At 36.1% G+C, this 72,089-nt stretch overlaps 2 protein-coding genes and 1 non-coding gene across 3 annotated transcripts in view; 2 read left to right on the plus strand and 1 right to left on the minus strand.

Annotated features, from left to right (window-relative positions):
• Window positions 1–1,888: 1,888 nt before the first annotated feature.
• Window positions 1,889–34,201, plus strand: Smp_152010 (hypothetical protein; the record flags this gene model as incomplete). Its single annotated transcript, XM_018795127.1, has 15 exons — window positions 1,889–2,344; window positions 2,384–2,498; window positions 2,537–2,601; window positions 2,652–2,728; window positions 2,769–2,907; window positions 9,155–9,234; window positions 12,921–12,962; window positions 13,862–13,972; window positions 15,713–15,782; window positions 24,937–25,213; window positions 25,251–25,371; window positions 25,410–25,641; window positions 28,559–28,713; window positions 31,557–31,796; window positions 34,039–34,201. 14 exons carry the CDS (start codon window positions 1,889–1,891, stop codon window positions 31,750–31,752), a joined length of 2,136 nt encoding a protein of 711 aa, XP_018649471.1. The 3' UTR covers window positions 31,753–31,796; window positions 34,039–34,201.
• A 3,134-nt stretch (window positions 34,202–37,335) lies between these two features.
• Smp_152020 (hypothetical protein) overlaps window positions 37,336–72,089 on the minus strand; it is a gene marked incomplete at its 5' end in the record, with an annotated part of 44,374 nt that continues 9,620 nt past the window's right edge. Inside the window, 12 exons of the mRNA XM_018795128.1 lie at window positions 37,336–37,680; window positions 39,011–39,124; window positions 44,527–44,637; window positions 49,399–49,504; window positions 54,270–54,390; window positions 56,448–56,550; window positions 59,965–60,010; window positions 61,154–61,302; window positions 62,500–62,566; window positions 63,335–63,408; window positions 66,568–67,259; window positions 67,707–68,012. Of these exons, the coding sequence (XP_018649472.1) occupies window positions 37,618–37,680; window positions 39,011–39,124; window positions 44,527–44,637; window positions 49,399–49,504; window positions 54,270–54,390; window positions 56,448–56,550; window positions 59,965–60,010; window positions 61,154–61,302; window positions 62,500–62,566; window positions 63,335–63,408; window positions 66,568–67,259; window positions 67,707–68,012 (1,952 nt within the window). The 3' untranslated portion in view covers window positions 37,336–37,617. The remainder of the gene's footprint in view (window positions 37,681–39,010; window positions 39,125–44,526; window positions 44,638–49,398; window positions 49,505–54,269; window positions 54,391–56,447; window positions 56,551–59,964; window positions 60,011–61,153; window positions 61,303–62,499; window positions 62,567–63,334; window positions 63,409–66,567; window positions 67,260–67,706; window positions 68,013–72,089) is intronic.
• On the plus strand, window positions 57,476–57,571 carry Smp_tRNA_00608_Leu_CAA.1.1. Its single transcript has one exon. It is a non-coding gene (tRNA).

Here is a 72,089-nt window from a genome sequence, read left to right on the forward strand (position 1 = left end):
AGCACGTCAAAGCAGGAGAAATAACAAAGCAAGATCAACGGAAAATGAAATCCAGTGAACCAGTACTCCCTCGATTCTGTGACAGGCCGAAGATACACAAGCCAAACGTTCCACTACAACCAAACGTAGCATTACTTGGAACGCCAACGTAAAATTTGTCAAGAGAAATTTCACGAATACTGAAACATCTAGTGGATTCGTCGAACCATTACATCAAATCCGCCAAACAATTCCTCGATCAGATTAAGAACATTCAAATCAAGGACGGCGAGCTGATGATATCCTTCGATGTAACAGCCCCTTCACCTCAATTGAACCAAGCTTAGCAAAAAACTCTATCCTTTCTTCCCATCAACAACAAAAATCTCGCAAAGTATACGAAGCTTCAACGTCAAAGTCAACTAGAACTCGTAGATTTATGCCTAACGACATATTTTCAAACTAACAACAAAATCTACGAACCAAAAAAAGGACAACGATGGAACATCAATATCGCGACTTCTCGCAGAAGCGGTGATGCAGAGACTCGCAACCGCGATCTTACCAGTGATCAAGCCAAGAATTTGTATTCGTCATGTAGAGGACACATTCATCATCAAAAAAGGTGAGCTAGAAAACACCTACAGGCTGATCAACAACATCTACAATGACATCAAGTTCACTATGGGACAAGAGTCGAACGGCAAACTATCATTCTAGGACATATTAATCACCAGAACCGACACAGGTAAACTAGAGACTCAAGTGTACAGGAAGCCGACCCACACTGATCAAATTCTCACCTACAATAGAAACAACCCAAGAGCTCACAAAATCAACTGCGTACTAACCTTGTTCAAGAGGGTGGCGACACGCTACAACACAATTACAGCACGGAAAAATGAACAAAAATACTTGGGAACCATCCCTCAAAAAAACGGCTACCCAATCAACTTCATCAAAAAATATCAGACGCACCCATCATCAGAAACAAAGTCAAGTCCATAAATCAACAAAGGGATCATCTTACCATACATACAAGGTAGATCGGAGACGACAACGAGACTACTGAAAACCTTCGAATAGGTGTTGCTCACAAACCAACAAAATCCCTCCATTCAATCTTATGCAAACCAAAGGATAAAATGACAAAAGACAAACCAAACATCATCTGCAAAATAAATTGTGCCAACTGTGACAAACACTACATCAGACAAAGCGGACGCCCTCTTCATCTTCGCCTACATGAACATCAATAATTAGTCAAACGCCATGACACGTCTCCATTTACATCAACGCATGTGGATAACTACGGACACACATTCGACTGGAAAAATGTGGAGATTTTGGATAGAGGCAATTCGAATACACCAGAGAATTTTTAGAAGCATGACACTCAGGTCAACCAGCAATAAACAAGCACACTGAAGTCAATCCAATTTATCAAACAGTCAGGAAAATTGTGCAGAAACATTGGAACAAAAATCAAACCAATGGGAGATACAACCGAAACAAAGAAGTAAACAATGACAGATCTAAGGTCAACAATAGCCAATGAACACGGAAATGTACAGGACAAGCTGTGGACCACATATGGAGAAATTCGAGCGCCTCACTTCTACCCATAGCTTGTGCTGATGATGTTGTTCAGAAACACGATGAAAGCTCCACGACCAAACCATCCAGCTCAGAGAGCAAAACTCCATCAGAAGCTCAATAAACTATTTAACATTCAGTGGTCTATCTGCCAGATCACTGATCGATAGCTCAATGACATTTTACTTCGGGTGCTTGGCTTAATTGCTCAAACTTTTATGTAGCTGTATTATATCACAGAGGAAAAGTTATTCAAAAAAGCACAAATGCACTTCAGTGAGTAGTACCTCGTGATGAAAAACCTCACTCAAAAATGGTTTACTATCGACTGTTTCATGAACTGTTGTTTTCGCTTACCATAGTCGATGACGTACATAAACTTGCTAGGCAAAAACCTCCATTCTGTTCACTAGTGTTTGGTTTTGTTATAGTGTTGCATTCGTATAACAACACTCCAAATTCTATCGCTCAACATTTTGAAATTCAAGGTCTTGATATGAGCAATCCATGGAAAGAGAATAATCGAAACACTGAGAGTGATTTAGACGTAATGGTCAGGGAAAAAGAAGAAAACAACAAGAATCTTCTACCGAAAAGTGAAAACTCTATCAAAGAACAGGAAAAATTGAAAATTCTACCACAGCATCCACCATTGGCGATATTGGAAGATTCCATGAACATATCCAATCTTGTGTCAGCATCCCCACTCAGTCATTTTGAAGCGAAAAATAACGTTGACAGAAGGAAGCCTCAAAATATGTCTCCGGGGGTAGTTTGTAACTCTTATGCAGCAAATTATTATTATCAGGACATTAACGCATTCAGAGAAGGTTCAAACATGGCACCTCCAGAGACCTTAAATAAACCATTGTCAATGCATGATAAACTCATTAGTGATCAAATAATTCGGGGAAGGTTTGCCGGTAAAATGGTGGTTTTTTATGTCTTATAACCTTTTAAGCAAGCCTAAAAAATGAAATCTGTCAGCCCAAACAGCTTTTAAAGACCTCAATATTTCCACAACTTGTATGTTTTTTCACAAGTCATGTTTTTGCATTCTTTAAAACATTTGACAGGAAGTTTTAAATACCAGACATTTAACTGAAGATGACAAAAAGGCACAAAACTATATGTTTACATCAAGTTATCAAGCGTAATTTCATTCGTAGTACATTGTATTACGTTTATATCAGAGCATACGGAAATAACTCCGGTTTTTACGGGAATACGTACCGACGATTATACCCAATAAGAAGTTCCGAGACTGTTGCAGACCCAATTAGAGGTCTTATGGATAGGGATTCATATTACCCTGCTACCAAGTCATGGATAGTAAGTTCTTATTTGTTACTTAATTCTAGCAAATATGTAATCGTATTCCAAATTCGACTAACTGGATCATCGCCTGCGCTTTTGGAGACTAAGAAAATCAACCAACCATAATTTTTTTAGTTTCAGTTTCAGTTTGGAAAGGACAGGAGGCTTGATGGCCTGTGTTAGTCCTGGCAATGATGGTCTCTCAGCTGATCCAACTTTCTTTTGAAGGAGTCGACGGATGGAGCCTCAACCACGTGCTGAGGTAATGAATTCCACTCGTTGATTATTCGATGGGAAAGTCGGTAGTCAGCTGACAAGTAATTCGTTCTGGGCTTGTGAACTTTTTTGGAGTGTCCTCGTAGATTTTCTGTTTTGGAAGACAAGAAAAATGAGGGCATATCAGGTGCAAATTTGTCATTAAGCAATTTGAAAACTGTAATCAAGTCACCTCTGATTCTTCTATATAACAGCGGGAATAGGTTTAGCTTGGTCAGTCTAGTACCATACGGGAGCTTCGCTATTCCGGGAATCAGCCTAGTTGCTGTTCTCTGAACCCTTTCCAAGAGTTCACTGTCTTTTTTTAGGCAGGGGCTAGCTGCTTGTATGCAGTACTCAAGTTTAGGGCGTACGAACACTGTATACAAAGTCAGAAACGTTTTAGCGTCGAGATGCCTAAAAGCCCTGCGTATGGACCATAAAGTCCTAAAACCTTTGGCGGCTATTGCACGGCAGTGTGCAGTAGTCTTTAAGTCTTGACTAACGATGACGCCTAAGTCATTGTGTGCCTGGACAATAGGTAAATCAGTGTTATTCATCATGTATGTATCTGTACCCTGGTGGCCAATATGCATCACAATACACTTGGAAGTGTTTATCGGCAATTTCCAGGTTTGGGACCATTCAGATAATCTCTCCAGGTCATTTTGAAGTTCTAAGCTATCGCCCTTGCTTTGTATCGCTCTTCATATTTTGACATCATCAGCATAGAGTAAGACCGATGATGATAGTAGATGAGGGAGGTCATTTACGTACAGGAGGAATAACACTGGCCCCAAAACTGTACCCTGGGGGACCCCACTAAGCACAGTTTCCCAGCTAGACAACTTGGAGTTCACCCTTACTCTTTGTTGACGCCCAACTAGGAAGTCTTTTATCCACATCAATAGATTGCCTCCAATCCCGACATTCCTTAGCTTATATAACAGCCGGTTATGCGGAACTTTGTCGAAAGCTTTGCTGAAATCGATGTAAACTACGTCTATAGGTAACTTTTGGTCCTTAAGAGCGCACCAGCTTTCACGAGCGACTAATAAGTTTGTGAGACAAGAGTAACCTGTTCTAAAACTATTCTGTTTTTTGGAGAGGATCCGGTTTTCATCGAGATACTTTAACAGCTCCTTCCGAATAATCTTTTCTAAGATTTTAACAACCACACTAGTTAGGCTAATTGGTCGGTAATTCTCAGGCTTATGTTTTGTACCTGTTTTGAAGACTGGACTTACTATGGCGTTCTTCCAGTCTTTTGGTAGACGACCCTGGGTTACGGATAGATTAAAACATACACTTAAAGGGTTCGCAACAAAGTTAGCTAATTCCTTTAGTAACCTAGGATGCAGTTCATCGGGTCCAGTGGATTTACCTATGTCAAGCTTAACTAGCAGACCAAAGACATCGAGTTCTTTAATGGTCACGCTGTCCAGTGCTTGTGTGGGGGGATTTTCATGAACTGGTGAGAAGGGTGTTTCTATGGTGTATACATCGCTAAAGTATTTAGAGAATACTTGAGCTTTGCCAAAGTCGTCCTCCACTAGTGATGAGGCAGTACTGTCTCCCCATAGTGAAGGAACATTTTTTCTTCTTTTTGTCCTTTGGTTTATATACGAATACAAGCGTTTAGGGCATTCTATGGATTCCCCAACGATTTTCTCTTCGTACAGCTTTCTGGCCTTACGGAGGGTTGAGGCACAGGTATTTCGAGCCTTTTGATACTGAGATTTTGCCTCGTCTGTCCCCAGTAGCCTAAATCTGTCCCACATTTTCCTTCTTTTACGGAGAAGGATGCGAACCTCCCTACTGAACCACGGTGGGGAGTTTCTCGTTCTCTTAGGTGTAGTCCAAGGGATGTGGGGGGCGGTGACTTTTAAGTATAAATTCCGGAATACGTCCCAAGCCGTTTCGATCGATGACTCTGGGTCTATTTTCCAATCTACTGATGATGCTGATTTCATGATGTCTGGTATGTTTGCTTTCCAGACGTTAGGTCTGGATTGAGCTGAGGCGTGCTCATGATCGACAGTTATATGGAAGTCAAAGCTTAAAACTGCATGATCACTTTTGCCTAGGGGCGGCATGTAATCCAGGTTTGCAACGTCATCCTCATAGTGAGTCAATATAAGATCTAATAAGGATGATGCAGAACCTGGGTCGTACCTAGTTGTTTCCTTCACGTGTTGCACTAGGGCACATGTGATTACCGCATCAACTAGTTCCTGTTCGAAGGAATTTGCTGACGATTCAGTCCGCAGATTTCCCCAGTCCACCATGGGTGCATTGAAGTCCCCTAGGATTAGACATCGATCACTTCGTGATAAAGTGTTGAGACTGCTTAGCAGGACCTCGCTTGCCTCACAGCTTGGACTGCGATAGATCAAACTAAGTAGCAACTCTTGTCCCCTGCATTTCAGGCGGCAGCTAACTAATTCATACGTCCCACTCTCATGGGATACGCTGTCGATAATGGTGAATGGAATAGCATTCCTAATGAATAGAGCTACTCCCCCTCCTTTACGCGTTTGTATTCTATCGGCCCTTACTAAAGTAAAACCCTCGAAATCAAGTTCCCTACTATCTATAGACGGCGTCAGCCATGTTTCTGTGACTGCGATTATGTCTGGCCTAGTTGAGTCAATCTGTACACCTAGTTCCGGTAGCTTATTGAGTAAGCTCCGGGCATTGGTATAACAGATCCGAAGCCTATTTAGGTGGCCTCGTGCTTCACCCAGAGTGGCTTCGGCATCATCCTCTGTCGAAGCCTCACAACCCGAAAATTTACAATTTTCGGGTCTTTTTCGCCAGCGTCTAATCTGAGCTGTAGTTCTTTTTCAGCTTCCCGTCTTTTTACACGGTCCACCAACGGTAAGTCTTTACGGAGAAAAACTCCTGAACCCTTCAATTTGTGTCCATTTTCTAAGATTAAGTCGCGTTCGTTCGGGGATTTGAAAACGACTTTGAGTAGTCTAGACTGATTTGGCTTCAGATGCACTAGGTTTCCTAACCTATACACCTTTAGCAAGGTGACTCCGGAGATGTTTTGGGGCATAACTTGGTTGAGTAGTTGTTTTATCAACACAATGTCATGCTCAAAACGAGCTTTCGGTTCTAAGCTGTCACTCTCCTTGACTCTATGGAAAATAACTGATCTGTCGCTGTGATCAGACCTCGGCTTGTCGACCCTTTTGGTGGGGGTAAGATTCCCTTTTACGTCATTTTGCCGTTTTCTCCTTACGACCCGTACCCAATCGCCAACGTTCTTTGGAGTAGTAACCACAGTCGCGTCAGGCGTACTGTGGGATTCCGGAAGGTTCAGGACAACTTGGGAGGTTGGGTCATCTTTCGCGCTGGAAACCGATCGAGCCTTGCGATTTTGGGTTCCGGATGTTCCCTTCTGGGTACCATTTTTGGTACGAGGGACAGAAGAGACTTTTTTGCGCGAGTTTCTGGTTGTGACAGACCTCTTTGGAGGATGTCCTTCCTCCTTTGGACAGTGAGGGTCAGCATTTTTGGGACTCACTTGGGCCTGGCTTATGTCAATCTGCGTGTCGACAGATTGAGTTCTGACTGATGTGTCCCAACCGCGCTTGCCGAGACACTTTTTCGCGGCATTTACTATTGAGATGGCCTCGGTTAACAGGCTATTTGCATCCAAACAGCACTGTTGACATAGCCAGATGCATCCATTTTTACTGAACCGCTTGAAAGCTGCGGGCGTTAGATTCGTGCAAACTTTGTGGTACCAACCTTTGCACTCATCGCACTGCATGCCGCTGTCAACGGGATATCGACATCCTGGGCGGTGGCAAATGCTTTTGTTGCATCTTCCAGTCATTTTAGGATGAGAAAGTGAGTTTTGACTAAAAGTAGAAAAAGCTATAAATAGTTAGGACCAAAGTACTAACAGATACAATAGAAAAACAAGGTACTCTGGAGTACCGACGATAAAACTATTTAGGATACCAAAAATGATACTCTAGTCGAATACTTTAACTGAAAGAAATTCAATCAAAGTATAAAACAGTAGTCTTGATACGTTATTAACGATCAAAACAATAGAATTTACTCAATGAGGAAAAATACCACTGTCCTTTTTAAATAGCGCTCTATGGTTTAAATGTAATTAATAATGGTCGCGTTTAAATTTAGTCGCAATCCACTAATTTGATGCTTAAGATTGTTTTAATAGTTCATTTTTACTATCATATGCCTTGAAATTATGTCTTTAGGCAAGCTTCGTCGACATGTAACCAACAGTAGAGCTTTACTGTTCATAGTAATTCATTTGTAAATAAAAAATTGTCCCATACTCTTTCAGTACACCACAGAACAAAGCTGCTTTACAGCTGCGGTATCATGTATTTTCTAAATTTTCTCATAATGTGTTGTCTTGAGCATCTTAAATGGTGTTCATCATATTTTTCAGTGCAGGTCAGCTTTTTTATCTATCTCACCAAAATCTTATGGCAGTTTTACAGAGTACTGGAATAAGCTGGGGAACTATTGGTTACCAAAAATCACTAAACATCTGCTTTGCCATGCTTCCAAACTCAGAACTACATGAGACATCACACTAAGTGTCAAATGAGTTACTTCAATACTCATAATCGACGCTTGAGTTGTAGTTTGTTTATATAACTGGTATGACTGATTTAGCTTCTTAAGCTACAGTCATTTCTAGACTGGTAGGATCTTTGCTATCATGTCTCCTAACAATGCAATTAAAACGTCTGATCTCGACCATTAATTCATATCTATACTGGATTTTCTTTCAGTTTGTTGGTCAAGTTGATATGAAGAAAATTCTTATATTTTTGTAATCAAGTATGGCATCATAATCGGATTGTTTGAAACAGTGTTTCCGCTTGTTCTATCCCTTCCATTTGAACTGGAACATGTGTTTAGTCGTTATTAATCCATAACGTATTTCGCTTATTGATTTACGGTTGTGTGTCATATTTATTCTCTCACTTGAAAAGAGCAAGAACAACAATATGAGCGTGATGACATGGATTAGTTTTAGTTCACTAGATTATCTATTGTTCCTGATAAAACTATGAAGCTACTTAACCCCAAGTAAGCGATGCTGAATTCAGATTCGTAATTCAGAGGTGGCAGGTTAAGTAGTTGAACTGTTGGAGGTAGAATAAAATCACAAGCATTCAAGTTCTAAAATTGTGGAATATCACAACATATTCGGATGATCTCATCACATAAGAATAATGATATATAAAGGACATAACATCCTTTTTCTACTGACACTTGCTAAACAGCCACCGTGAGCAGTGTTGACTACATCCTGGTACCTTCTGAAACTGAGTACTTGTGCGTACGAACTGAGTATGTTTTGGCACAGGAGTGAGAAAATAAGAACAACAGAGAAAGGTCCATTTTACACTTAAACCCTAAATTAAAAATAATACCTCAGTAAACTTATCTATTCAAAAGTTTACTTTGCATTGATTAATGGATAAAGTGAAATGGTTATAACTCATACTAATATCGTGCTAAGTTAATTCAACGTTAAATTAATTCCATAACCTGACAATTGATTTTTTCATAACGCTAATCTAAAATGGAGCTCATTTATTTAAAATAGTTTGACCATAACAAACCAAGCACTTACCGACTAACGTAATCCCATAATATATAGCTCTGGATATTTTTATTTTGTTTTACATAATATTTATTCTTATCTGAACAACGGGTATCATTAAAATAATGTTAACTCAGAATGATATTAGAAAATGATAGTTGCGAACAGCAAATTGGTGGTTTTACGTGAGGGACAAATATTTCCTCAAACAACTAATAGAAGATTTTCAGTATATTATGTAGCTAAAGAAGTTAATAGGCTGTTGAAATAAAATTTTTATTCAGATACCGCAAACCAATTCAAAGTAAAACAAATAAACTTTGTGATTTGCTCGAAAAATACCAAAGTATTTTCGACCATTTCTTACAAATATTTATTTACCATCTGAATCTGCAGCCGGAACTATTTGATCCAGTTCAATATGATCAAAAACAAGCAAGATATCTTTATATAAAAGAAAGCCGACCATATGATTTGTAAGTAGTTTGTTGCTTTCTTCTTTATAAAATGGCCAATCAGTCATCAAATTCATGGCGTTTGTCCTGCTTCAACGATACATAAACTATTTACGTAGGTGGCCATCCTTTACATTAGGCTAAGAGTTTTGAAAATGTTGTCTAAGCTAGTAATTAAAGCTCTGCAAGTGAATTCTCTGGCTCAGACTGTGAACATGACTATTACACACATTGTTAATGGGTAAAATTAACCAATGAGTTTAAAATACCGGTAAGCTTATTTGCTTCTCCATCCTTAAGAGTTGAAGTGGCCTAATAAAAAGGTAAAACGTTCTTATAAACACATTCAGATGAATAAATTAGCAAATTACAAGATGAATAAACCATATAGAAAGCAATACTATGAAATAATTAATAATTAAATAACAAATCGCTTATAAATATAACAATATATTTAACTTGCTTACACTTGTTAACCCTCATGGAGGAGCATAGGCCGCTCATTAGTATTCTCTATCTAACTCTGTCCTGGACAATGCTTTCAGGCTCTTTCTAGACCCTATTTATCCTTTTTATATCTGCGTCCAATCCTCAAAACGGTATGTTCTTGGGCCTTCCTCTTTTCCGTTTCCATTGCCCTGTGATGCAGTTTGATGATTTCTTTAATGTATATCCTATCCACTCCCGGATTCCTTTCTTAATTTCCTCTTCAGCTAGTATGTTGCCAGGTTCCGCTGCTTTCCCACTCTTGATTTGTCTAATGACCGGTCATCCTGATTTTTTTCGACTGTTAATAGAGTAACATCTATGGGAAGGTCTGTAGATTTTGCTCCAATATCCAGTAGATTCAATGGAGCAGGTCCATCCAAGAGTTCCTTAAAGTGTTACACTCATCTATTCCTCTGTCCTTGAGTTTCAGTGATCGGCTTGCCTTCCTCGTCATTGACTGGTCTCTGTGGTTGACTATATTTCCCTGCTAGATTCCTCGTTATATCGTACAGTTGTCTGATATTTCCTTCTGCCACAGCTTCTTCCGCCGTCGCTGCTAGTTCTCCCATGTATTTCTGCTTGTCGTCCCTAACGCTCTTCTTCACTTGCTTGTTTTCTTCTGTGTTCAGCTTATGCCTTAACTTAATCTGCTCTTGTTCATCTGTTGTTAATTGCTATCTCCTTGTTCTTCCTTTCTTGAATCCTTTCCAGGGTTTGAATAGTGATCCACTTCTTATGGTGATGCCTGTTGTCACCTCCTGGCACCTTCTAGTACGTTGGGGTTAGTGTTTTTTTATTCCTTTATAATTGCCCTCCAAAAGAGTTTCATCTCCTTTGAGTAGAACTTCTAGGGCTTGGAGCCTGTTGTTGAGAGGCATCATGAATTGGTTGAGTTTGTCAGTGTCTCGAAGAAAGACTGTATCGAACCTTCGTGATGATGTTTTGCCAGTTGTCCAGTGCTTATTTAGCCTCAGTTTCATCTTGACAAACACTAGGTGGTGGTTTGAAGCCAATGTCAACTCCTTTCCTAGTTCTTACATCTTCTAATGACCTTATGAATTTTCCACTGATGCAAATATGATCGATCTGATTTTCTGTAGTGTGATCCAGTGAGATCCATGTAGCTTTGTGTATGTGTTTGTGGGAGAATATTGTACCACCTATAACCATTTTGTTGAATGCGCATAAATTTGCAAATCTGTCACCATTCTCGTCCGTTTCTCCCAGTCTCCAGTCCATGTCGTCCCATGATATCTTGATACCCGGTGTAGTCCATTCCGACTTTGGCATTTAGGTCTCCCATCAGGATGGTCAAGCCCTATCCTGATCACTTCTCAATGATCGATAGCAGCCTCCAGTGAAACTCATCTTTATCGTCGTCATTACTATCATTGGTGGATACATAACATTGGATAACGTTCATTGTAATTCCCTCCTTTGTTTTGAAGGGTGCTTTGATGATTCTGGGTCCTTAAGATTCTCATCCTATGAGTGCTTCACGTGCTTCTTTGGACAGCATTAGAGAAACCTACTGAATGTGTGGAGCAGTTTTCTACTCGTGACTGAAGTACAGCAGCATCTCTCCCGTACCTAGCCTTTGTTGTCCAGCTTGTGTCCAATAGGTTTCGCTGATTCCGAGTACTGCCAAGTTGTACCTCCTCATTTCCATTGCTATTTGACTGGTCCTCTCGGTATATCACATTGTACGAACATTCTATGTACCTACAAAAATTGTTGCTCTGGTTTTAAGAAGTATCATCGACCTTGTGACTTCCGAAGAATCTCAGCTTTCACATGAGGCGTCATAATTCTTTCTTCAACTCCCAGGTTAGAGTTTAAATGGTTTAAATTGTTTATTCTGACTAGCAACATTTTAGCAAGGTTGTTTTCTACGGGATGTGGTTGCCAACTGGAAAGGATTATCCAGGACAGAATTAGATGGAGAATGTTGATGGGCAGCCTATGCTATTCCATGAAGAGTAACAGATGTAGGTAAGCTGTAACGAAAGAATAGAATGTATGGCTTTGCCGCTCTGCGATATGTAACGATACCAGACTAGACTATCTTCTGAGTCGGTACACTAGGTATGGACTGAATCACGTCATACATCGGTACAAGACTTTTTTCCTTAGATTTGGAGCCAAACAGCAAATCAGAAAATGGCGTATTTAGCACAATAGAAGTAGTCTACGCACAGTGAAACTCAAAGTAGAAATCGATAACAGAAGGACATCCACAACATCAACAGTATTTCAATCTTATGCAAAGCTTAGTGTCTAATTTCATTTGTTCAATGACCAGTTACAGTCCACATCATACAGTATACCACCATTTCTCTCAGTACTGCAGTTAGAGATGTCTAGTGTTTAGTTTAGTTTCTATGTAGATATGCATTAACATATCTTAAGAACTGTCTTAAAGATATGTTAATGTATTTTTTGTTCCTGATTTTAATGAAATTTCTGCCTTCATAAAGTTCATCAGCATACTAAGGCAAAGTCGTATTTATAAATTTCCATGAAATAAATTAAAATAAGACTAACCACTGATCAACTTATACAAATCATCGCATTATATTAGAAAAACCTAACAACATATTGAATTATTCTAGGTCGACCAATTTGTTTTGAAGAGTTTAAATCATAATCTATTAGTATATTTTGTATAATGTCACTCTAATTAACTAAACGACTTCTAATAAGTTTGATGATAGTTTTAATTCTCTATTCTGATTTCTGAGACCAAAACAGGAAGTTGTGATTTGTGAAATGAATCAAATCATACTCGATGTAATATCTCAGCTAAGATAGTATTATGGTGAAAGTTATTTTGAAATGGAAAGATTTGATTGTTTGAATAAATAAAGGTGTAAAATATTTTCTGTAAGAAACTAAATTGGTTAGACTTCTTCAAAGTTGAAATCATGAGTCAATTGAAGCTAGACCACCATGGAAAACCTGGAAGCACTGGACAGCCGTTTCGTCCTATTATGAGACTCCTCAACAGTGCGCATCCACGATCCCTCACTCGCGAGATTCGAACCCAGGACCTACCATTTTCGAGCCAGAGACCTTAACCGGTTAGACTTCTTTATTCTGACTAACATCTCTTGAATAATACCAACAAGTAATGAGGATAAACTCTAAATGTCTTGTCATAATACTCTTTGATTTCATGCATTTGACATTTTACTCATGTTTATTTTCTTATATCATAGTTGTTCTTATAATTCACGAATTAATCAAATTCCTGGTTACAGGTGAGTAGAGTATAGGATAATTTTCAAATGAATTTGGTAGAGATTGTATATACTTCTGAGTAAACATTTTACTTCATAGAGTTGTGGTAATGTTTATTTAAAAAAAATGCATCCCATTTATTGGTGTTTTGTATTTGTTTCATAATAAAACATACATAAATTACATGCAAATGAATAAAACAAATTTAAAGCAATGAATCCCTTTGATAAATTTCGATAGTGTAATAAGAAGACGGAGATTATCTAAACTATGTGATATATTAGCGCAATACATTTCGAACAATCTGATCACACACAATATACTTGTTAAGAACATTTATATATAAAAATAAAAGGTCAACTAGACTGGAAATGGGAAGTAAGAGTAGACTAGGATAATAATAATAATGTGTAAACAATTCGAAACCTTATCTCTCTGGTTAATAAGCTAATATAACCAGGGTAGGTTCAAGATGAGAACAAACTGTTTATTGACGCCTTAACCAAACGAAAATTCAAACCTCTTCCATTATCCTGAGGGAAGAAATGGCATATGAATCAATCGTTGGTCACCGGCTACCATGGGACTTCATCTCCTCACGATGCCCCACTTTCTTGTAGATCAGACCTTTGGGTCAAAGGCTCCAGCTGTGGCCCCCTAAGAAAACCACCTGCTTCCGTTTGGTCACCTGGGAAGTATCACAGCCCTCACACAAATCAAATGAGATTTGTTCGGCACATATATATCTGGTGCCCCCTTGTACCAATATTTATGTGTTTAAATAAATAAACTGATTAGCATATCAAGGTTAGGAAACTTGTATACATATGTAGGAGAAACATAGGATTCATTCATGTATAATGATCTTTATTAGCCTACTTTTTCATTATCCTGTTCACCCATGACTTCACCATTTTAGTGGATCATTCTGTACAAGCGAAAAACGTGTTGATTTAGATAACCCGTACCATAAATGCAAACCATTGAATTTAGTCCGTCAAGATATTCCTCATGAATATGTATTTGATCTGTAAGTAGCTTAGAAATCATTTTTTTCAAGCGCTGTTTAATTTAAAACTCTTTTTTACTGTTGCATAAATGTAATTTTGTTGTGAATTGATTATATGATCTGGGCTTATCAATCGGTACACATGTAAGTTTAATTATTGTATAACAACTCCGACACAATAAATAACAGGGCGAAAGACTAAAATTGTAACTGATTTCCATTGATATGTCTTTCAACATCTTTAAAGATAGTTTTTCAAATAAAAACAAAGACTAACCACAAGGTTATTGTTGAAAAACAGTCTGGGTGAAAATTACGTGATTCTCGATATATCCTTGTCTTACCAGTCAGTTAAGCATAAATAACTGTAGTATTCGTTATATTCTAGGTGCTCTCGCCCAACACGTTTGTTGGAACTCGAATCAGACATTTATGAAAAAAAATCTACGATTATAAAATTAACCAATCTGGGTTACTTCTACCGGGTACTTTATGATGGTTTGGATTTTTAAATCAGGCTGTATAAGCCGTTACTTAGCAAATATACTTTATTCACATGTAATTACATTTTGGTAACTAATGTTTTCTACAGATTGAATGGATAAATTAATGTAGATATAATTTATTTCATAACTAGACAACAGTTTGACTGAATCTTTGTTCATTTTGTAGTGACAACTACATTCACTTCCCATTTTGTTATTAACTGATGTTATTTATTTACAAGGATTTGTACTATTCGGATGCTGATGTTCAAGATTCCAGTTTGACCAACTTTTGTTGATATCCTGAGTAGATTTCCCCATATAGTCTATTTGTCAGAGACTTGAGTATATTTGGATTGTGGCTAGCATTGGGATCTGGGACGCACATTTCGTTCTATTTGTTTCGTCAACTGATTGTACCTAAATATTCATGTTAATTGCCACACTAAGATATTCAATCAGTAATTATTACCTCAAAAGCTAACACGCGATCCCATAAGTCACCAAATACAGATCGCTCCTAGTTTATACATGGTATTTTATAATGTGGATAGGTTTAATAACAATCATCCGGAATAGTAATTAACCAATTTGTGTCAACCGATGTGATCATGTCATCGGCAAAGGTATTAATTTAGAACGTTTGTTACTTGTTAATGATGATCACAAAGTCTGTTTGAATGTTCATTTTCTTGAAAATAGTGAACTATTAACATGGAAACTAACCTCCAAATAATTTTAAATAAAGTGAATTGCCAGCTTTTTTGATGACTCTCTTTTTTTCCTTAATGCAAACAAAATATAAAGTCTAAGTTATAGAATACGTTATAGGTTACATATGTTATTATATGCAGAGTTTTCTGGATAACCGAAGGTACAAATCTAGGATAAATCAATAGTCCGATGCATCGTAGTCTTCTAATAGTTTTCTGTTTTCTTGTGAAGAAATTATCCTTTAAGAATAAAGAATATTACTCTAGAAGTGGAAAATATTATTCATAATCAGGAGTTTATAACGTTGATAAATGTATGTAATCTAACGTCAAAAATATAAAGTACTCCCTACTATTGAATATACTAGATTAGTAGTCATGTTGTAACACGATCAATAAAATTTGGCCATCGTTTAGAACTAGACAATAAGACATATGTTGTTACCAAGACATCAATAATAAGTACTCATTTGTTATGCTATGGCACCATAAAGCTAGGAAAACTTTAGTTTTCATCATCCACACATTTGAATTACCTCTTTCTTATATATTTTGTTTTATAGCAATTTAAATATGCCAGGGTATAGTGGTTATCAAAAGAAGGAAATGAGAAGCCATGATTTAACATCATCAGTATCAGTCTCTTGAAAAAAATATTGATCAAGAAATTTTGTTTCAGTAAATACGAATGTACAAGACTCATAATTTATAGAATATATACGTTGTAATAGTTTAAACAACTTATTATTTTGTTTGACTACTATGCAACCTTCTGTATAGAAATCTCTAGTCTTTGTATTTACTACAAAAAGCACTTTTTAGGATAACGGAAAACTCAACAATATCACCTTATTAAATATGGTTCAAAAATAGTGCAAACAGTAAGAAGATATTCTTTTCTTACCAATAAAAGGTTTTTTTTAGCTTTTTCTTAACATGCAGACTTTTATTATGTAATCCTAGATTAAGCAATATATGTAAAAAATAGTTTGGTATTATCAGTTTTGATTTATGTTGAGAAAGTTTCCCAAGTTCTTAAAATACACCATGAGCTAAGTTTATTGACACGCTAGCAACAGCAACAAGTTGTGCATTTATCATTATATTACTAACTTTTTCTATCATATAATCATGAAACTTTAAGCTAGAATTCTCAATGATAGTGCGAAAAAGGTAGACTAGCATCTTTCACGAGAAATGTCTCAACTATCACTGTTCCCAAGTGCCTGTCATATGAAGGTGGGATGTATGAGATGGCGATAATTGTCATACGGCATAGAACTCTGTCTTTAGGATTGGGATCATCTATCATATGTTCAGGGGATTGTAAAAGCAATATTTTCGACCAGTTGGTATGTTCATACTATTTTTCTTCGATGACGAAGACATTTGAGGTCAGTTAAAGCTAAGTACTGATAATGGTTCATTTAGGTGCATGCAAATCAAAAACACTTGATCTTCAGCCTTATGATTCTTCAGGTGACAGTATGAACCAAGGTCTGTTTGTGAGTTTTGCAAACGTCGTGAAGATGCCACAGGTATTGATAGTTTGACAACGCTTTAACCAGTAACAACTTTTAAAATTGAATCGCGCCCACTCAGTGAAATCAAAAGTCAGAAGCGAGGAGGTTTGGAGATATATTTGATAGACTATCAATATATCGAGAAGTGGATGATCTAAACTGGCTAGTGATCGTAGGAGACGTTGAGCCCGGCGTTCCCACTACTGACCTGGTGCGGATGCATGACCGAGTGCCTTCAGCCAGGCAAGTTCATTAAAACTAATGTGGTTGACATCCAATGCCGAACACTTACTGGGCCATTGACTTTAGGGATTTATTTATAGCTACAGATCACTCTCCCCTAGTGGGATAGTGATGACTCCAGGAAGTGGCCAGGCAGAAGTTTAAGCTCAGCGAGTTTGTCGTTGGTAAATACTCTTCTGATAGCTTGCTATGTTTAGCAGCGTCTGATCGTCTTTCCTCACTATGAGGGACTATGTAGTACAACATAGTAATAAAGAAACAACGTACAATCAAAATTTCGGTCCCTCAAAAACTCCATCGTTCTTTTTATCGTATTTTCCAGCCGTCCTGGAAAATAAAAAAGGATATGTAAACGCATGTCGAATTACACTCGTATGTGAGTGAAAACAAAAAAAGTAGAAAATAAACTCATGCACATATGATAGCGTAAAAACGGTTATTAGCGAATGGTTTTTTGTTTGTTTTTTTTGGAAAAAATTGTTTTTCAATAAACATATATTAGCGAGCATATTAGCAAAACATTTCGCTGTTCTTTAGAATAAATGTATCAATATAAGCATATAAAAATTGTTTTTTAAGTATTATATATAATACAAAGAAAAATCAAAGTGCAGCAAAATGTTAATCAATGTCTTAAGTGCAATAATCGTTTAAATGTTCTGGAAACCTCACTCTCCTTCCAGAACGCGTTGTTTTGAGTCTATTTACAGATACTGCCAAAGCATCATCGTGAGTGATGGCTATCGGATGCGTTATCGTAAGTGTAGGAGTTTTGTCTTTCGACTGTACTGAAGGAAAATCGACGTGGATAGGGCTTCCTTCTAAATACGCTGCTTTGATTCGATCTATGCTGATGCTATCCTTAGTGCCGTTCTTATCGACTATATGGTACTTAGGTTCACGTTGAAGAACTTTGAAGAGTCTTTAGTATGCTGATTCGAGGGGTCGTCGATGTGAGTCTCGACGTACGAAGACATGTCTACTATATCTTAAGTCAGGTTGAATGAAAACATCAGTTGATTGAGGTCGAGTGGAAACAGATTTAACTGAACGCATTGCTTTTGTAAGTCTGCTCGTGTAGGAGTTCAGATCCATACTCATTGATGAAGATGAAGGATCCACGAATTCTTCTGGAAGTCTAAGTGTCGTCCCATAAACGAGCTGCAGTGTATTCAATGTCAGCTTTCACTGCATTGCGAATGCCTAATAAGACGAGTGGAAAGGCATCAGTCCACTGTGAAACGTTTGCAGCTGATAGTGAATCTTTAAGTTGTCGGTGAAAGCATTCTACCAATCTGTTTGCTTGTGGGTGCCAGGAGGTCGTTCAGAAGCGAGTGATTACTAGTAGTGTCGTCAGACAACGGAAAAGTCCAGATTCGAATTGGCGTCCACAGTCTGCAGTGATGGTTGAAGGGCAGCCGAAGTTTGCTACCCATCATTCGACGAAAGCGCAGGCTACTGTTTCAGCAGTGATATCCTTGATGCGTACTGCTTCTGGCCATCGGGTGAAACGGTCAACGCAGGTTAAAATATAAGAGTATCCGTTTGAATTTGGTAAGGGTCCTACCAACTACAGATGAACATGGTGTGTCCGGGTAAATCTAAGGAGTCAGTTCCGTTTTGGCATTTCTGAGTCTTTACAGTAATGCCATGCTTTTGAAGTAGTTCGAAGACAAAGCCTAGTTGCTGGAGATTGGATTCTCTGTCCGGACTTGCTATCAAGCATTCATCAACATACCCATGTACGAAGTTGAGACCTCGAAAAATGTCATCTATGAGCCTTTGGAAGGTTTGGGCAGCATTTCTTAAGTCGAAAAGTATTCGCAAAAAATTCGTAAAGACCGAAGGGAGTGATGATAGCGGTTTTCAGAATATCGTCAATAGCCATAGGGATTCGGTTATAGGCTTTAATCAAGTTGATTTTCGAAAAAACAGTTCTGCCTTTCAAGGTAGCTGCTAAATCGTGAATGTGAGGCAACGGGTAATGATCAGGAATTGTTCTCGCATTCATTTGCCGATAGTCACATGCTGGACGCCAGTCGTTGTCGTTGCTTTCAGTGACCATGTGCAAGGGAGATGCCAATGGGCTGTTTGACGGTCGAATGATTCCTAACTCTATCATGTGGTGGAATTCGTTTTCGGCCAACCTCAGCTTATTGGGAGCCAGTCGGCGCGCTGTCGAGAATACAAGTGGTCCTGTAGTCATGATGTGGTGTGTAAAATTGCTAGTTACACTCGTCAATTTCGATTGTGGTTGGTATATCCTAGAGTAATTATTGAGTTATGGTTGATAGAATGGATCTATCGTGTATCTCATTGTGACTGCAGGTAATTTGCAACCGTAGAAAGAAGTTACGCAAACAGATAAATTAGTGTTTCCGTTTACTAAACTCCGTTTGTGCTTATCGATGGGTAAATTGTGTTGCTGTAGCAGGTACGTATCACTGATTGGCTTAGAAACATCTGCAACAACGAAGATCCAGTGAGTGGGTTTGCGTAAACCCGAGTTAAGACAGATATACCTTCTACACAGGTAGGTGGAGGTCGACATCGTTTTAACCAGTAACACCTTCCACTATAAATCGCACCCACCTAGTGAAATAAAAAGTCAGAATCGAGGAGGTTGAAAGATATATTTGATAGACTACCAATATATCGAAAAGTGACTGGTATAGACTGACTAGCGATAGCAGGGAATGTTGAGCTCGGCGTTCCCACTCGTTTTAGTGCATAGAACAGATTGCATAGAGAAAGACACAATTGAAGCAGTTCTTACCTTTTGTTGCGAGACCTTTACCTGAAGGTGAAAAATCAGCTTCTCTAAATGAATAGCTCAGTTGATCATCACCACTGTGATCTTGTTTGATTAGAACGATATCGATGGTTGGTGGCACCTAGTTTTAATACCCGCCTATCGCTCACTATCATATGAAGTAGAAAGTTCCCCATCTTCCTAGCATTGGTGCGAAAGTCAGCGCTCTCCCTAAGATAGGGGAAAGTTGCGGAGGAAATCGATGCTTAGTCTTCTTGGATGTGACACTAAGTGAGCCCATCTGCCACAACCCGATCATACTGGATTTTTCATACTGGTAAACTTACTGGAACATTTTGGCTTGTTTCTTATTCAAGGAGATGGCAGATAAAGAACGGAAACGGCAAGCTGTATAACTGCACCTCAATGATGCGGAGTTGTAGTTTGCACCCAGTCACAATAAGGTATACAGGTCATTATACTTTACCCCAGATCCTTGATTTGATGGTCACTCTGAAATATTCTACTCCATTACAGGAAGTCAAATATGTAAAAGCCTACAACCACATTATTTTTATAGTGGTGCTAGCATTGAAGTGTATTCGAGTTTGTACATAAGTTCAAAGCTCTTCAAGTAGTTCGTAAGAAATCCCTGCTGAAGTGTAGGCAGTCCGAAAGGCATTTCGTGCAATACACTAACCATCAAACTTTGTAGCTACTTGGTAAGTTTGCAAAGAAACCTAGACATGAAAATAAACATTAGCAAAACATCTAAACCGACGAAGATATTCGGAACAGGTCTGCCATAATTTTTCCCTAGTCTTTTCGGATAAGCACACATGCAGATTTAAGTTAGGAACCAATCGTCAAAAAAGTACTGCGGTATTTTGATTCTGCGCTTGAATAAGCTAACGAAACGTCTGTCCATATCCTTATAAGTAAATACATCCCTTCAAGATGTAAAGCTAATCAGCCATTCTTCACCCATGTTTACACCATTTACTTTTGATGGCCTTAGCTAACGAGTGGCTTCTAGTCATGCCCTCTGATCATATCTCAATTCAGTGGGCATGAGGAGCTTCTAACTTATTCTCAAGAAGTGACTCAATCATCTGTCTACTCGCCTCTATGATTAGACATATTTATTTGACGTAGATCACCAATGTAGGTAAACTACATGAATGGTCGCGGTCAATTTGAGTTGGACAGGAATGATGTAACCTTTTAGCTTACAAAGGAAACACACCTATGTGTTAGTCATAATATGCTTGTCACCCCTAATGAACACATTTGTGCTGGAAATGGGACAATACATTTGATGTGAATAGGGACGAGTTACACAGAATGGTCAAGCATGCACTGCTTAGTCATGCCATACTGTGAAAATTAGAGGCATTTGAATTATTATTATACGAACCAGGAATCCCATCAATTTAAGCCAGGAACGACTGGGTGAGAACAAACGAACGCATTGTATTAGGAATTCGAAATCAGGCTCACAGCAAATACAGAGAAATCATTAGTTCATATAAACACCACACGTACTGACCAGTTGTTTCCACGTTCACTATTCTTGACTTTCTCTAAGTGTTACGTGATGAATGTAAAACATCTCAGTCATTATATTCTCGACTTCAGAAATCATGTGATTAGGATATAGTACTATCATACGCCTTCCTGTTTCCCCTCTTTCTTCATGATTCCAAGTTAGCGCTTGCCTCGTAATGCAGTCTGGTGACTCCCTTAATGTATTTCCTACCCATCTCCAACGTCTTTTCATAACACTCTCTTCATCTGGGGGTTGATTTGTTCTCTGCCATAGTGGCCCTATCTGTAGCTCTTCTAGGGTCATCACTGGTTCTTTCTGCCCCACCTGTAGAGACCAGTGATACATTTCAGTAGAAAACTGCATTTAGGCGGACATCCTCTCAAAACAGAACATGAAAGAGTCCAGACACCAACTCGTGCAAACTATTTCTCTGTTCGTGTCAGTAACTTATGGAACTCCGTACTGGATGTTATGATGGTGACACCCTCAGCTAAACCTTTCAGTATAAGGCTCTACGACAAATTCATTTATGTAGTTACTCAAACGAATTACTCCTCGGCGGACTGAATATATCGGGACTAAAAGACGTGACAAACTTATTTTTTGAGGGATGTCGGCGCAGCAGCCTCCAAGCTACAGGTCACAAGCACCTCTCTATACCCTCAAAGATTATGGAGTCCCTGATATGTGACGGTCTACATCACTACTTACTATACACAAACTTCTTTTCACCCTGACAGCACGGCTCCAGAAAAGGTCATTCTTGTATAACCAACCTGCCGACCACAGTGGAATGATGGACAAGCATCCTCTACAGCAAGAGGAAGGTTTAAATTATATGCCTTGACTTCTCAAAAGCTTTTGATAGGGTCAAACATATATATCTTACCAATAAGGTCAAAAAATTGGGTATCAAACCACCTTCACATAATTGGCTTGCTTCATATCTAAAAAACCAACATTTTAAGGCCAGGGCTAACTTCATTTTCAGGCTATGGAACGTCCTAGTGAGCCTTACAGGGTTCAGTACTATGAATTCTTCTTAGTATATATAAACGATCTTTCACAGCATGTATCGTCAGAGTCATTACTTTTCTCTGATAATGTGGAGCTCTGAAGAGAAGTCTGCAACTAAGAGGATAAACAGGCTTTTTAGGAGGATCTGACTTGGCTCCAAATTTGGGCAGATGATAACGGACTTACCTTTAACACTTCAGAGTGCAACGTAGTTCATCTGAGACATATTGTAAGCTACGAATACAAGTTCGGTTGCTCCCTTCCAGAGGGATCTCTAGTTAGGAATATCTAGGAGTGTTGATACCCTACGATCTGAAGTTTTACGCTAACTGCGACCAAAATGCTATCCGAGGAAACACTGCACTGCTGACAATGAAGTGCATTTTCGGCCAGTCCGACGGAAGAAATTTCCACATAATCTTCAACAGTTTTATTCATCCCCATTTAGAGTATGGAAACGTAGCGTTTCCTTCCACACTCGAAAAGGATAAAGATACACTGGGACGTATCCAAGGTCAAGCCCCGGAGTCAGTTTGGGGACTCACACTCAAACCTTATGAAGAGTGCCTCCAGTCAGTGGACCTTAACCCATTAGAGTACAGGCGTCTTTGAGTAGACCTTCTAATGACTTACAGAATCCTAAACACTTCTAGTCATCTCCCTAAACACCTACCTATGCTAAGTCTCAAAAAAAACTTGGGGGTAACACCTGAAAACTGGTGACACGACACAACAGAACGGACTACAGGCACACTTTCTACTCCTTAAGAGTGGTCAAATGCTGAAATTCTCTACCGGCTGAGCTAGTCCAAGCGACTTCACAGGGATCCCTTGACAGAAAGTTTGACATATTCCTAACAACTAAGAACAGTATCTTGGTATAATTTACCAACTGCTTTTCTCTTTTATCGTTAGCATACCTAGGCTCTTACCTGGAGGTATCGGTGATTCACTGCTACTACATTCGGAAATCTTGTATTCCATCCAGAACAGTTTGAAACCATATGAAAGATGCCATAGCTATTCAGAGTTTGGCAACGCCTTAACATGCAACATCTTTATGATCGAAATATACCAACCCAGTCAAATTAGAAGTCAGAAAAGAAGGGGTTTGAAGATTGATATTTCGGAAAGCACTTAGTCTAAGCTGGCTAATAGTAGCAATGAATGTATACCACAGCGTACTCACTAGTGATCTGGTGTGGGCGTGTGACTGAGCGCCTTCGGCTAGGTCTGTTCGGTAAGACTAACGGTGTTGGCATCAAATATCGAAGACTTACAGAACAACTAGGGTCAGGGTTAACTTCACTCTCTCTCAGGCTATGGAACGTCCTAGTGGGGTCCCCCAGGGCTCAATACTTGGACCTCTTCTCTTCTTGATTTACATTAACGATCTTCCTCAACAAGTTTCATCTGACTTATTGCTTTTTGCTGATGATGTGAAACTTTGGAGAGAGATACGTAATCATAAGGACATACAAGCACTTCAGGAGGATCTGACTCGACTTCAAAGTATGGCAGACGACAACGGACTTACCTTCAACACTTCAAAGTGCAAATTAGTCCATCTGAGACATGTTGCAGACTATAGTTATAACTTAGGTAACTCCCCTCTAGAAGTTTCCCAAGAAGAAAAAGATTTAGGAGTGTTGGTACCCTATGATCTGAAATCGTATGCGAACTGTGACAAAAACGCCTTTCAAGCAAACCTTGCACTGGTAACATTGAAGCGCATTTTTGGCCAGTTTGACGGTAGAACCTCCCACATAATCTTTAATAGTTTTATTCGTCCCCATTTAGAGTATGGAAACATAGTATTTCCTCCCTCCCTCCAAAAGGATAGGGACACTCTGGAACGTATCCAACGTCGAGCCACGAAATCAGTTGGGGGAATCAAATTCAAACCTTATGAAGAGCTCTTTCAATCACTTAACCTTTACCCGTTAGAGTACAGGCGTCTTAGAGGTGACCTTCTTACAGTATCCTTAATACTTCTGGTCATCCCCTTAAACATCTTAAGCTTAGTCACAACACTAACCTAAGAGGTAACACCCAGAAACTGGAGACCCAACATAGCAGAACAGACTGTAGACATAACTTCTATTCCGTAAGAGTTGTCAAATGCTGGAATTGGCTGCCGACTGAGCTAGTCCAAGCGACTTCCCAGGAGTCCTTTAAGAGGAAACTTGACTTATTCTTAAGGACTAAGGATAACTTATTATGATTTATCAAATTCTTTTTTTCCTCTATTATCGTTTATATACCTAGGTTTTTGCCTGGAGGTATTGGTGATCCACTGCTACTAGACACGGAAGCCCGTTAAGCGAAAGCTTCTTCTATTCCGTCCTCAACCATTTGAACCATTTGCTTATTTTGAGGATTGATTTACCGCTACAAGTTTCTAAAGATAATATCACACGAGTCACACCTCAGTGTAACAAATAATGCACTCCGGGTGGGTAACTGAAGAGGTTGGGGAGGCAGATAGTGAGGAAAATACATTTCCCTAATCCTGCAACTTTAAAGTTGAAAATTCACCTGGACTAAGTAGTTAACTATTTTATTTCTGGAACCTGTCTACCTGTAGGTAAACAATGTTTCATTATTGATCCATATTCATATCTTCACTGACATAACCAATTCAGCCGCAGAATGCATTTTTATATACTATATCTCAAGGTCGCTTTTCATTTTATTCCTCAGATATTCCGCCGCGTCGTTTTGTGCTTTAGGCGGAGGATGGATTGGGATTCGTATTACAATAGGCTAGAAGGTTGGGTCAAAAAGCAATATGATGGTGTGGCTAGTGTGCAAAGACGACTTGAGAATTCTCTACTTGAACAGCAGAAATATTTAAGTGCAAATGCACTTGCCCTTAAAAAGTATAAACAAGAAATGGGATTATTTCAGTCTTTGTACTCTCGCAATGGTGATTCGAGCAGTTCTGGTTCACAATCAGATGAAAGGCGAAGTGCGCCCTGTAAGTATAATTGCCTGGTCAGTTTATTAACTTGTAGCTCGACGATACCTAATACCGCATCCTTGCCGCCGAATCGCTGCTGAATGTATTGACATTACAATAATGATGGCACTGAAACTAGTTATATTGTACTTCATCAAAAACGACTCAAGCATAATGTAAGACTCTGTACGAATAACTTAGTAGACGTATTCAGTCAGCTGGCTAGAAATATGGGTTCAGACATCTTATCTGGTGTCCCAGAATATCGTACACTCCGACGTGCACATGGATGGGCGAAGACGGAGTTCAACGGAAAGGAATTTCAAGTGTCGAGCATTTGGAGGTCGTTATTTTTTGCTCATATAGGTGCGAGAGAAGATCTTCTGGATTTTGAAACAATTATACTGGCTGATCAGATAGGACGGTTTCTAAGTGCCTTCTTGGAGGTAAAATGTCTGGCCTTATTTTAGTCTTTTGATATTGGAGGTGTGATAGTAAGTATCTACAGACTCAAATATGGCGAATTTTTTGCTCGATAAGCCTCATCAGGGTTTCGCATAAAACCTTTGCTGTCATCTGAATCTCAACAAGAAACATTGTATTTACTAAAGACGTGTTAATTAAGGCTTTTATTTTGTCTCAAAGTGACCTATCTACGTGTCTGTGTCAATCCGGTGATCCGCAGAATTTTTGGGACAGCTTGTATTCATTTTCGTCTGATTGGAATTTCTAAGTAGTTATTTCCTGGGTATAACTCAAATTATGAGATTTCCCAGCTTTACACCCCTCCCATAATTAAACTTCACACCTTACATCCTATCTTTACGACTTCATTAACTCAACCTCACGTGTGGCTTGTGTTTAATTAATTCATGAGTGTAATTCAGTGACTTTAAACAGTCATATACATTGACTCTAGTGTTAAGTAAGAAATGTTTCCTACGCCAAATATCCATGTTCCACAGCAGTAACCAAGTGATAAAAGGACATAGTTTTCTACCAAAGACCGATCCTTCAAGTTGCGTTTTACCTAGTTTGGTCTAAGTAACCGCTTAGTATCAATGAGCCTTATATTGTGTAGTTTAAAGCCATGTGTTTTATCTTGTATTTAGTAAATGTTTCGTTAAGAGGCTATACAGTCAAGTCATCAAGTAAGCAGACTAGTTATTTATTGCACAAATCGATTCCTCGTCTATCCGTACACGTAATAGTCGCTAAAATGTGGTTTTACTGAAACAAAGGTTAGGTTAAGATGCGTCACTGGTCCCTAAGGTCCATTTTTATCCATTTTTATGTAAAGATTGCAAATTGTCCGATTAGATTGTAAAAATGTATACTAAAGTGAGGGAACGTATTACGTAACCCTAGCTTCCACCATTTCAAAATTATTATACTCACTAGCATAGGATTAGGTTGCAAAGAGACTGACTTGGGATGTTTATGGAGTTACTAAGATATCAACCGTCTCTGGGTCAGTGAGCGTGTTTTGATTTGTCACACTGCTTCGGTTTGGGCACCCGGGCAGTATCATAGCCCTCACGCAAATCAAATAAAATTTGTGTGGCGCATATGTATTTGGTGCCCCTTTGTACCAATATTTATGTGTTCAGATAAATAAATAAATACTGGCACAGATGCATTAATTAATTATCATCTAAATCTCCAGCTTAGTATATATAATGCTCACCTACAATTAACATTGCCTTGACTCCCTTGATTATTAACTAGATCTAGGTTAGCCAAAAGTCTAGAACGACTGTGAGCAGTAGTGGCAACGAAAACAAAGGAGATGGAAAAGCCAGCGGCTGTAAGTAACACCAGACAGCTTTTCAGACTAATAGGAGAAACTCAAATTAAGAAGTCAAGTGTAAGTGAGACGATCTCGGAAAAGGATGAAACTTATCTGCTCTCAGTCCAGACGTTTAGAACGATGGGCGGAACACTAGTGAATAGTTTACATGGCATTCAGCTACCCTACAGTTACCCACCATTCCCAGACAGCCTGAATGGCACATTGAGGTAGATCCTCCGATCCTAGCTGAGGTCCAGAAGGCTATAGCTAATCTGAAACGAGGAAGAGCAGCTGGTCAAGATCGATTGGCTCCAGAGGTCTTTAAATATGATGGTCCAGTTTTAACGATGAGGTTGACTAACGTTTTAGCTAAAATCTGGGAGTTCTACATAATCCCATGTGACTGGTCACAATCACTAATCGTCCCAACATATAAAAAGGGGTCAAAATCATCCTGTGATAACCATAGAGGGATCAGTTTGACTAGTACAGTATCTAAAATACTAGCCATAATAATTATTGGACTCGTGGATTGCAAACACGAAAAAATCAGGCTGGCTTAAGACCTGGTCGTGGCTACATCGACCACATATTCATTATTCGTCAGGTTCTAGAACACAGTCATGCTTATTGGCGTCAGATAATGGTAGTTTTTTTCTTGACTCAAAATCAGTATTTGACTCTGTAGACCGAGAGCTTCTGTGGTAGTGCTTGTCATTGAAAGGTGTACTTCAGAAGTAAATAAACCTTGTGAAGGCTGTTTACTCAAACACTACCAGTCGAGTCAGAGCTTATGGCGAACTGTCATATGATTCTTCAACCTCAAGTGGTGTCCGTCAAGGCTGTCCACTATCTCCATTTTTGTTTAACTTCATCATAAACCTACTTCTGGAAATAACGCTCTCATCGACTGAATTTTCGAGCATTGATCTCCTACCAAGAGGTCCACTTATCGACTTAAAATACGCAGATGATATAGTCCTGTTTGGTAAAGACGCTGGTAAAATGAAGAGTCTTCTGTTTGCGGCCAAACTAAAACGTGGCATTTGTGCTTGAAGTCACGAACTCCTAGTCTGAGCCATGTCAGTGCAGACCACTTGGTTGGAGTCCGCGTGACTATCGTAACCAATGGGTGGAAACTCTGCGACATGGTTCAGAACCGACCACGGTGGTGTAGGTGTATACACTCTTTGTCTGCTCTTAAACGGAGATTTAAATTTTGTATTCCTACGAGCTAATTATTTCCTCCTGTATTATATGTACTATTTTATATATTACCACCATTGAAGTAATTACTTCTATGAATTCGGTGTTCAGCTTATTGTGCTAGTGATGTGTGGCAACTTGGACCGATGCATATGTGCCTGGTCCTACGTTGTAGCTGATTGACTGATTATTAACTCCCACTGACTGGGCTTATGTATGGTATGACAACGTTACCGATATTCATTTTTGCTAGGTCGCATATTGTTTTCTACCTGATTTAAAATGAAATTGAGATGTCTGTATACAACTAATAGAAATCAGTATCTTTTGAGAATTAATTATGAAATTAACCTTGTTTTGTGCAGGCGATTCTAATCAGGCGTTCAATTTTTGGATCTGATCCTGGAGGTGCAACTTTTGGAAAATGGTTAATGAATCTTAAGGTTGTATCGTGTGAAGAAATCATACCTTTTCCAGATGTCGTTGAAGTTGTTCCAGGAGCTGATCTGGGGATTATTCGGTGAGTTTTGTTCGTTTCGTTTTGATGGTAGTTAGCTTTATTTACTGTTGGAAATTACGGATATGGAGCTAGGTGTAGGGAAATTAGAATATGTCAGTCATCCACAACGTTAGACAGGCATATATGTGCATCAATCCAAGTTGCCATACCTCGTTAGCACAACAAGATGAATACCGGATTCATAGAAGTAGTTAATTTAGTGGTGGTAGTATATTAAAGATATGTTGTATATAAGGATATAGTATAGGAAGGAAGAAAGTTATGAAGCAATTTTAGTCTCAGTTTAAGAGCAGACAAAGAGTGTATACACTTACATCATCGTGGTCGATTCCGAACCATGTCACCTAGAATCTCCAACCATTGGTTACGATAGTCACGTGGGCCCCAACCAAGTAGTCTGCATCTACCAACATGGCTCAAACTAGAAGTTAGTGATTTCATGCTCTGATGCCACGTCTTGATTTGACCAGCCTCAACTTTCTTCCATCTGTCTCCAACACTAGTCATCATTGAACACTGTGGTAGTCGGTGGTTGGGCATACGTAATACATGTTCCAACCGTCTCAGTTGATGAAGATTCACAACTCCATCAACTGACTTACCGTCATTCCATTATCAAACGACTAAAATAAGGCCAGGCATTTTACCTCCAAGAGGGCACTTTGAAGGATTTGAAAGTGACCAACTTGGTCTCGTGTGTAGTTACGGGTATGAGGGCTAAATATCACTTCCCGGCTGCCCACACCGTGGAAGGGTATTTCTTGAGGGATCTGAAAAAGAAGTTGGATTAGTGTTGGTCTCAACGACCTGAGAGCGTGACCGCAGTGTCCAAGGGACAACTGCTTGAGGTCGGTCACGCACGGCCTTTTTGTGGGGGATTTTTGACGTGTTAACTCCGTTCTTCAAAAGACCTTACCGCCGGAGGCGGAAATTTGTGGGATAAGGGCGAGGTGTGCATTTTCAGGGTCGACCTTTTCTAACCCCACCCCTTCTTGTGGTAAGGCAGCATCGCTGTTATGCTGGTTATCTGAAGGAAACACCTTACTGCCGTCACACCTCTGTACAGTCAACAGTACGACTTCGCCTTCGGACCTTGGGTTTGCTGCTTTTAGTCTTACCGCTCTTCAACCGACCTATCTGGCATGGTAGGACCTTGAGGAACGATTGTTCCAGCCAGTATGGCTCGATTGGTTCATCACGATAGGCATGCATGACCACCACGTCAAGGTAGCAGCAACGGTCGGGGGATAGTCACGTGGGCCCCGACCAAGTAGTCTGCATCTGCCAACATGGCTCAGACTAGAAGTTAGTGACTTCAAACACTGATGCCATGTTTTGGTTTGGCCGCCCCTAACTCTCTTCCAACCATCCCCAACACTAGTCAGCATAGCGCGTCGTGGTAATCGGTGTTCAGGTATGCGTAACACGGCCCAACCATCTCAGTCGATGAAGATTCATGACCTCATCAACTGATTTACCAGCATGGTAGGACCTTAAGGAACTATTGGTTCATCACGATAGGCAAGCCCGACCACCACGTCAAGGTGGCAGCGACGGTCGGGCTGCTGTCTCTGTTGGCGCGAATCATCATGCTGGGGTCCGGTCAATACTTGTGATCGATGGTTGGGATAGATGGATAATATAGCCCAAAACGTGTTTCAGTGATCCATATCCATTCAATTTCGATGTCTTGCGTCTTAAGTTAAAAATCGTTCCTAATTCTGTATTCTTCGATCGCTTTTGTTCTTTTCGGACTGTATTTCCCAATTTCAGTTTTTTATTGTGGCTGGAATCAACTCGTTCTTCTCTATTTTTGCAACTTCCTCTCGTCATCCTGATGTCTGGTGTAGGAAATAAAAAGACTCATTCACTAAGTACTTTGGTTTGAGCAGCACCCTTGGTGTGATAGCCAATGGTGCTGACAAGCCTCCCAGACCAATGTAGGGGGAGCGGAGTTTGAACCAGGGATTTAGCGACTGAAAGTCGAACACCCGAACCTCCGAGGCACGGCAAACTAGATGGATAAAAATTCTTGCCATTTCCTACATTGGCACTAACTGAATGGGTTGAGTTGCGTCTTTCTAGACTGTAACATTATTACAATATACGATTCTCAGCTTAAAATAGTGCAACAACTGTCTAGCCGATGTAAGGAGTTGGGATGTATTTACACAAAAATTGTGTGATAATCTGACCAGTCATTTAGTTATCGAAAACAGTTTATTTTCAACATGAATTTACCCGATAGTCTTTAGTGTGTTCTCAATGTCAAGTTTGGTGCCGAACTTTGTTACCCATTTTAAGTCTAACATCTTCTTGTTACCATACTATAAAGTAGTTCCACCCTTAAAATTTTCACTTTCATATACATAGTTAGGGTTTCATCGTTAGGTTTATGCACACACGTTTTGTTTTGTCATTGAGGTGAAGTTGTAAGTAAATAGACTTACTTTTCTCAGATGAAACGATACTAACAAGTCGTTTCCAAAGGGTTCTACTGCCTGCAGCTGTCCATATTTAAACTGATACTAAAATCACATGCCTTTGGGACTATACCCAACACAGTATATTTTTTGAGAAGCGTGGTATAGCTCAGAGCTAGTTAACGAAGGAATAGTAGTACACAGGGATTAGTAAATACCAAAACCCACAATCTTTTATGTTGTAAGTTTGATTAAAAACATAGAAACTGAAGAAAACAATAAAAGCAATAATCGAAATTAAAGAATGTTTAATCTACATTTTACAATCTAGTTTTCAATAATGAATCTTGATGATTCAGTATGAAATTCCCTAACAGAATTTCAATAAAAAAATCGAATTTCTTTTTATTCTTTTAATAGAGCACTTGTACGTTCGTTGTTGAAAAGTACAAGCTTTCTTACATTCTTCTCATTTGTTTGTATGATGGTATTTCAATATCATCGATGTACATATGATATTATTGCTGGAACTTTAGTTGTACAACCTATTACACCAACAACTAATCAACCAAACAGTAATAATGAACAGAGACAACAAGAACAACGTCAACAATAGTGATTGGGCATAACAATGAATTTGCCTATCAAACTTGTTTAAATGTAAGTATTTAGTATAGCATAAATATTTTTTGAGTTTAAATTAAAAATAAATACAATTCTGTTCGTGTGCTCAACTTTAAACCATATAATTTTAATAGGAAGATTAGTATATTTCTACTACTCGTTTTCCAAAAACCGAAATATGAAGCGTAGTCTGGAAGCTAAAATAATTCTATTTCAATGATACAGGTTTGCATAAAAGGCCACTGCTGTTGATCAAACAATTTTACCTCTTGTCTCAGTGGGAAGATTGAAATATAAATTTAGTGCACTAATTAAAAATCATATGCTTTAATCTAGTAATCGTAATTCTAATTCAAAATTAAAGGATGAAAACAGTAATATAACAGTGTCAACCAGAAGTACTGTAGAAGTTTTGTTTGTCGAGTTGCCCGACGGACATTTAATAAAGGCTAAAATCGACGGTGTCATCATGTGACAGTTAAGTTATTGTGCTTATGCATAATTTCATGACACCGACTAATGAAACGAACTTATATTTTTCCTTTCTGTTTTCTGTATACCTGCAAAGTATTTGAATTTAGCTCGAAAAGTCGATAATCTCTTATAACATGTTAAGATTTATGCTCCTAAACTATAAGACAAGAAGAAACAGTAACGGAAAAAACTGGCAATAGGAAACTAACAATAGTAGTAATAATGAGGGAAAAATAAATTCCATGTAATGCAATAGGTTGTTTAAGGTCCAGGAGAAGGTGAATAACAGTTGTAGTCCACTTCTTCACTGTTAGTTTATCATAATCCTACATTTCAGAAGTGCTAGTAAAGATACTCATACCGTTGGTTTAAAAATATATCCATTCAGACTTAATTATCTGTTAGAACTACTTCCCGTTATCTGAAGAGATGTTAATTATATGGTGCAGATTATTATATTCAGAGCCTGTTAGTGTTATGAACCAGATATTTAATAAATAAGCCATGCAACTTCTATACTAAGTACGCGTTTATGTACTTGTTTTTTTAGCTAGTCTTTTTTTACATGATATCTATACCATTCGATTATATTATTGCAGCGGATCTGGGTCCGAGTCTGTGACACATTGGTTTAATGTCAAATATCTTAACCACTAACCTATCTCTTCAATAACTGCTTTATAATCCGTGACTGTTTTTACAAAACTCTAACTTATAAATAACACTTAACTCTTATAAATTTTGTAAAATAATTAGAAGTGAAGTGAAAGTCGCTTACAGTTAAGATAAATGATATTCGCTACATATTTTTGGTTTGCTGTGTCGCTAAACAATATTAAATTTGGTAATACTCCATAATTTGCGCAGGGACGTGAAAAATTAGAAACTCAGTGGTGATTCTTCAACAAATCTGTTTACAGAGTTTACGTTTGTGTACAAGTATGAAATATTTAAGGATACAAAACACCTTTAAGCTATGTCAAGAATCATTATTCATAACATTAGTAATGTTAAAAATTTATAAAGTATAAACAGTGAAAACTGATTTTGCAGGGTCTTTGAATGTCTATGAAATAGAATGGTCGGCAATCGATTAAAGACATATTAGTAAACTAGTGAATTCTGAAAGTAAAATTACACAACTCGTGGTTCAAAATAAACCCTTAACAATCAAACGATTATTAGTTTCCATATTTTAAAATTTTTTTTAGTACCTTTGTTTATCCTATCTCACTGTCACCTGTCTAACAAAATTTTATTATCATTATTATTGTAATTATTATCATCCTGAAAAATAAGTATATATGTTTGCGATTGTACAGCTTTGAAAATGAATTCGCTGGAAAGAGAACTCTTCGCATGACCAATCTTATTTAATGTTCAAAATAATGTTTAGATGTAGATATTTAGAGTAAAGTATTGAGTCGAAAGAGTCATTAATGTTAAATAGTGAATGTCTACTGTACCTAGAAAATTAAGTTGAAATCAATAAGGAGGCAGTATACAGAAAGACGCAGTTATCATTCACCTTAATATGTTGCTAGACGCTTAATCATCAGAAATCCAAACTTACTCCGTTTAATACAAAACCTTGGAAATATACCCTGAAAACGTAATGGAAATCGTTTTGTCCGTCTGTACGTAGAAATATAATGACATTTAGAGTGACGTGTGCAGAGCATTTGCAGTCGTTCAGAAATCAAACCGAATTATTTTATTTTTTTTATGCTCAAATTTATTTCTGTTTACTAATAAGTAATCTTAAAACCAGCAACTTTGTCATTATATTTTATTCTTGTTTTAGAATCTTGGGTTCCCTCTATACATCTACCTTGTGTGTAGAATGTTAATATTGATGCAATACCACAAACTGTATAATATATTGTAAAAATTTGTCTTTCTTTATTCAGATCCGTTGTAAAATTTGAAAACTGGATTTCATCTTTACAATGAAAAGTTTATGCTTGATTTGAAATACTTTTTTTGTAAGTTTAGAAATTGGATCCAAATAATATTGAAGATACAGAAATGTTGAACATAGTGCCTGACTAATTCATAGTTTTGTGTGGTACGGTCGTAATTAAGGTATCGAAGGCAGCTCTAATAAATTGACTTTTACTGAGGATGACAAGTGGTATATAACAGTAGCTATTGTTAAATATACCACGATCATCTTAACCCGTATAATTTAAAATCACTATGGTATTTATAGTTAAACTATACTACACTGACGACCTTGGGCAACTTATCAATCAATCAGGAACACTACCGTATTATAAAATGAATAACAATGAAAATACACCCTATTAGTGGTTTCGGTATGATTTGTTATTCTTTACATGTTAAATTGTTCATTGTGCCGAAGAAAAAATGGGTAACTCGAGCTAGAGTTGCGAATTAGGCTTATAACACTATGGGGTTTTCGTTACCAACTGACATCAGCTATAATCCAGTAATGCCTTACCACTCTTTTGTTTAAAAACTTAAGGTTGAGATTTAATTTCAGGAGTTAAAGTAGGTTGATACTGTCTAGCTACACAAACATTTGAGTATGCGCTAAATGACATCAAGTAATCTAACACAATCTGGATCGAGAGCAAGCATTTCTTGTGATCTAGCTGAAGCACTGTTTAATATCAACTGGTTGCATAGCAGGTATTTCAAAGTCGATTTCTAGCATTTTAGCAACTAAATATGATCATTGATTTTAATGGTTAAGTGTTTATTGTAATACCTGGATGTTCTAGGTTCAATCGCTGATGAGGTCAGAGTTTCTCGCCGTTGAGGAGTCCAGCACTAGAATCATCCGTGATCCATTCAAGCAGGCAAAGACGTACAATTCTTAAGATTACAAAAATGCGTACAACACAGCTCAACCGGTAGAAATAATCAAAATTAAACTTTTCAGTTATGTCAATTTTATTTTGTGTGGACCGTATAATCGCTAAAGATTCTAAGAACATTATGCACAAGAATTGTATTTGAAATAATTTCAGGAATTAAATTTTAATCCAGACTTCCTTAGGGTTGCAGTTAACATTATGAAATAATGAATAACCTTCAATAAACAGTTCTACACCAAGCGATTGTTCAACTGTATTCATATCTCGATCTTGTAAACTAAGGAAATGTGGGTCAGTTATGCATGAAAAAGACTAAGTATAGATTTATCTATTGAACGTCATGTCTTCCTATAATTTTAATATCGATCATTACTGTGAAGAATTCTAGATACAGCTGTACAAAAAGTTGGGATAATTCAAATTTCAGTCAGAGTATTTCAAATATTGTATCTTCTACATACTAGGCATCCAATTTCTGTCAAAATACTGACAAATATTCACTTAAGTAGAATATATACCTTGATTGGTTACTCAGTTGAAATCAAATTTTCAGTAATACAAGAATTGATAAATTACTGATTTCAGTAAGAAATGTTTAAAATCTACTTGACCCATAATCCAAAAAATCAATTCATTAGAGGAACAGTACGTTATATTCTATAGAAAAAACAGATGATTGAAGCCGTTTATGTAAATCTTCATATTTCAAACTTTAGTGGTTTGATATTTTGACTGAAATTCTATCAGCTTTGGTTCGCATATGCACATTCTAAGCGATTGCCTCCGTATAACCATTATAACACAAGTTAATATGAAATAAATGTAATGCGGGTAGCAGTGAAATCCAAGACGTGCATTTCATCTTATTTGTGATTGGTCAGCTAGATATATCTGCATCTCAAAGGTGATACTAACTTTAGGACACGGTTCCAGTACTGTTCTCTTCAGATACCCACGCGTTATCCATTTGGCTAGTGAGTACAGATAGTTTTGTTCTTTGAGCTGGATGGTTTGGTAGTGGAGCTTCCATCGATCTTCCGAACGACATCAGGACAAACTTCGGGTAGATGATATCGTTCAGAAGAACGATGAAAGCTCCACAATTAAACCATCCATCTCAGAGAACGAAACTGCATCAAAATCACCCACCTGAGCTACAAATTATCACTATTTCAAGTACAGATAGTTACCCAGAGGATAACGCTTTGGCGTCTGAAGTGAATAACACTGGGACTATGTCCTGAAGTTAATATCAACTCTGAAATGCAGATATATCTAGCTGACCGACCACAAATAAGATGAAATGCGCGTCTTGGATTCCACCGCTACCCGCATTACATCTATTCTTTATTACTTTGAACAGATATATGGTTGATATGGGTTCTCATACCATTTCCGTATAATTGTTCATACTTAATATTGACATAAAGTCATTTTCACTGATTAGATCTTCCATAACGCGAAAAATTGTTTATCTCATCCTTAGTTTTGATGGACAAAAGAGTTTTTAAACATCTCGTTTTAGATTTTAATGTCTAAAAGCTTAAATAACTACGAATCCGTTAGCTGTTACCGACACTAGATAAACATGGTCATGCAATTTTATATTCCAAAAATGTGAATTCATTTAGATAATAATGTGATCATTCTGGAATAGTTTCACAATTTTTGAGAACTTCTTAAAGTTCTGGTGATTTTTTTTCCGTCAAAATAATTGTAAGTTAAGAAGACAATTTTACCCACAACTGCGACCTTAGTAAAGTAATTGTGCAGTTGTTTTATTATCGTCAGCAGTATTCCCTTGATTCAATGATTGCCTAGTGAAGGGCAGTCTGTAATATTAACTATTGAATTATTTTATTTAATTGGTTATCATTTCGACTATTACCATCATTAAACGGAGATTGTTTTCCAGATTGATAATTCTACACTTTAAAATGTTAAAAATGGGAAGTTTCTGATTACTTTATTATGATTTTAACTGAGCATTAAGTAACCAATTGGTGCACTCAATACAATTTGTAGGGGACCAATTGAATATTGCGATCACTAAGTAAACATCAGTTCCTTGAAAGCACACATACGCCTTGGTGATAAGTGTTCAACATTACAAAGTCTAGATCAGAGACTTCTTCATATTGACTGACCGAAAACAGTGATTCAGTCATAATCAACGTAGAACCTAAAACTGGATTGTGCTGACTGCTCTTTATCTAAATAATCACGTAATTACTTGATTAGTGAACAAAACTGTGTTTCTGCAGAAATTTATGGTTATATGTAGATTCTTTTATCCACTTCAAGGCATTTTATACAAAAAGTTTGAATAAAAAAAGTGGAAGAAAAACTAAAAACACAGAAGATGGAAAAGCAAAATCAGTGGAAAGGAAATCACTAAAATGGGTCACAAATGATAAAGTAGTTGATTAGAATGAAAGTTGTCTGATCATGGATAATTATATAGCGTTTACAAATGTGGAATATTTTCATTTCATAATCATATTTGTGAACAATAAATTCATAGTTGCAGTAGTTAGTGATCAAAAAACAAAAATCTGATTTCTTGGACGTTTCGAGAGATCATCGTCCACGTACATTATTAACTAGAATTACGAATAAAAACAGCAAGACATTTTTAGTGATTAAATATATTGAGTAGAACGACAGTATTATGTTTTTATCGAGAAAAGTCATTTGATTGCTCTGAGCAATAATAATAGAATCTTATGAATTCGATATCTTTTAATCTAAGTATAACATGTTGCTTTAGGACAGGTTCGCGTCAATGTCTGAACTAATGACAAAGAGTGAAGTAGCCAAGTAAGTTTATCACTTCACTTATTTTGGAAGTCTTATCACTCCGAGTGAGATGGTGTCTGACGAAATCTCTGCACCACTTCATAAATCTCAGCATTGCCGAGCATCAAATGCGGTATAGGTGAGGTGTCCAGCTAACAAACAAAGGAAGACTACAACGTGTAGCAGTCTACTTTTTACGGTTAAATGGCTATGAAACGTGGTTTATGAAAAACAGGAAACATGTTTGGTCTGGAGGTGTTTGTTTATGTGTCATCGGATCATTGAATACGGTGTTATAAAATGGTGGCAAACTGGATAATGTGGTTACGAATCTTCACTCATTGCAGTGGTTAGGGCACGCGCTAGGTCTGTTTAACCGTCTATTTAGATGTGCAATCTTGTCTGCAGTATGAGTAAATTGGAAGAAATAGAAGCGAAGCCAAACTAAAATGTAGTACAGCCAATGATTTCATTGACGGTTGTTCTGGGCCATGTTGATAGATGTAGATTATATGCTTAAGGCTGGAGTGATAACTACAGTCAGTCCTTGGATAATCGGGTGATATGGTTCACAGTCGTTCACAATATTGAGGATGTGTCCACTCGTTTTCTTCCTTTCGATATTTGATCACATTATTCCTTCGTATGTATCTACTTTTACACTTAGTCTTTTAAAACCATATTATTAATGCTTGGTATTTCTAATTCCCATTGCTACTACATCATTCCCATCTCTTTTGCTATTCATTTTGTCGTCATCCCAATATGATATGGAAACTAGGGTCAAAACACAACAATATCAGGCTCTGTAAGGTGGTTGTGGTTGAAGGTTGTCGACATGATACCCTGCTTAACCTAGGTTTCGTGCTATTTGGCACTCATCAATAAGGTATACATACCTGTAATCTTATCCCTTAACGACGATTAACTTTAAGATTTCATTTGTATTATCTTACTATCTTTTTTAATGTTGAAACAAGTAATCCCTAGAAAATTAGTACAGTATATTTTTGCTAAATATCAAACTATGTACTAAACTGATTTGATTCGTTATTTAAGTTAATGAGAAAACATTTAGAGGAAAAAAAAACTAAAGAACACAAAAATCATCAGATATTGGGTTAAAGGATTTACCATAAATGAGAAGAACATAGATATTGAAGATAAAAAGTGCCAAACATCATGTGCATCATAGAAATCCAATAAAACACAGGGTTGATTAAGTGCACGAGAACGAGCGGGAGTCACCTAAAACGAAGCGGATTATAGTTTTGTTTAGTTTTTAAAAAAAAATACACTTCAGTTACGAAAAAAGTCTTAACATTAGATAACAATGACATAGTAATCTTAACCGTTTGTACATGTTTAAACTAAATATTGAGATGAACTCATTTAGCAGATTGTGTTACTTTAAACTGTAACCGTTTATCAATATCCCATATTAGTAACCTTCACGTATGTATTGTCACGCACTTATTCTGAAATAAATTATTCTTACTATTTCGTTTCACCTTCTGAAGATCATACACCGCAGGGAATAATCGTGATAGTGGTTATCCGTTCGATTTGCATACGAAGTATTATAATAAACGCGCAGGTATCCGCCACAAAGACAGTTATATTTAGTAGACGCTTTCCGTTTTACTAGATATTTTATGAAATTTAAGCATCACAAGACGTTTTTAAAACAAAGCTGAACATGTTAGTAGCTCCATAAGAATACTATCTGCTAAGTTTAAAAACACAACTGTTGAAGGTGGAAAATAAATAAAGGTTACAGATATTTTTAAGCAATAATACTTCCAAATAATCACTTATTTCTGATAAAACCATTATACTGAGTAAAGAAACGTTCCACACAAAGTGTTTAGTAAAGTTGAAAGATTGGTAACACAAAACTACTGAGTTAACCATGATAGGTTCTTCCCTTATGTGAATATAATTCTAGCTGATCTAAAATCAATTTGATAAAGATTTAATGATGATCAGGTCAACATATTTAGTTATGTAAGATGTATAAATTCAAGAGCAGCATACCTACAGCTGAAAAACATCTGGAGCTCAAAACAATTGTCAACCAACACCAAGGTTAGAATTTTCAATACAAATGTCAAGACAGTTCTTCTGTATGGGGCAGAGACGTGGAGAACTACGAAAGCCATTATCCAGAAGATACAAGTGTTTATTAACAGCTGTCTACGCAAGATACTTCGGATCCGATGGCCAGACACTATCAGCAACAAGTTACTGTGGGAGACAACAAACCAGATTCCAGCGGAGGAAGAAATCAGGAAGAAGCGCTGGAAGTGGATTGGGCACACTTTGAGGAAATCACCCAATTGTGTCACAAGACAAGCCCTCACATGGAATCCTGAAGGTCGAAGGAGAAGAGGAAGACCAAAGAACACATTACGCTGAGAAATAGAGACAGACATGAGAAGAATGAACAAGAACTGGAAAGAACTAGAAAAGAAGGCCCAGGACAGAGTGGGTTGGAGAAAGCTGGTCGGCGGCCTATGCTCCATTGGGAGTAACAGGCGTAAGTAAGTAAGATGTATAAATTATATCTGGACAAAGTCTTTGAGGTGTAACGAATAATTGTTTATGACATTCATTTGAAACTGACCATAATAGTTCACAAATATTCTCTACTGAGCATTCAAAGTCCGAAGTGCTCACCGCTACACCACGGGGCTATACCTGGAAGCACTGGACGGCCGTTTCGACCTACTGTGGGACTCCTCAGCAGTACGCATCCACGATCTCGTCTCTCGAGATTCGAACCCAGGACCCACCAGTCTCGCGCCAGAGCACTTAACCGATAGACCACTGAGCATATTTTACATTTGGTCACATTTTAAACTCTTTGTCATCTTTCTCAATATCTGTACTTCTTTTTAACTTTAATATGATTTAAATCCCTGTAATGAACTACAAAAAGAAACTTGAAGCTATTTAGTTCTGTGTAAAATTTTTAAGTTACTACAACAGTCCACGTTAATTAGATTTACCTGAAATTTCGATTATAATATTAACATGAAAGTCCTTAATACTAGTGACAAGTCTGAAAGCTAAGTGCCGTAAATTCCTTTTTCAAGTGAACAACTAATAGAATATTTTATAGTATCTAAAATAAACAACAACAGAGATTTCCTATCAACATTGATAATTCTTTTGTGTTGGTTGTTTAGAAGTTTCCCATTGATGTTTAGGATTGTAATTGATCAGTCCATTTTCAACATATGTGTATCCTGCGCGGATCGACAGTTCCATTAATTCACAAGCATTATAAACAGAGATGAATGGTGGTTAACAGTGGAGTCCAGCTGAAGAGTCCTAAATATGACGTAACGCACGTCCTGAATTCCAATGCTAGCCACCATTCATCTCTGCTTATTGACATTTGTTATTTATCAAACGACAGGGTTAAACAGTTTCTGAGAATATGTAACCAAGAAAATTATGAAAATCTGTTGTGATAAAGTTTTATAACTAGAAACGTTCAATATATAATCACTTAAATGTTACTCAAGTTTCTATGTATTTGTAAGTGTTAAACAAACAAATGGAAAACTATTTATATTGAGTTTATGTAGACAAATAACTATATGCAATATTGTGCATTAAACTTTGAGTTACTTTTAAATTTTGTGACGTTTTATGATGATACATTATCGGTGTGGAATAACTGAAGTCGGTGGAACTAGTATATAATCAAGTAACTTTAACCACTAAATCATTGAAAAAGATTTCTACCAAATAATTTGACGATATTTGGATAATGTAATAAAGATTAACAGAACTATGTGTTATGTATTAGCACAACACATTTCTTACAAAGTAATGACAAATATACTTGTTAAGAACATTCACATATGGAAAATAAAAGGTGGGCTAGACAAACGGAAGGTAAGATATCAGAGGAGGTTTCAATTTTCTTATGCCCAGGGCTCCAATAAACATTAGTATACACACCCTTGAACACTTTTTTACAAAATAGCAAAATTCGAGTTAACATCAATCCTATGGCATGTTTCAACTGTGTTTAGCAATAGAGGACAATATGAGTTTATCATCTACACTTACTGAGTCGTTTGATTTCATTTGTTTTCGCATCTATTTATGTAAGTGTTCTGACAACTTAATTTGCGAATTTTCAAAGTTGAATTCACGAGTCCATCTAAGCTAGACCACCATTGAAATCTTCGAAGCATTACGTCCTAGTATGGGACATCTCAGAAGTGCGCATCCACGATTCTAGTAAGAAGCCATGACCAGTGGAGTCCGATCTGTGTCGGGTGTGAGACAGTTATCCACTTTAGACAATGGATGAAGAATTGTGAAAGATCATGGATTGGTTGAAGTTGGACATTAACACCACTGAATGCAGATTCAGTGGTCAAGAGGTAAAGTGTTCATGTACGAAACTGAAGGTCTCGGGTTTGAGTTTCGCGTGCGGGGTCGTGGATGTCTACTGCTCAGGAGTCTCGTACTAGGACGGAACGACTATCCAGTGCTTCTGGGTTTTTAGTGGTAATCTAGCTTAGATCGAATCATGAATTCAACTGTGAAAATACTACAATCTCCATGAATTCCCATACTGATTATCTGCAATTCATAAATTTTGGCTTCACATAAACTTGTCAGAGCTGAGATAAAAGTGCTTAACAGAAGAATTTTATTATGTTCTGAAGATAATAAGACGCATATGTTTTTCAAAATAGTCATTATTAGTAATTAAAAGGATATTAATTCACTTAAGAAGATTAACAACTTGAATGTACTAAAATTTTGACGATTCAGCTTTTCTTCAGCATATCTGTTAATAGTCTGGTCGAAACAGACACTATTTTCCATAGTGATTTTTTGTTATATTCCAACTAATTATTCGACTTATCTATATGCATTATTAAACGGGTTGTTACTAAATACATGTTTAAAATTATTAAAATGAATGTCCAAAATGTAATTCAATCATTTAACAAACAACACATAGGACATCTGAAACTGTTGTTTTTCTATCTCTGAATGATCTAATCGATCAACTTCTCGCTTCATATCTTTGTTTCGCTCTGCATGTGTTTTTTCTTATTGTGCATGGAAAATCTATAAATAATGATCAAAATCAATTCGCCTCAAGGTCATTAACAATATTGACCCTCAGTTTCATTGGTTGGAGAAAATGACGCCTTATTTAAATAGACATTTTTAACTAATGATTTTCACTAAATTATTTGATTGATGAAGATTTGATAATGGTATGAAGTATGAATGAATTTCAATGGATTTATATTTGTATCAATCGATATGAAATATTTTGATACGATGTCACATGGCTTGTAATCATGTTAGAAAAACGAAAGCATTTTCATTGTTTTGAAAAGTTATTTCTGAACAGTTTTCCTCAACTCTGATTGTATCTATACAGAATGCAGCACGTCACCTATACCCAAGTCTGTTTACGTTTAATTGTGTTAAATACTTCAATTAATTTATTTTACAGACAATGCGATTTGAACAGTAACAATTTATCCATATCTTTGTATTATTATAATGTCTGTATGAATATGTATGCTTGATCATCTGTTACAGCCCATAAATATATCCCTCCTACGAGCTAAAATCTCACGACGACCCACTCGTATATATATATATATATCCTCCGGGTGATCTCAAGGATGCTCAGAAAGAGCCAAAGACATTCCATCCAATCATCTTTGGGAAAAAAGTTCCAGAATCTCGACGTGAAGCTTCCATATTGGACAAATGCTAAAAACCACGGTATGCTGATTAAATGACTGTAATGAAGATTCCGGTTTTACTAAAATCTATGAATACTTGAGAGTTTTGTACCATAGTTGACACTGTTTGGAATAACAATCACTCGTCTGCTGTCTTCTAACTGGCGGCTTGGAGGGTTCTAGCGTTTGAGTGCTCAAGTAGTACGCGGTAGAGCAAAAGTCTAAGCTCTAGATATAAAAATATATATGCTTGAATCTTATTGATACATTCGACTCTTAATTCCCTGTGTTCGCTCACATTCGCTGGCACTTGCGTTTCTGTTCGAATTCGCTTTGTGTGCATGTGCCTTGTAGATCTGTGCTGTACATTGATAAACTGTAATCGACGCTCCGTATTGTCTTATGAAATCTATAAGCCATTGAATAACGGTTATCAGGACGAGTGATATACGAAGCCTTAGGAATTATCTCGAAGATAATCAACTACAAGAGAAATGTTTTATGGTAGTAAACATTAATCACTCGAAATGAAAATGTTTTTTCTCAAAAAGCGTTAGTATTCTATGGGTTATCCCAAGCATTGTATTTCGTAGAACTTCATGTATATCTCTTTTGATCATTTTATCGGGAATAATTTGAACGTCAGTGAATGATTAATCGAATCCTTTTTTGTCGTTCTTGCCTTACTACTAGAGTAAACTGAACTCTACTTCTCTCTCTACCTTCATGGCTAAATTGATCTATTTGTTTCAGTCAGTTATATAGTGGGGTCAGCCATCTAGAAAATTTACTTCAGTTCACTTAGGGTTACTTTTCTCTCACCTGAATGTCTAATAGAATATCCATATAGACAGTTAAAGTGCTTATTAGTTTTGTATTCAATATATAAAAAATGGGAAAATCACTTACTTCCCATGTGGTTGTTCGATGAAAATAAAAGTAAGTTGCACAACCCCAAGATACGCAAGTTAGTAAAATATATACTAACGATAACATTTGGAAGCGTTCACGATGTCGTAACTTGAAAAAGAAAAAATAAATTCAGAGAATACAGCCGCTAAAATTTATAATGTAATTGAAAATAATGCATATAGTTAACAGAAAAGAAACAGATTGAGGTGTAAGTGGTGATTATTCGCATAGATTAATCCAGAGTACAAATCGGAATTAGCTTTTTTCTTGTTGTTAAATTAGATGAGCTTACGAAGCAACTAGGATGCATTAAATGTTCCAAAATATCCAAAAATATCAGACTATAACACTAGGTTTGTTTATGGGAATGATGGGTTAAGAAAAAAAACAGGGTTTGATATTTAAGTTTCTTCTGGATTGGTTAGTTGTCCGATGCTTAACTCTAACTGGACTAAGAGGTCTACATGGTCACCGAGTCTCAATTGAGCATCAGTCACAATGCATTCTACCAACTTTTTTCTCCATTGTTCTTATTTCAATTAGAATAAAACTAGATTAGATGAAAGGAGATTGTCTGAATATCTACTTAAATGTTTGTGGTAGGTTTTAGTTACTGAGATGATCCAATAAAGCAAATTTAAGTAATATCTTTTAAAACTCATCCCGTAATAAACAAAAGTAGGGCGATTTGTAAGCAACATAATCCGTCACTAAAACAACGTTGATGACTCTAGGTTCGAAGTGAGTGAGAATTCTAGAAATATTATAAATAAAGGAACTATTATGGAGTCTAATAAACATTTTGTGGCTCGAAATCTGACTCCAATTTGAACAAATGAGTGAATATGCCATGAAAAATAAATCTGTTTAATTCCGTATGTTGCATTTAGATTTACCCTGTTTGAGCGACAGAAACAATAACAAGCCATGTATGAATTAGGTTGGATTGGTTCATTTCATGCAGTTCTTTATGGAGATAGACATTAGGATGAGAAACAGGAAAACTAAGCGAAGCAAGCGGAGGAGGCAAAGATTTCAACCCCATTTGATAAAGAGTGACTTTTTAGCACTACAAACCAAAGACAATTATTTTTTCTAAACTTTGTGGAAAACCGTGATTATGGGATAATGACGAGTAAAAACTAATTTAGTTAACTATTACTCATACGAATAAATAATTTGAAAAGTGTCAGATATGTATCAGTCCCAGTCTCTACACTATACCAAAGATTGATGGTTTACAGTAAACGCATCTGGATAATTGTCAAGACAATTATTCAGTTTCAAATGATGGATTGTCACAATAAAAAGGCATCTCATCAGTCAGTGATCGTTGACCTGATCTGGTGAACACGAAATACATATCAGATTAGATCATAGCACTGTCATCATAGAAAAAAGTACTGAATCACTAAATAAAGGTAAGTTTACTGAAGTGTACAAATGATCAATAATAATATCGGGAAAAGTTAGATTTCCATTTAATGTACTAATAAGTTAACAATATATCAGTAGCATCAACGATGTACTACTTCGTTGGGGTCCGCGTGACTATCGTAACCAATGGTTGGAGACTCTGGGTGACATGGTTCAGAATCGATCACAATGGCGTAGGTGTATACACTCTTTGTCTTCCCTTAAACCGTGAGAATAAAATTGCTTCATATCTTTGTTTCTTCCTGCACTATTGTAGTAAACAAACCACTAGTTGAGGACAATCGAATGTATTTAAGCACAAATTACAGACTATCTCACTAAATTCTGATAACCATGCAATGAACAGTTAATTTGCAAAATAACAATCAAATGTCTCAATCTTAACTGTTCCTTCTACAAATATCAGTTCATCTTCTCTAATTCCACTGTTCATGCATTCTCATACCAATTGTGCTTCATTTCAGTTCTTTCCTTATCGGTCTTCTGCCAAAATACATTCTATGTCTGACCATCGCCATATACTACTTATATGGATATAATTAGACCACACTACACTATATCCTTATATACAACCTTTCTTTTATATATTACTACCACTAAATTAACTGATTCTATGAATTCGGTGTTCATCTTGTTGTGCTGATGAGGCATGGCAACTCGGACCAATGCATATACGTGCCTGGTCCTACGCTGCAACTGACTGACTCAACGATGTACATATTAAAAAAGGCAGAAAACTGATTTAAATGGAATAATATCTGAAATATAGAAAATGTTTATGAAATGACCAGAGTAGATTCTCGACATTTTTGTCTGACTTCAATGGATTAAAAGAAACATTGTGTGGAACAGAACAAAAGTTGTATCATCCATGTACAGTAAATACTCATGAGATCATATTGTGGAGTATGCTACTTATGTCTGTCGACATAATTAGCATGTGACACCAATCGGAAGTGGAAAATCCGGCAGCAGAAGGTTAAGAAGATTGAGTTGAAGAGAATAGAAAAAAAAGTAATTGTGAACTGAAAGAATCATACAGAATGTGAAGGACAAATGATGCACATTTGAAAATGAAGTATTCAGTGTATGGTCCTCATATTTTACGAAGACATTCTGTAATTTTGTGCTAAACATACATTGGTTGTCCTCATTCGTGTTTTCGTTCACAAAAATATGACTGATAGGACGTGCGCGTATGTATACGTATAGATATAATTTGCAATCATATATGCAAAATGTAATTCAGTAACAAGATGGCATAAAATTAATTGCTATGTTAAATAATGGTCTATGGACTAGGAAGTAGTGAAAAAAAACAATCAAGCAATGATCAAATACATGAGACGATATAAATGGAAAATTTAAGTTTGAGTAGATTCAAAGTACTTTAAACACAAAACAAAATAAAAAAAGATGGTCAATTTTTTATTTGTCAAGTCCAAGGCGACAGAGCAACTTGTTACACTTGTAAGTGTATAATTCTGAAATATGTAATTGATGTGTTTGTAATTTATTTATCTGAGATATAGTCCGGAAATTGAGAAAATGTGATGTTTTGTTCGACATCTAGTTTTAGGACATGGAGTTGGATAGTTGAATGTAGACTAATTCATTGATTTAGGAAATTCAGTTGGCTTTAGTGGTTCGATCACCTTGGAATAACAAAAGACTTATTTAACATTTTCTGAATTATGTTAGTTATGTTACAGGGAAAATGTTTGGTTGAAAATCAAGGTGAGTGTATCATATGGTAATATCTAGTGTGTTACTGAACAATTAAAACATTGAAGTTAAAGATTAAAAACATGTGAGCGTCATAGAAATTCGATAATGATGCTTTTTGAAGCAAGGCTCGTAAAATATTGGATGACGAAGATATACTCAACATACAAAAAAGAAACCTAAGCATATTAGAATGAAATCGCGAGATTTTTTCGTGCTTCATGATCGAGTATGTTGACATGCTTCTCGATACCCGTAAATCTGTTATTCGTTAAAGGCTGAATACTATCAAAATTCACAGTAACAGACGTCAAACTAGTAGTTCGTAAAGGTACATCACACTCAGTCAGTCACAACGTAGAACCTCAATGTATTTAGATCGGTTCAAGTTGCCACAACCCATTAGCATGGAGTGATGAAGTTGTCAGGCCCAAACCCAAAATAGTAGAGGTAGTAACAATATCAGTGGTGACAGGAAAGATTAGACATTGAAGATACGATTCAAACAGAAGATATAAATTGACGAAATAAAAACAAGCAAAAAAAGTTATGAGGAATTTAGAATCCCAGGATTTGGGGTAACATCACTATTGGGAAAACCTATGCAGAATAGATTGTAAGTTCTACCTTATGTTTGTTTGTGAGTAACCAATCCATTCGACTGAATGGTTTTAAGCAACAAACTGGATTTAAAAGGTGTGTGGAGATAGGACTATAAAACCTATTTTGTAAACAGTTTTTCATAGTTTTTGCATCTATTTTGTGTATTTTCATATTCTGTACATTTAGCACCTAACAGTTGTACTTGTTGTTTAAGTTTATGATATTGAACTCTCGATTATTGACTTCCTTCCGTTTTAAATACAATATATCACGACATTGTAACTGCTCCTCGATAAATACACTCTAACACACACCTCCATCGTTCTATTATGTCTGCAAATATGTTAAATGAATTATTAATTGAATACCATCTACGTTTATAGACTATTGTGACGCTCTTATTACATTCTACGCTTGTAAATCTACTGGAGCCATATCGTCCATATTGGAATTATTAATCTTCTATAATTGTGGATTACTGGTACCAAACTCAACTGAACATGCAACAACCAGTCAATTTAAGTAACGTCCCTAACTTTTATTTGTGTGTTAATAACTTATAAACTGTTTATTGTTGCATAAACTTTTGGACGTAATATTTCTTTTACTGCTATTTTGGTTAACATACTTTTTGGTCCACCACAGGTGTATCTATGAGATATTTCACGTTAACAGACCAGATCAGTCAATATCAGCAAAGAACCTCAGAACAATATGTCTCAACTCAAGTTGTCACATCGCATCAGGAAAAAGAGATGAGACTAATAAAATGAAAAGTAAAAGAATTGAACGAAAACAGATATGATAACACTTGGGATCATGACTTAACAATTCTTGGAAATATATTGGATGAAAAAAAGGACATTTAAAAAACAAATGCTTGAAGCTTATGCCTATCCGTCATTCAATTGAAGTTGCACCGTTAAAACCAAACTACTTGTGAATTCTAAGGTATATATGTTAAAATGGAACCAACTGAACTAAGGGCGGTCGTCCAACAGTCACAGTATATAGACAGTCAATATGTGATGGAAAATAAACTTAAATTCTGCTTGAAAAAAACTGTCCCTTTTTGAAAATTTGATTTCACAATTAATTGCTTACTTTCATAATCGCATAGAAAAATGTGTACATCAATAAATTGATCATAAATATTGACAATAAAAAAGTAGAAAAATCTCTTGGTCGTTTGACTATTCCATAACCGGCTCTGTAAACAGAAAACAAATGGTATGGTATGGTACATACTATTAACTACATAAAAAACTTTGCATTAAGAAAATACACACGTACAATTAACCACAGAGATCCAATACTGAATGTTTCAAAGTTAATTAATCGTGTTCCAGCAAACCTTTTCATTAGAGTTCAAGCTTATCTCTTACACATCAAAGTCTATAACAATTCAAGTAAAAGCAAAAACCTTAGTCTTAAGAATTTCAAAGAAGTTTTCAATATACCTTCATACTTTTATTGATTAGGAAAGATTAAGTAACTTAACAAATTTTCTAGGTATCATTACCAAGTTTTGATTTGACAATTCTGAATAAATTGAGCATTGGGTAGATTTTTATAAATAAATTGATATAGTTGTAATATCCCAATCAGTAGAAAGATTAGATTTTCTGATGTTTCGTGACTCAGTGTAAACCACTTCTTCAGAGAATAAATAACCAAATTAACATTAATTCAAGTTTAAATAGTACAACGGAACAACATGAATATTAGGTGCGATCAATAAAAAAAACAGGTCTGAATAAATCAATGTTATGTCGTTTCGGTCAAGGCGATTCATTTGCGACAGGTATGTAAATTTGTGTGTATGTGTGCACTGTTAATGATGAAAAATGTGTGACCTTTATAATGACAAAGGATAGAGTTTAATCTGTAAGGTAATGATGTGAATTGTAAATAATATGAGACTAGGTGACAAGGATAGATAGTCCAAGTAGGATGTATGGTAAGGCCTTCCTTTCTATTGAGAGCAGTAGGATTAAGCACTATATGGAACGCTTTAGTTACTCTCCTTTCTTTGTAATTGGAAAAGCCTTTTTGTAATATTTTGATATTTTTGAAAACGATTTGATGATTCAAATAGGAATAATATATTTTTAAAATCTCAGCGAATGAATTTGAAGTAAATCCAACGTTTCGCCTGGCAATCTGGTCCAAGCATTTTCAAGGAATTAACGATTGGATGATTGTTGAAAATGGTGTGAACTGCTATTGCCGATTTAATTTGAAGTCTATCCAGTTCTACAGGATTATTAGGTTTTTTGTATACCTAATATGTTCTTTGGGACGAGTCAAGATTTCGCGAGATGACTCTCCAATATAGAAGGCATTACAATCGACACAGCCTAATTTGTAGACGCAGTTCTGTGTAGACATGAATGGGATTTTTTCTTTTAATCAATCTAAAGTACTTCGAAGTGTGTTCGTTGTTTTGTAATATACTTTAATTCTGTGTTGTTTTAAGATCCTTTGGAGTTCTTCTGTTGTGCCATGACGGTATGGTAAAACTGCAGTACCAATCCATGGCATTTCATTCGGATTATTATTATTAAGTACTGAACTGTCTTGTTTTAATATACTTCTAATAATCTTCATAGGAAAATTATTAAATTGTAAGATGCTAATTACATTCTTTTGTTTGTCCTCTTCTAAAGTGATGATTTTGTTGGCTCTTCTAAAAAGATTTAAGGCTAACGAGATCTTACCACTGAAAGGATGTGCTGAATGGAAGTCAATACAGCAATTAGAGTGTGTGGGCTTTCGGTAGATGGATAGATTTAGATCTCCATTGACATTTCTTTTCACTAAGCAATCTAAGAAAGGTAGCTCAACATGTTCATTTTCATTCTCATTCGTGAATTTGATTTTAGATAAAAGTGTATTTATCCGTTTTGAAAACGATCTTAGATAAGTCTTTTTTATCACTACAAATGTATCATCTACATATCTAAGCCAAATTCGTGGTTTAATGTCGTTGGTGAAAATATTTGACTCTATGTGTGCCATAAAAAGGTTTGCCACAGTGGGGGACACGGGGGATCGCATTACTACATCATTAGTTTGTTTGTATAACATTCCGTTGAAAGTGAATAGAGTCGAATTCAAGCAGAGTTTTAAGGGTCTCATGATTAGACTGATGATTAAAGGACATCTGTCAGAAAGAGTATTGTCGTTCCCTAGTAAACCACTAATAAATTCTAAGCATTTATCAGTAGGAATAATAGTGTATAAAGAGACGACATCAAAGTTTACCATGACTTAATTCTTCTCGATAATTAATTCCGATAATTTTAATTTAAAGTCGTATGTATCTTTAATCATATAATGTTAGTTAAGCTGTAGTGGCTTTAATATGCTGCTTAGATATTTCGATAAAGCGTATGTTGGTGTGTTGGTAAAGTCTACTATCGGTCTTAGAGGGATATCTGGCCTATGAATTTTAGGTAAACCATAAAACCGTGAAGTATTACATGATTTGGGATACAGAGCAAACCGAAGCGAGGTCCAAATGAATGGTCTTAGCTCTTTCAAAAGTTCACTTGTTTCTGATTTGACTTTATTTTTAATCGTTTGAGAATTTATTGGGTTGATCTTTTCATATGGTCCTGTAGAGAGATGTTAAAAAGTTTTATTAATATAATCTGTTCTATTCATGACCAATTTTTCATTTTTATGCGTCTTTTCATTACTATTTGCGTAATTAAACTCAGATTACTGACACAGTTTTTTCTTTCTGTATGAAGTAACTTTTATTGATTATAGTCAGTTGAATAAGTTTATTATTTTTATGTACTTATGAGCGTGTTGTTGCTTAGCATTTTTGCTTATTGGCACACTTACCATCACGTAACTTTAGTATTTATTGACTACTGTTATTATGGTCAAAAGATTAGGTGAGATTAATTGTAAATTGGAAAATATTGTTCGCTAATATATACATATGTCTAGTGAAGCAGTTTTCAGTAGGATATACTTGGATTTTGGAGGTAATTCACTAGAGAAACACTGTGTTTATGATAGGTAAATAGTGTTAGTTAGTAACGTGATATCAAAACAAAAGTTGATAAATCAGTGTTTGTAGCTACGATCTCCAGTGTTTTAATTAACAAGGCACTTCTCCAATATCCATTTATATTATCATAAATGAAGTAGGGCAATTCTATCGTTCTTAATGACCCATAGTGGGTGTTCTTATTGTTTAATGCTCACTAGTTTGTAGCACCAATTTTTGGAAGTAGAATGAAGTAATAAAAAATATAATATAAAACCAGAGCATCTGTTAATTTAAGATCCGATTCAGAGCGATTAGTTTTATTAGCTTTAAGAAACAATGTAATTAAGCAGCTGACTAAAACTGAACCCAAAATATCTGAGGTCAAACGAAGACATGGAATCAGTTTATGAAGTTATTGATTGATAATCTGAGGAATGCTGGTAAATGCAGACTATATGATTGAGGTTAGAGTTATAATTGCGATTAGTCGTTGGACAATTGGGTGATATGGCTCACAATATCCACCCGTTGTCTTCCTTTCGATATTTAGTTTCATTATTCCTGCATATATACTTACCTTTACACTCAGTCTTTTAAACCGTATTTTCAGTGCTGAATCTTTCTAACTTTTCTTGCTACTAATTTATTTCTAACTCACTTGTTATTGATCTTGTCGTCATGCTAGTTTTGTATGGAAACTAGGGTCAACATATAATCATTCCAGGCTCTAGGTTGATAATGACTGACCAAGATATGTAAAAAAACATATCAATGTGGCCATTACAGGATGCCCCTACTTATCTCTTCAGACCCTCCGAAAAATGTACACTTTATCTCTACTACACAATCCAGTTAGCTATGGTTCTATCGTTAAACGTAGATGTGTTAGAGTCACATTTATTTTAACGGCTTCTCGGTTTATAACTACAGAATGATCAAACTCTTTTTCCAGGGTGTTCTACTTGGTATTTAAATTGTTTACAGAATAACATATTCAATTAGCTATATGATTCAATCACACAATGACAATAGCCATTTATTGAATATCTATCTTGTAGTGATTACTAATTTTAGAATCTTCCCACTGGTGTTTAGGACTGCAATTGATCAGTCTCTTATTGGGAAAGAACCAATGCAAAAATGAATTGAAATTCATCCCATTACACAAGCTAGTGGCTATCTGGACTCAGTAGCTAAGTGGGTGACGTGATGGCGTTTGAAGTGAACAGTACTGCGTTTGAGTCCCGGAGTGAATATGAACTCTGAGATGCAGGTACATCCGGTTGATGAGCCCCCGAATGGGACGAAACGCACCTCCTGGATCCCAGTGCTAGTCACCATCCTCCTCTGCTTATAATACGTGTGACTGAAGGCAATATCGAGGCAATCCCCACGGGATGCACATATAGCAATAAGAGACCGATCAATTGCGGTCTTAAACATCAATGGGAAAATCCAAACAACCAATACAAAAATGGTGTCTCATAAAAACTAACAGTTGAACGCATAATGTATATTTCGTCATAAATAAAACTCGTCACCTGGATATATCTCTATCTGACTGAGTTTTATTGTTGTTATCGCCTCTCTGTTATTGTTTTCACTGAAACTCAATATCGAGAAATGAATGCTACGTACATCATTGGATTAAGCAGTTAACTATTTTCAAATACCGGGAAAAGATAGACATCAAGCATTTTCGAGGCACTGATACACATTCACATAAAATTGATCTATTCCATCTTTTAAACATAAACAACATACAAGATGATGTGTTGAATCAGCAAATACAAAGTAAATAAGTTAGGATAAAATAGAAAAACTGTTTCATGTTTTTCTACTAATATGGAGTCATATAATAACTTGATTAAATAAAAATGTAAGTTTGGTACACCATAGGAAGTGTATATCGCAACTGAAGTTGATTGCGAAATGAAATACACACATGTTTTTCTTAAAAACTTACATGGTGAAATTAACTAGATTAGCAATAAGTAAAAGAAGCATACGCTCTAAATAAGTTGGACGAAGACAACCAATCCCATCTGTACGAATTAAATAGTAAATACGTCTTGGAAGGCATAAATCTTGAAGAAAAGAGAAACAGAAAAGAAATGTGGTTTTAAAAAATGCATAATGATGAATAACAACGTGATAAAATCAAAAATAATATCAATTAGGGTAAACATACTGTTGTCTATGGCACAACTTCCCTAGTTAAGTAATCTTTAGAAGTTTGTACACAGAAACTAAGTATAAAATGATGCATAAATTTTTTTAAGTTAGATTATGATGGTTAAATTTTTACAACTAGTGGCTTCTTAAGTTTAAGTAGAGGTGGATGGTGGCTAGCAGTGGAATCCAGGACGCACTATTGGTCCTTGTTGGTACTCGGCAGTTGAACGTACCTGCAACCTAGAGTTGACGTTTACTCTGTAAAAGTCCAAACAGCCAAAATGTATGAATTAAAATTCACCCTATGACACAAGCCAGTGGGCTTGTTATTCGATAGGTCATACTAATGGTAAATAAATACTTCGTACAAATAAATGTCAACTTTAATCTCTTAAAAAAAAGAGTTAGCCGACTAGAAGTTCTGCCGATTAAAATCAGTTTATGAATTGACACATAGTTCGATTACCACAGTAATTCTACTATATTTCATCAACAATTCAAAGGCATCTCTATCAAATGGATATTTTACATTATTATCCACATATGTAGTCATAATCAAAAGATTTTTGACTGACTAATTATTGTTGTATTCCAGAACATTACAGACTAAAAGATGATAAAGCAAGAATGTTAGTGAGTCTTTCAACATTTGTTTTTAAGCACGGTGAAGTCTAGTAAACGGAAATCAAGCATTAGTTGTACAGTCGTTGTAAAAACAATCAAACAAACTGGTAACAGTGAAAATAGTTCACGATAAAAAATGCTATATGTATGTGGTTGGGACGAGTAGTACAATCCCCATATCTATCTCAACGTGTTATGACGGGGCATGTATTGAGGACATTATAACCTTGGGGGCTATTCAAAGGACTATTATTATCATTTACACTTTAATTGTATAATTTAGTAGGTAGCTGTAATATTGTATTTCTATATTCTCCTTATCGCGAGCTTTCGCTAGATTTCTTAACTAAAGTTATATGATTTATTATTTGCTGTTTGAAGAGATTACGAGATCCCCTTAATATCAGCCAATGGAACGAAGGATCAGAGACACGACAAGACAATTAAACTATTTCCAATGCGACCCAGCCTCGCTAACTAGAGGGAGAAGTTCAGGTTCAGATGAGGAGAAGTACATTCCACAAGCAACCAGAAGCACGAACAACAACAAGAACACAAGATAAAATTATCTTTGGGAAACGTCACAATATAGTGTATTAAAAGAAGCAACCAACCAATGACATTTAGGGTCCTTTCAAGTGGGAAATACAATCTGAGGGTAAAAATGGGCGCTTTTGGTACAAAAACTAGGAATTCAATCCAGCATCTACAACATTACTCCTTAATTATTGCCGACTAATTATGTGACGTTCGTTCTGTACTCCGTCACTTATGGGATGGTTGTATGTAGAAGTATGATTTCATATGTGACGCGTGTGGTAGTATGATAATTTATGTATATAAACTAAAGTTTTCCGCGTGCCTGAAATATTCAACAAAAGTACGACTGCTGTGTTTTATTATCAAACTGAAGACTGGAAATCAATGAACCAGTAAATTAGGATTATTCTCGGTTCAATTCAAAGTTAAACGTGCCAGTCGAAGCATGTAATTAGTCAAAGCTTAGAGCCAAAATGGTACGAACCCTCAAGAATGTGCGTGGGAGTATAAACATAGTAACCAGGTTTCTGATTGGCGAATCTAGTAAGAGGTATCGATTAACGTCTCATACATAACACAATGGGTGGTGTATCATTATATAGGAATAACTTCCTAGAAAGCTATAGGCCCCCAACAATGACGTAGCATCAGTCTGTAAAGTCAGTGACTGTTGAACTAAGCCATCTTGGTAGATGCAGACTAGCTGGTTGGGCTTCGGACGTTTATTGAGACCAGTAATTGAAGATGTTACAGGATATGGCCCAAAATCTGCATATATATAATGAAGACTAGATATTCAACTCACCAATATTCCACTGACCCATATAATAAATCTCAACGGTTAATATAACGCTCAAAATTAGGAAGAAGATAGTGAATATAATCCAGAAAATCTGATTTCCATATAACTGTAAAAGAATTACAAAAGAGAAGAAACAAGAAAAACTCAACAAAAATTTACAAGTAGAATTTTCCCTCGTGCACGTACACATACACAAGCGCTAACTTAATGATTAAGACTAATTGCTTGACATCACACTGTATTAGATATAGTCAGGAAGCAATCAATAACCTAGGATAATTATGATAATAAAGTTACAAGACTGATGTTATTCTAAGTGACTAAGAGGTGGTTTCAGGTACTGTAAAAAGGAAACTATGATACAGCTTTAAAACAGGTTATATTGCTATCATTATTATATCTCAAAGAAAACCATGTTAAAATGACCCTGTTTCGTATTTTTATATACAAAGCCATTTCAAGTGTTTACTTTGTGATTTGATGTAGACGAATTGAATAAAAAAAATTATTATCAACTGAAGAACTACTGAAGACGAAGGGGGATTAGATAGCAATTATGGGTTGGATTTAGAACATCACTTCAGTGTACATCCATAATACTAGACAGCATTAAACTCACAACCATGTTTTGGAGTGAGGAAAATGTTATTTAGCTATAGAGTTATGATCTAGTGATTCGCGTTTTTCAGTATTGTTCTATTCACGATAAAGTATTGTTCTCATTTATGATGTAAATGATGAGTTACTATTCTATTTGCTTCGTGTCACCATCCAAATGCAACGGAGTTCTACTACGACATTAAGAAATATATCAAGCTAGTTACCAGTAAACGACCGTTAATAGTATATCAAGGTGTTATTATGGAGAGTCTTAGGGAATAGTTAAGGGGAGGGGCATGTTTGGGTTATTAGAATTATTAAAGGAATACAAATGGATAAATGACAATCAGTGATAAAATATGGCCTACTCATAACTGCAAAGGAGATCGAGTGATTCGTTCAAGGATCCTTTACTTTATTACCATTGCACGTCGGAGTGGCCGAGCGGTCTAAGGCGCCAGACTCAAGAGTGTTCTTTCTATTGCAACTACATTTCAATTATGATTTGAAACGAATAAATTGTCATACTGAGTGCCCCCAAATGCCCTGGTACGGCCGAGAGTAGCGAGAGTCCGCTCTCCTTCTCGAAATACTCTCACATGGCCACGCGAATATATAGCCTCTACCAGGGAAGTCCTACTCACTGCCTTCTCGTGGCATGGGGCGTTGTTTACGAAAGTGAGAGGACGAAAAGCGAATGTCCGACGCTTTAACTGGGTTTGGTGGACACGGAAAGTCCACCTAGGGAAGTTGGAAAACCCTGATTCCAAACCAATGGTGCACATGGGCTCCAGGATCCTGATGGAACAAATGGCGTATGAATCAATCGTTGGTCACCGGCTACCATGGGACTGCATCTCCTCACGATACTCCACTGCCTTGTGCATCAGACCTCTAGGTCAAAGGCTCGGGGTGTGGCCCCCTAAGAAAACCACTTGCTTCAGTTTGGGCACTTGAGCAGTATCGCAGCCCTCACACAAATCAAATGAGATTTGTGAGGCGCATATTTATCTGGTGCTTTTTGTACCAATATTTATGTGTTTAAGTAAATAAATAAATAGAGTGTAAGTGAACAATAGTATATTTACTGTAGAGTGAGATGTACCTGTTGAAAGGGATGATTTATCAAAACTATAGATACAAGTTTACGTTGAATGCTAACACTATTAAAATCCAACGAATTACGAAATAATCTACGTAATGTCTAGGGTGGCTGTTTTCGTGACACGATGTAAGTTACGTTATGCTAAATAATAATATATCTGTACCTAAACTCTAAAAAAATTCAAGAAACTAAGATATAAATAGGACTGAATCGCCGTCATCTGGGACCTGTGTCCCAGTGTAGTGAGATATTACATTAGAAATAACACTTTATTCTTGTGACTTTGCCGAGATTGATCTCTTTCCTGAAAACTCACTAATCAACATAGAGTATTCAAGTGATGTATTTCTGTTTGGTGAGGACTGACTTGGGTAACAATGCAAACATTTTTGGGATGCATTTCACTTCCTGCAAATGCAAAATTTTGTTTCAGGACTGGTTTGTGTCAGAGCATGAACTAATGATAAGGAGTGAAGTATTTGAATATGTTCATCACTATTTATCTTGCAAGTCTTAGTGGGACGTTGTCTAACGGGATCTCGGCAACAATTCAAAAACCTCGGTTGGTTTTTGCCAACTTGTATCACTTGTGGCATAGTCGAGATGCCAATCTAACAGCTAAAGGAAAAATATACCATGTAGAAATATGCTCTGTATTATTACATGGCTATGAAACATGGTCTACGAAATTAAAAGATATGTGTAGGCTATATGTGTCCTTACAAAATTGCTTTATCAACTGAGGTAGATGAGATACGTATTGACTACGCCCAACAACTGTCTACTTCAACATATGATTTTTTTAAATTTATACACATAAATATTGGTACAAGGAAGCACCAGATACATATGCGCCATACAAATCTCATTTGATTAGTGTGACGGCTGTGATACTGCTTAGGTGCCCAAACTGAAGCAAGTGGTTTTCTTAAGGGACCACATCCCGAGCCTTCGACCTAAAGGTCTGATGCACAAGACAGTGGAGTATCGTGAGGAGATGCAGTCCCATGGTAGCCGGTGACCAACGATTGATTCATACGCCATTTGTTCCATCAGGATCCTGGAGCCCATGTGCACCATTGGTTTGGAATCAGGGTTTTCCAACTCCCCTAGGTGGACTTTCCGTGTCCACCAAACCCAGTTAAAGCGCCGGACATTCGCTTTTCGTCCTCTCAATTTCGTAAAAAACAGTAATGCCACGAGAAGGCAGTGAGTAGGACTTCCCTGGTAGAGGCTATATATTCGCGTGGCCATGTGAGAGTATTTCGAGAAGGAGAGCGGACTCTCGCTACTCTCGGCCGTACCAGGGCATTTGGGGGCCAACATATGTTACTGACTAGAGTATGAGTAGGCTGGAAGAAAACTAAAAATGGCCAAAACAAAAAGTGGCATCAATCCATGAGATTATCGACTATTGTTATGATCCACATTGGTAGATGCAGGCTATCTGAATTAGATCAGAGAGAAAGAGGTTGAGTTACATAGCTAATGATGGACCAAAGTGATGTAGATTCACCAACTCTTTATCATGTTTTTAGACTTTAGGTCCCAGTATTCTTAAATGTTAAATGTTTTAATAAATTACATAATCAACCTTCCAGAAGCAATACAGCTAAAGGATACTCTCTAAATTATTCATTACTATAAGTTTTGTATCTCGAACCCGCTTAAACTATTTGTAGTTGAAAAAAGATTTCTTGATTGACAAATAACTAGTGGATATACTTAAGTAAAATATCTAACAATAATGATGAACACAAGGCTATTTAAGAGATAATTTTCACAAATAAACACAAAAGTGAATACTATGATTACCTGGGAGTTTGGGTTTAAATTTTTGGTTCGCCTATGAAGAATATCACTATAAGATGGATAAAAGAAGTAGGAGTACAGAATATATAATTACATATAGTAAGCTTGCATAATATAATATAATATATAGTCGAATAATAATCATCTAATCAAAAACTACTAACTACTTAAGGCGGAATTTAGAAGATTACAGGGGAGAGAGCGTAGACAATTCAGACTAATTTTTTATTACGACAAATAATTACACTCATATGACTTGACAATACATATTACATGATTCGCCAATATGTTTTTTTAAAGCATGACTTTTAATGAGTGAATTCTTTATAAACAATTCAATCAAAAAAGTTGATTAGATGGATCATAACGAATTTTTATGAGTGTTGACTGATATTGTCCGTGTGTAAATTAATTGTCTAAATAAGCATAACCACCTTTTACGTATGAACAACACGTTCAATTCAGATATTCAACGTAGTTATTAAGTTATCAACAATTTTATAGTCTGAATACGAGTTTGTCGTAAATATGAAATGAAAGATGGTTAGATAAATGGATTGTTTACTCAATAATGTTAGAATCGAATTAGCGTAAACATTCGGTTCCTGTAGCAAACGAATTTTATCACTAATGTCAAAATGTATCATACAATAAGACAAAAACTATAGTAAACTGCCAATTGATAAACTAGGCTACTTTAACGAAAACGCAAGTATGACCACACTCCATCTTATATACATACACCTTGAAGGTGGAGAGATAGAAATTTATGTAACTTCTGAGTTCATTGATGACAGATCACTAACTCTGAAAAGAATTTCTCAAAGATCAAGAGAAAATTTATGACCTATGTGGACAAATAACTTGAAAATGAGGGGATAACTGACTGTTGACATCGAATGAGGATCACTCTACGTCACGAAAGGGCCGAAATTAAAAAGTATTAACTACCAGAACACACTTAGTAACTGATTAATATTGTGCTCACTTCCATACTTAAAGGTTTTGAGTTAAACACCATATAGGAGTCATGAATTAGTATGAACGTAATGTCAAAAGCTCCTTATTTTTCAGTAGTGCTATAAATGATGTCTATTCGCGAAAGTAAAGTGAAAAATATTGAAGCGTTCTGCAAAAGCTATGTAAATCAGTGAATCAATATTTCAGGAAATTTTGGGCTTGTGTTACTTACCGTCGGGCAGTCAAGACAAGAAATAATAATCCTAGCATAACATAGCCAATATTTGAAATAATATTGTTAAACGCCGTGAAGATGCCAAGTGAATGAGCACATTCAAAGTTGTAATAACATAAATCTTCATTACCAGTTTCAAAAACAGCCTAGATATAATATAATTGAAAAAGAAATATACACAAATTAATAATAAAACATAATGAGAAACGTCAATTACGTAAGAGAACATATTGGCTACATGTATATTGTACTGGCATAATCGGTATCCACTTCTAACTGATTTATACCCTTCCCTCCAACAATCAAACATCTTAACATGTTACACATTATATCAAGTTACTCAACCTAGTAACCATATTGCAACTTGATCAATAGAATTCGGTCAGCAGCAAAAGAATTAAGTAGATTCAACATTGGTCACTACTCAGTGATCGAGCAATATTAAACTTCTAAACTAATATAAATTGTACGGGTAAGTAGAACAGGCCCCCAAATGCCCTGGTACGGCCGAGAGAAACGAGAGTCCGCTCTCCCTCTCGAAATGCTCTCACATGGCCAGCGAATATATAGCCTCTACCAGGGAAGTCCTACTCACTGCCTTCTCGTGGCATTACTGTTGTTTACGAAATTGAGAGGACGAAAAGCGAATGTCCGGCGCTTTAACTGGGGTTGGTGGACACGGAAAGTCCACCTAGGGAAGTTGGAAAACCCTGATTCCAAACCAATGGTGCACATCAGATCCAGTATCCTGAGGGAACAAATGGCGTATGAACCAATTTTTGGTCACCGGCTACCATGGGACTGCATCTCCTCACGATACTCCACTGTCTTGTGCATCAGACCTTCAGGTCAAAGGCTCGGGGTGTGGCCCCCTAAGAAAACCACTTGCTTCAGTCTGGGCACCTTGGTAGTATCACAGCCGTCACACTAATCAAATGAGATTTGTATGGCGCATATTTATCTGGCGCTTTCTTTGTACCAATATTTATGTGTTTAAATAAATAAATAAAATAAGTAGAACAGGCAAATATAATACCAGTAGTCGTTCGTTAATAACACTTTAGATAACTATTTAGTTAATTTGCAATTAGTTATTAAGCGTAAACGAGACTCATAGTACCGTAGAACTCTAGAAACAAATGATTTAAAAAGTTAGAATGACGCTCTATCTCAACTTTCAGTTCAATAACAAGACAAGAACTGATTGAGTTTATCGATGTATCATACAAATACATAAATCACTTACAAAGATGGCGTAATCTTTAGCAAAACTAATGTTTCGCAATCCTATAAATATTTAAAACAATGAATATGTATAGAAAGATTATATAAGTTACCCTTACCTTTTGGTACGTCATGATTAATTGTACTGCTGGTAATCCATAGAAAATGGATATGATAATTAAATACCTATAAGATTCATTAAATAAAACGAAAGAAACGATAAATTTAAAGTTGACATATCTTCAATTAAAAACAAACAAAAATATGATAATATATTCAAGTATATGCTACAGGAATAGATAAATAGACAGATGGTGACATAGAATCAAGTAAACATTGAACATTGCATCAGAAGTTAAATAAAGCTTAGATGATGAGATGGTGGAGAAGATTCGTGGCTCAGGTGGATGATTTAGGTGCAGTTTTGTTCTTTGGGCTGGATGGTTTGGTCATGGAGCTTTCATTGTTCTTCTGAACAACATCATCAGCACACACGAAATGACAAAAGAAGAAAAACCGAACATCATCTACAAAATAAAATGTTCCAATTACGAAAAACATTGCATCAGATAGAGTGGACGACCCCTTCATATTCGCCTGCACAAACATCAATTAACGATCAAACGCTATGACATATCTTCGCTTATATCAATACATATGGACATATTCGACTGGAAAAATATTGAGATCTTTGATATAGGCGATTCTAAAAACACCAGAGGATTTTTAGAAGCTTGGTACTCAAGATTTCTTTTAGCAAGAGTTTTAGCAATCAGCAATCAACAAACACATCGAAATCGATCCAATTTACCAACCAATAAGAAAAATCATGGACAAATATAAGACCAAGAATCAAATCAAAGGAAGATACAATATTACTATCACTACTTTAATGTCATAAACTTTCTTGATCATAACCATTAAAACAGTACAAATAGTTTTGGATATGCTTACCAGAAATAAAGTAAATATTTCCTGTTCAATGTTCCATAACGTTTTTTAGACAAATCTGATACATATAATAACACCTTAATAATAAAAAAGACAAAAATTAAATAATTTGAATTAATAGATTGACGATTACGATCTTTGTTGTGCGTGTGTGTGCTGACAGAACGAGACACAAAAGGAAACAAAGTCGTCATTACACTATTTTGGAGTGTTCGTTATTAGGCTCATTTATAATTGAGAAGATAAATTAATACGGAAGAAGTTTCTTGTTGTTACTATCGTTGGTGATAGAAGAAAGAGTGAATAGGTACTTATTGTAGTAATCTGGTGCGCCTTTAATGATTAATTATTAAGAATAAAACTTTGAAAGAGTCAATTTTGGAATTTGTTGCATGGGGTTTAAAAGTTAGAGATGATTATAGTTCTAAATATTCCTTTTTAGTTTTATTTTGGATGAATTTTCATAAAGAACACATCGTCCAACATTACTCGCCTTTAACATTTAAAATGAAAAGCGTTGATCAAAAGAATGACAAATACCATAACATATTGAAAAAAACTTTTCTTATAGTATATCACTTAATTCCAGAACACTGAAAACCATCTAGTAAGCTTTTAGATGACAAAGTTTGCATCAACCACAGCGTTATACACTGAGAAAAAGGTACTGTATTCGAGTTACAATGTGAAAATTAACATTGGAATACAGGTATATCCAGCTGACGAATCCCAAACAAGACGAAAGGTGCTTCCTAGGTTCCGTTGCTCGCCATAGTTAATCTATTATTTCAAACCTAAGATAAAATAGTTATATGGAGGTGATCCGGGCAGGATGTGGATTTGCCAACAAAGGCTGGTCAAAATTCAGTCTTAAATATCAATAATGGGACAAATCGTGTTTATTTACTAATTGAGCATTAAAATAGACAAGTGCAATTGTGTAATACCCACACAAAAACCTTGATGAATCAAATTGAAATGATTTAGGTAGCACAAACACAAAAACGAGATTCGGAAAAAAAGAAACATTTGTAGGGATAAGACTAAAATAACCCATAGTGTCATTGAATAAGAAAAAGAGAAACCAGAGAAGAAAATTCCCTTGATTAGTACGTAGCCTCATTTGTTATTTATTCTCGAATCAATTTATGATGCAATCTTTCCTATCCTCCTATAGACATATATTTTCTATATAACTATATATACGAATGTACAGCTTAAGTAAATGATTTCGTCGAAAAGAAAATTTTCTTCGCTGAATTCTCTTCGTCTTATTCAAGGGACAAGATTATTTGAAGTTAAGCCTTTTTAAAAATCTTTTTTGACAGTACTTTTATGGTTACGAACCCTTTTCTTCATCGCTTTAATAAATATAATGAAAATTACTATAACTTACTAAATTACTATAACTTATGGAAGAACCAACTGAATTAAGGACGAGTCCTGGATTTTGAAGTGAAATTTATTCGCCGATATAGATAAATAGCATTTCGGTACTATATATGACATCAATTTGTAATGGAAACCTCTACTTCAATTCCTAACCCTAAATTCCCACTCAATTCGAATTATGATTCCTGATACTAATTTATAAACCCTTTTTGACCCTAGTAAGCAGGTGGATTGTTTCAAGGTGACTTATAGACCATTATAGTCTCACCAAAAAAACTTCACAAAACCAAAGATAATACATAACATTGTGCATTAGATTTACAAGCTGTAATCAAATATCATATTGTATAGCTAGTTAACTGTGCTCACCAGTTATCTACTTAGATATTTTGTGGAAGATTGTGAAGTTAAAGCATGACTAATGTCACGACTAAGTGATATTTATAGTAATAGACCTAACAAAGGCTTAGTGAAATATGATCTATGGGTTTAACTAAATCAAAGATGAGGCAGTGACTCACTAATCATACTGATTGGTAATTATTTCAACTGACAGATTGATTGTAGTTCAAAATGTGAACCAGTGGATATCAGTTCAATGGTCTAAATGTGACGTGTTAGTCACGAGACCTGGAAATTCTTGAGTTTATATATTATATAGGGTCGTGGACGAGAACTACTTTAGAATTTTAAAGTATGAGAAGACAGGTACTAGATATTAGATGATCTTTTTAGTTGATGTTATAGTGATTAAACAAAGTTAAGAAAACATAAGGACCGATTAACCATATATTTATTTATTTATTATTTATTTGAACACATGAATATTGGTACAAGACGGCACCAGATACATATGCGCCATACAAATCTCATTTGATTAGTGTGACGGCTGTGATACTGCTTAGGTGCCCAAACTGAAGCAAGTGGTTTTCTTAAGGGACCACATCCCGAGCCTTCGACCTAAAGGTCTGATGCACAAGACAGTGGAGTATCGTGAGGAGATGCAGTCCCATGGTAGCCGGTGACCAACGATTGATTCATACGCCATTTGTTCCCTCAGGATCCTGGAGCCCATGTGCACCATTGGTTTGGAATCAGGGTTTTCCAACTCCCCTAGGTGGACTTTCTGTGTCCACCAACCCCAGTTAAAGCGTCGGACATTCGCTTTTCGTCCTCTCAATTTCGTAAACAACAGTAATGCCACGAGAAGGCAGTGAGCAGGACTTCCCTGGCAGTGGCTATATACGCGTGGCCATGTGAGAGCATTTCGAGTGAAAGAGCGGACTCTCGCCACTCTCGGCCGTACCAGGGTTACTTAAAGTAGACTTGGATGATCCGAACTAGTCGACAGTGAAAATACATAAAATATTTTACTTTAAGTTTTATACTTTTAACAAAAAAACATATGATTACCTTTGAAAAATAGTCTTATTCTTTTTTAATCTAAAGCTATCCAATCTACCAAATTTGTTTCCATAATATAATAGAGAGTAAGTTGATTTATTTACGGAAACGATTTTAGAAACACAAGATGTGTGTAAATCATTATTAGTTACTTTATGATCAAAGTATATGACATTCAATTAATGAGATCCTGATATGAACTCTGTTCTATCTGGTAGTTGATTAGCAGTGTCAATATTCTTCGCATAAAAATCTATTAATTTGTGAGTTAATTTTTTTTTTGAAAATAAAACTGATGAACTGTTTTAATTTGGTACAGCAATGAAATGACCAGCTCAAAACATTGAAACAAATAAATGTCTACTTAAAGATAAATTTACGGTAAACAGAAACTAATTTTCTTCGGAAAAAAAGGTCTTAATCATTTGACAAGAACTTACATTCATCTTGTACGTTGGAATAAATTCTGAATTTACATCTGTCTGATCATCTGTTAGAGCAATACTACTCACAGAATCTGGCCTATCATTTCGATTTTTATCATTACTATTAATCTCATGACCGGTAATAACAGTAGTATTGTTAGAATGTACAACAGTTGATTGTTGAGATGTATTTGGAATCTCTTGACCAATCATTGTAGAATATGTAGAATGTGTTGGTATTTGTATTTTGTCTGAAACAGTAGTAATATTAGTAGGATGATTTAAACTGGAAAAATAATTCTTTTCTTTTCTAGACTGAATTTTATTATTAGCACCGTTACAACTACCACCACTTGCAACATTATTTTTATTATCATAATCATCTTCATCATCTGTGGAACTGAACCAACCATGTGAGCCTTGTATTTCAACTAGGGGTGTTTGGTGAATTGTACTACGAAAATGAAGATTATATTCCATTGAATTATTTAATGAAATACTCTGATAATCTTGTGGTAAACTTAATATTTGATGGTGTATACCAGTATGAGACGGTCTAAGTATATTCAAACTATCTGATGAAGTTTTTACTACATTTGAACTAGATGTAAGTGGAGATTTTCTCATATTTTTGATAGATTTCATTTTTTTATAGTTCTCTGATGACATTTTCGTTTTATTGTATACAACAGCATTATCATAAGACACTGAAAGATAATGAAAAAAAAGCACGAAGACAAATAGTTAATTGGTTAATTGCTAATTTATGGTGTAATTTGAAGAAAATTTACACTGAAAAAAATACACAAACTGACAACATTTAAACATAAACACACACATACACACACAGATATGGATGTAGAATTATCGACCATGGCACGACATCTGAAACATTAAGTTGTAAAAAGACAAACAGAATCAGAGCGTAAAATGAAAAAAAAGGGAGGGAAACCAACAATCCTTACAAATAATCAATACATTTCTAACATATAAAAGGATATGACAAATACACAGAATTGATGACAATTAAAACGAAGAAAAACCGAACAGAAAACAACACACTCATGTTGATTTTATTGTAAAGCAGTAGCAAAATAGAAGTGTTTAGTTATAAGAGTGATTATGAAGTAGAGAGGAGGGAATCAATCAGTTACCTGATTCCACAGGAGTACTTTGAGTCTGTAAACTATTACTATTAACATTATGATGTAGTTCAGTATGACTGGAATTGAATATACTGCCATAATTATATCTATCTTTTCGGTTAACCAAATTAGTAGATATTCGTGGATTAATCGATCTGGAAGTAGTTGTTGAACAAGTTGACGTATGTACTGGTATAGTAGATGAACAAGAGGTAGATGCTTCTGTATTGACATGAAAAAGGTTAGAATTGCTCAAATTGACAGAACAAACAGTTGGATCACAGTCTGAACCACATTCAAAGTTAGCCGTCAACTCTAAGAGTATAAGCATATATACATATATAAGCATAAAAACTACAGAAGTGAGAATGTTACATATAACAGTACAGTAGTATATCATATAAATACTGACAGAAAATATCTTTTGAAAAGTTCAACTTTAGTGAAACTGGTAAAAGGAAAATTTAATTAGTACACAATATAGGTCACAGTGATAACCTGATTATCACTTCATTTTAACAACAATATAAAGGACATATGATTGAATACGTGATATTTTAAACAAAATTAGAGTTATACAAAACCTTAAGCATCATAAACGGGAATAATATTAGTATGTTCAACGTACATCTATACTCACAAACGCACGTAAATACGTATAGAAAATTTCACTAATAGAAGAACGTATTGGATTCATGACAGAAGATTAAAAGGATATATAAATCGAACAAAAAGGATAATAATGTATACTAATGAATAAACAAGTAATAGATGAACCTATGATAAACAAATACTCAAAAGTATATGATTTCATTGCACAAAAAGTTAGTCAACCATTAGTAACGTAGAAAATGGCACATGTGCGAACTGGTCTAAATTGTCACATCAAGGTAACACAAGATGAGATTATCAAAATGAATACTAAAGTAATCGTATTATAAGCGATTGTCAAAAGATTAGGTACCATGATGACTTCAGGGATTTCTGGAATAAAAGATAAAATAGTTCTGAAATTCGAGATCTAAAGGAGATAAATAGTGAATGCAACTAAGCCATTGTGATAGACTTCCATCCATGTTATGAAACGTCTCTAAACATCAATTGTAATAATCATGCGGACCCCAAACAGATACTTTGAACTTATTAACAGTCAATGACTTCGTGAACTAATTCTATGTTTTGATTTAGCTACCTTCAACTTTTTTCCAAACTACTACTATACCAACCTTCATTGCACATTGAGGTAGGTGGTGGTTGGGCACATGTAACACATCCCAGCCACTTCGGTTAAAGAAGGTTCAATATCAGACCGACTTACTTGCCATCTTGAACTAGCAAGTTCAGTCTAACCACAGAATCGGTCACTCAGTGTTCCAAACGGATGAGAATAATGTTTCGAAGGCATCTATGGAAAAACAATAGTATTCCACAAATATCCTCTAATTTTCAAAGACTACGTTTCACAGCCATAAACCTGAACAAAATAGTGTTGTGTGGTATACTCGTCCCTTCGTTGAGAGACAGATATCTTGTCTTAGTCACAAGTGACGTAGTTTGACAAAAGCAAAATTAGTTTTCGGAATCCATTCTGAGATTTTGTCAGACATCAACCCACCAGGATTAATGAAACTTCCAAGATAGGTGAAATAATAAGCACATTCAAATAGTTCAGCCCCTATAATCATCTTAGGCGTTGACACAGACCAGTCCCTAAGCACTGTTTTTCATTTAGAGATAGAGAAACGCGTCTTCAACATTGAAGCATTGTTTCTCAAGGTAATCAGAAGGCTCTGAATTTTGTGAGGGTCTTCACTGAACAGGACCATATCATCGACTTATTATCAGTCAACAAGTAAATCTCCTGGTACGAGATGTATTCTCGAAAATTTAGAGGAGAGTATTATCTCTAAAAGAAAGTCTATGACCAAGTTAGTTATATCCAGGAAAATGAGAAATCCTTGCGAACACTAATTTATATAATCAGCTCTGATGGTAGTACGCTATAAGCTCTGAGTCGAATAATAGTATTTGAGTTCACGCACTTGTTTGGCACCCCACTTACTGATAGAAACTTGTCGTTCGATGAAAATGAGTTCTGCTTTCAAGTCAAGAAATACCCCTATATTAAGGAGTCGGTAGGTATGTCTATGTCTTAACACCTAATGAAGGGTCACTTTTTGATCGAAAAAAAGTTATATCATAGTACAAGTAGTCACATACTGTCAGACTTCTAATAATCATATTTTATAAATGTACTGTACTGGTGTACTGGTGAAATAATTTAGTGATAATGAGATTTTAAAGGTAAATGGCTCATAGGGACAAAACAATTATCTAGGAAAATACATGCCTCAACTCATTGAAACACTTAATTCCTTGTAGCTAAACCAGATATGGAATGAGATAAACCAACATTCTTCATTAAACGAAAGCGTAATAGACCCTAAACCTTTAAATTTATTCTTACTGACTTGACTAGCGATATACAAATATGGCGGATGTTTCCAGGCAATAATATTGGTTGATGAGAAGAGTTTTGGAGAGATCACATCTAACATTTGCTATTCCGATGTAATTAAAATAGTTGAACACAACTATTAAGTTAAAAACGGTAGACTAAATATTAACTTGACATTACACCAGGAATGCATAAGCAAACATTTTGACAAAAAAGAAATAAATTTTCAATATTTTTTATAAACCTGAAAAACAATCAACTGTAAATTTATTTCGTTCCTCAAGTCCTTACAACCATACAAGTGTCTTCTGATACATTATGCAGGAATAGTCAATACTTATGCATTTACGAAAACGTATAAAGGTGAAAATACGGAAATATACCAAAACAAAAGAGGTATGCTGATGATTTTAAGGTGTGAGAACCTCCATTATTTCATATTATTTTATACAGAAAGAGAGTAGATGCTAATGGGAAGTGTCAGTAAGATTAGATGATAACCCATTAACGACAAACACAAAGATGACGGTACTTTTAACAGCGCATTACTGTTGATATACTACTACCACTATTGAGTTGGATCTCGATCAGACCTGATTGGCTGTCAGTTGAGTAAAAATGATTATACTATCTGATTATTAAATAGTGACCAACGTCGTTATGTTTGTTAAAACCTTTATTCTTGGTTGAATTCTACCAATCAAGTTGCTATAGGGCTACGAGTCTAAATGACAGAACATCGCGTTTACTATGCCTTGAAATCCCAACCCTACAGATCAGTTACGGCGCAAATAGCTCAGTATTAACACGTCCGTGACTGTGAAAACGTGAGGAACGGGTTCAAAACAACACAACAAAAATTAGTTCCCTCAAGACAATAGATACTGAGTAGCATGAAACCTAATTTCCTAATTTTCTATCGATTGTTTCTAATCATCTAACGACAAGCGGGTACGCTTGTAGACAAATGTTGTACGTCCATAACTTCTGGTGTTTAGCAGACATTTTTATTTATCATACAAGCTGTCTTTCTGAAGTCGTATAACGATTATGTGGGGTTAGGAGACTTAAGTTTCATCTAACACCTCTTATTCTTATAGTACAAAGAATCATGATTAGAAGAAGAAACAATATAGTATGTACCGTCGCATAAATTAAGAGTTTGACTAATTGACGTATATGCATCCCAATGTAAATTCGTTTAAATTTTTAGGTTTAATCAAATCGAACGTGTTAGACTAGGTTTTCATAAGTTTAAACATGGTCACAATATTGAAGTAAGAAAGGAAAATTCACTATTGTTAAGTACTTGATCACGGCATACATACAAAAGAAAGTATTAAAAAACTGGGATTTTCAATTGTAAAAGAAAAACGTCAAACAATTTATGAAAACGTTATTATGGAGGTGTAGGTCTACCCTGATTATCTGAAATCAACTTAACCACAAATATAAGACAATTAGTCGAAATGAAACTATATATATTGCATGCAGCCCACGGACCATGGGATAAATTCACATTATATAATTAAATTACACTAATACTTTTGAAAGACAATCCCAGAATTTATTTTTGATGTAGAAAGTGGTCATACTTTTGAAGCTTGGTTTGGTAGAATAGAGATATTTTTTTAGTATAATTTGCCGCTATGGACGACAGGAAGGAAGTCCCGTTGCTGTTATCTAAACTTAGTTAGTCTTAATGAGCATCCAAAGTATAAAAATCATATCCTGCCTAGACATCCACGAGAAGTCAATTTCAATGAAACTGTTAACATTTTAAATAAAATGTTTTGTGAATAGATGTCACCATTTCGTATCCGGTATAATTGTCTACAGTTGACTAAAGAAGCTGACGAAGACTACATTACATACGCCGGTAGAGTAAATTCACAAGCAGAACGATTTAAATTAAATGTATTATCCAGTGATCC

The sequence above is a fragment of the Schistosoma mansoni genome, chromosome 1 (genome assembly GCF_000237925.1).
Source record: "Schistosoma mansoni strain Puerto Rico chromosome 1, complete genome".
NCBI lineage: Eukaryota > Metazoa > Platyhelminthes > Trematoda > Strigeidida > Schistosomatidae > Schistosoma > Schistosoma mansoni.